A 58,213-nucleotide genomic window follows, 5' to 3' on the forward strand; every position below is an offset into this window, starting at 1 on the left:
CACTAGCTTCCAGTTATCTATGCTTAGTTTTTCTTCCTTTAAGAACCAAGGGGACATGTGATTCAATGAGTCTAAGAGACTATCCATTTGTGGACTGGTTACAAGTAAACTTTTCTGGTCAATTATCTTAATTATATCCTCTATAGGATAACTACTAGGGGAGGCTAGAGCAGGAGCAGGGACTGTATCTGGGTCAGCTGAGGCCCAGGGAATGTTTTTAGCTAACACTTGCCCCATCTCAGCTACTAGAGATCGGTGGTTTAGTGCTTAACAAGTTACGTTCCTTATTTCTATTAGAATACTCACCTAATCTCCTGGTCACCTGAGGACTTCAGTGGAAGTAGGGTCCCGGCCCCACATTGGGCGCCAAAATGTTGGAACTCTGTCTTCCCAGAAATCAGCTGGAGTCAGGATCACTAAACGTCTTTATTCTTGATCTTTTACAGTCAAGTTCAGGGGGTTAGGCCTAGCTACCTCACACACACCTTCCTCCCTCAAACACCAGGAGAAACTGAGTCAGCTTCTGCATCTCACTTTCTCTTCCTCCTCCTACTCCTCCCACACACGTCACTCCCCCCTCTTTGTCCCACCAATCAAGTCAGCACAGAACAGCTGGGGAGGGTCAACCTTCAAACAAGTTAATAGGGAACTGTCCAATTGGCAATTAGTCTCACGCGCTCCATTATCCAAGTGCATTGCTCAATTCTAGCCCTTTACAATCAACTAGCAAAGACTTAGCTCTTCTTGCAAAATCATAATCCAAAATAATTCCAGTTGATTTCTGATGGAAAAATGCCCTCCACATCCAAGAAAAGAACTAGGGAGACTGAAGGCAATTTGAAGCATACTATTTTCACTTTTTACTCCTTTCTTGTGGTTTTTTCCCTTTTGTTCTGATTTTTTTTTTCTTTCACAACATGACTAATAGAGAAATCTTACAAATCTCAACACCTTACAAAGATAAATGTTGAAATCTGTCTTTAAATATAATTGGGAAAAGTAAACTAACATTAAGTGCAAAAAAGAACTTACTATTTCTTTGGGCATTACAAGCATTGTGTTAGAGAAAAAAAGTAGGCCAAGGGTCCCTGTCTCAAGATACAGTCTAAAGGGAGAAACAAAATGCAAACCACTATGATATGCATCCTACATTGTCAAAGAGAACCAAAAGGAAATCATGATATCATGGTCAATGTACAGTGGGTTCAATTGTGGTTGATTGGACCACTGAGAATTCAGAAAGCTCCACCACAGGCTAGACACAAACCATCCATATAAACATGTGGAAAGGAGATGTCTCTGAGTTTCCACATTTCATGTGTCTGCATTTCTGTTTTGTTCATGGAGCACACTGTTTCCTGTGCTGCAGTGGTACATTCTGTGCTAGTGTCACCCATGTCTCCCAATCCCTTTCACAGTTATTTAGAGAGAACTTGAGATTATCTTTGAGCTGGAACTTCTCTGAGGAGGGCACGCCATGCAGGGAGGTCCTGGGCCAGGGCCTCCCATGTCATATAACTGATTCTAAAGTTCTTTAGGGTGACCTTGGGAGTGTCCTTATATTGCCTTTTCTGACCACCTTGTGAGTGGCAGATTTAAGCTCAGCTCTTCATGCTTCCAGCCTTCTCTCTGTAATACCAGTTGAGGACACTTTACTCTGAAGGGACTTTTTAGTTTAGCTGGAGGCGGAAACCTTTGGCACTGACAATGGCTTGTCTGCGCCAAGAGCCTCGAATGCCAGGGCGGTATCACCCAGAGAGGGGTGTTGTCTGGCTGGCAGAGCTGGACAAGATCTGCCCTAATTATCAAGATTTGAGGCAGAGTTTCCGTTCTTCAGGGTCCAGGCTGGTCATGGCCCCTTGGGATGTGGGCATTGGTTAACAGCAGTGAGGGGCTCTTGGGCAGGGACGGTCAGTGCCCAGTCCCATCCTCAGTATTTCTGCCTCCTTTCTAGTGTCTTTGCTTCTCTTTGATGGTATCCTTGATCATGGCGTCATGACTCCTGACCCCCAGGGGGTCACTTTAGACCCACAAGCCTGCTCTTGGGGAGAGCTGCGAGGACTGAAAGGATGAGAAACCCCAGGATTGGATTATCCAAACCCAGGCCTAAGACGTCTACACAGCACGACCTGCACTCGAACCAGACCCTGAACTACATGTAACTGACCCTCAGGATGTTCGAGGGCAGCTGGTCTGGAGAAGGAGAAGGAAACCTCCCTGTACGGTGCTGGCCAGAGTCTCCAGGAGGACCATGGTTAGCTGCCTGGGGACTCCGAGAACCTGCCATTGTTGGGGAAGATGTTCCTGGGGTCATGGAGGGTCGGCCCCCTGCCAGAGCCTTATGGAAGGACTCGGACTTCACCAGCCCCTTCAGGCAGGATGCCTTCTTTGTGCTGAGACATTTCACAGGGACAGTCTGGCTCCTGTCCGAGTCTGAGCCATGGAGAGGAGGCCCTGTCTGGGCCCAATGGGAACTTGCCTGGCCATTCCCCAGGCTCCTCCAGCAGCTGATTCTAGAGCCGGGGCTTCCCCTATATGCTGACGATTTCTAGAACTCTCCCGACCTCTCTGGGCTCCATTTATAAGATTTTGCCTCTTCCTGGAGCATCTTTCTTAAATCTCTTTGTAGAATTGTGTGGGCGTCACTTGTAGGAGCCAATGGAAACCCCCAAAAGCCTTCACTCTACAAGGGCCCGGCCATGGCAGGGCCCCTCACCCCCTCCACCAGCCACAGCCTGAAGACTCAGCCAAAGCCCTGCCCTGGAGTCCGTGTCCTGGGAAGTCTCTTGGGGGAAAGTGCTGGTCACAGGGAGACAAAGGCTTCATTTCTGGGACTCACTCCCAGCATGCTCTTGGGCCAGTGCTGGACATTGGGCTCTGAGCCTGACACAGAGAAACAGGAAGCACAAGCCCGGGCCCTTCAGCAGCTGGGGCTGGGCCAGAGGTCAGGGCCAGCTGTGGGGCGGGACAGGCAGGAGGGTTTTTGTCCCACTTCCTCCCTGAATGTAGTGCTGTGGTAACCATAGCCACTACCATAATCTGTCCCACAGTAGTAATGGGCCTCGTCCTCAGGCTGGACGCTGCTGATGGACAAGTAGCGATTGGTGCCAGAGGCGGAGCCCGAGAAGCGGGCGGGGACCCCCTCACTCTTGCTCACACTTCCATCGCTGTTGACAAACATGAGGTACTGAGGGGCCTTTCCCGGGCTCTGCTGGTGCCAATAGATTCCATAATATCTGTGTGCATTGTTGACGGTGCAGGAGAGTCTGGCGGTGCCTCCCAGGGACACAGACGTGGAGGGAGACTGAGTCAGCACAGGCTGGGAGAAGGAACCTGGAAGCACAGACAGACATGAATGTCCCAGCACAGGAGAGGGGGGAGGGGCTTGGAGACCCTCCCAGGAGCCCCCGGGACAGGGAGGGGGGAGCAGGAGGAGCAGGGCCAGCCCTGACCTGAGCAGAAGCTGAGCAGGAGGAGGCAGACGAGAGGCCAGGCCATGGTGCGGGGGACCCGAGAGCTCTGCTCCCCAGAGAGAACCAGCGGGGTCCGGGCTCTGCCAGGCCCCTCTTATCCTCCCCCTGTGAACCTGTGATTGGGCTGGCGAGGTTGGTTGGGGGCTGGATGCAAATCTGGGTTTTTTTTAACCACACTCTGGTTCCTAAGTGTGAAGTCACAGGTCTAATGGAGAAGGTGTGTCCCTCAGGGGGAGGGCCGGCTGGGATGTCACCCATGATTGATCCCAAGCATCAGAGAGCCACTGGCACAGCCTGTTGGCCCATCCCCACTGAGATCCCCAGGGTCCTCCTGCCCCCTTTGCCTGCTCAGAGACAGTCCCGCAGCTTCCCCTACTGTATGTGTATATGACCAACAATTCACACTCCAAGGTCAAAATGGATTCCTGATTTAAACATAAAAGATGCTACTCTAAAAAATTAGGGAAACAAAGAATTGTTTACCTATCAGATCTTTGGAGAAGAGAAGAACTTATTACTTAACAAGACACAGAAAATATTAGGAAATACAACATGGATAATTTTGATTACATTAAACTAATTTTTTTTTTGGACCAACAAAGCCAATTCAACCAAAATTAAAAAGGAAACAGAAAACTGGGGAACAATTTTTGCGACCAGTGTTTCTGATAAAAGGACTCATTTTAAAAACATATAGAGAACTAAGTCAAATTGATAAGAATTCAAGTCATTCCCCAATTGATAAATTATCAAAGGATATGGACAGGCAGTTTTTAGATGAAAGAATGAAAGGTCTCTATAGTTATATGAAAAAAATGCTCTAAATCATTATTGATTAAAGAAATACAAATTAAATGAAGTACCATATGTCAGATTGGCAAGGATGACAGAAAAAAACCATGACAAATGTTAGAAGGGACATTGTTATGGGCCAGAACTTGAAAGGAGGTTCTAAATGATTATGTACTTAGTGCTTATTAGTGTTCACACCTTTAAAGAGCATATATAGGGAGGAGATTCACAAGTTGGGCAGAAATATAAGCAAGAAGCTCTAGAGGACAAGCCCACTCTTGGACTTCTAGGAGATTCCCAAGTCAGAAACCCACAAGCCCACTCTCTGGGAGGAGGAATCAACATTCATTCCAAACTCCACCTTTGTGCTGGCTGGAGATTCAGAGGGAGCTTTTGGAACCAAGGAGAGAGATAGGCCTCTAAGAAAGCTAACCTGCCCTAGGAAAAGATTCAAGGCTTTGAAGGAGACAATAAAGGATCTGGACTTTAATTCCTGACTGCATCTGGGATGATTACTGAAACTAAGGCTGCCTCCAGAAGCTCCCCAAGAAATCTGCTCACAGAGAACCTTATATCGTTAGAGAGACATTTGAGACACAAATGTGCTCATAGTAAAGTTGTGAACTATTGTAAACTGATCCACCCATTCTGGAGAACAATTTAGAACTCTGTTCAAAGGCCTTTAAATTGGTGCATTCTCTTTGATCCAGCAATGTCTCTACTTGTAAGGATGTGGTTCCCAAAAAACAAGAGAAGGGAATTGTAAGGGCCCTTTAAATGGGCGGCGCCACAGTGCAACAGGAGATTGAGTGGCCCAGAAGTAATCTCTGTGGATATAGGACTGCCCTGTGGGTGGGATCCTGTCCATATTGAGATAGCTTCATAATGGGTGACGACTCTCTTTCTGATTGGCTGTGTGTGTGACCTCACAGGCCCTTTATAAGCCCACTGCAGACAGCAGTCACTCTCTTTAATCTGGCTCCCTAGCCTGGGGTAGCCAAGCCAGGCTGATGGATAGCTGAGAGGTAAGGAGTTTGGTAGTGAACACGTGAGTCTTCAGACCAGGTGTTCAGTAGGGAGCTGACAAGTCAGGGCATTATGTGAGTAGGTATAATAAAGGCTTTTAAGATTACACGTGGCTGTTCTTGAGCGTGGTACAGGTTATTAAACTGCTATTCAAGAGATCGTGGCCAGAGACCTTTGAAGGCCTCAGAGGAGGCGAGCCGGGTAGAGTTGACACTGCAAAGGTCAGTGGTCAAAGGTACTCTGTGGGGCCTAGGACAGACTGGTAATTGTAACTGCCAGGAGGGTATGTTACATCTACTGGGTCTGATTCCCTAATTAAAAACAAAAAAGGGAAGGGCCCACATTTACAAAAATATTTACAGCCACTCTTTTTTGTAGTAGCAAGGAACTGAAAATCGGGGGAATGCCTATCAGTTGGGGAATGGAATAACAAGTTGTTGTATATGAATGTAATGGAATATTATTGTTCTATAATGAATGATGAGTATGTGGATTTTAGAAAGTCCTGGGAAGACTTACATGAACTGAAGCTGAGTGAAATGAGAAGAACCAGGAGAAAAATGTTTGCAGTAACAGCAATATTGCGTGACAATCAACTGGAATACACAGCTCTTCTTGGCAAAATAGTCATCCAAGATAATTCCAATTGCCTTCTGATATAAAAATACCCTCCACATCCAAGAACAGACCTAGGGAGACTAAATGCAGTTTGAAGCATACTATTTTCACTTTTTGCTCCTTTCTTGTAGTTTTTTCACTTTTGTTTTGATTTGTTCTTTCACAACATGAATAATGTAGAAATCTTACAAATCTCAAAGCCTTACAATGATAAACCTCAAAACTATCTTTAAATGTAATTGGGAAAAATAAACTAACATTAAGTGAAAAAATGAATCTACTATTTCTTTGGGCATTATAAGCCTTGTATTAGAGAAAAAAAGGCAAAGGATCCCTGTCTCAAGATACATTCTAATAGGGGAAACAAAATGCAAACCACTATGATGTCCAGCCTACATTTTCAAAGAGAACCAAAAGGATATCATGGTATCATGGCCAATGTACAGTGGGTTCAACTGTGGTTGATTGGCCCATTGTGAGTTCAGAAAGCTCCACCACAGACCAGACACAAACCATCCATATAAACATGTGGAATGGCGCTATCTCTAAGTTTGCACATTTCACGTGTCTTTTGTACAGCTGCATTTCTATTTTGCTCATGGAGCACATTACTTCAACACAACTAACGTTGATCATTCTGTGCCAGTCTCCCATGTATCCCAATCTATTTCAAAGTTCTTTAGAGAGACCTGGAGATTATCTTTGAATGGTACCTTCTCTGAAGAGGGCACGGCATGCAGGGAGGTCCTCCCATGTCATATAATTGATTCTAAAGTTCTTTAGTGTGACTTTGGGAGTGTCCTTATATTGCCTTTTCTGACCACCTTGTGAGTGCCATCTCTTAAATAAAAGCCAATTTTGAGGAACTCATGTCCTTGGGCTGATTATTAAAAGGACTGTGCTCTAGGGCAGTTAGATTGCAGTGGTTTGAGCACCAGCCCCAAAATCCAGAGGAGCTGAGTTGAAATCTGGCCTCACCAAGCAAGTCACAGCCCCCAAATATCCTCACCAAAATAATAATAATAATAATAATAATAATAATAATAATAATGATATGATCTATTGTTTATGTTGTTTGGACCCACACAGAACCATCACCTTGCTGTAGTATTCCAGAGGAAGTTCTCTGTGAGTGCAACTGATGGAATTATTGATCATAATAATATTAAAATAGAGCTTGATGGTTCTCAATATACTTTACAAATACTGTCTCATTTTATCCTCCAAAGAGCAACAGGAGGTAGAGGCTCTTATACATATTTAACAGGAAAAAAAATCCCAAGAAAGGCTGATTTGTCAAGATTGAAACCATTTATAATTGTCTGAGGGCAGATTTGAACTCTGCTCTTCATGCTTGTAGCCCCAGCCTTCTCTCTGCAATACCAGTAGAGGGCACTTTACCCTGAAGGGACTTTTTAGTTTAGCTGGAGGTGGAAACCTTTGGTACTAACAATGGCCTGTCTGTCAAAGCCTGGAATGCCAGGGCAGTATCAACCAGAGGGGAGTGTTTTAGCCTCTGCCTGGCTGGCAAAGCTGGACAAGACCTGCCCTAATTATCAAGATTTGGGGCAGAGTTTCTGGTCTTCAGGGACAAGGCTGCCCTCAGCAGATCCTGGTCATGACCCCTTGGGGTACGGACATTGGTTAACAGCAGTTTGTAGCTCTTGGGCAGGGACCGTCAGCAGCCAGCCTCATCCTCCAGGTTTCCGCCTCCTTTCTAGTGTCTTTGTTCCCCCTCCATGGTGTCTGTGGTCATGGCCTTGTGGGCCCTGGCAAGTGTCCAGGGGACAACCTTAGACCCACAAGCCTGCTCTTGGGGAGAGCTGCGAGGACTGAAAGGATGAGAAATCCCAGGATTGGATTATCCAAACCCAGGCCCAAGACGTCTACACAGCACGACCTGCACTCGAACCAGCCCCTGAACTACATGTAACTGACCCTCAGGATGTTCGAGGGCAGCTGGTCTGGAGAAGGAGAAGGAAACCTCCCTGTGCAATGCAAGCCAGAGTCTCCAGGAGGACCATGGTTAGCTGCCTGGGGACTCCCAGAACGTGCCATTGTGGGGGCAGATGGTGCTGGGGTCATGGAGGGTCGGCCCTCCTCCCAGAGCCCTATGGAAGGACTCGGACTTTGCCAGCCCTTTTGGACGCCTTCTTTGTGCTGAGACATTTCACAGGGACAGTCTGGCTCCTGTCCGAGTCTGAGCCATGGAGAGGCTGCCCTGTCTGGGACCCTTCCTAATGGGGACTCTCCTGGATGCCCCCCGCCTCCCCCAATCTTCTGACGATTTCGAGAACTCTCCTGACCTCTATGGGCTCCATTTATAAGATTTTGCCTCTTCTTGGAGCATCTTTCTTAAATTTCTTTGTAGAATTGTGTGGGCGTCACTTGGTAGGTGTTAGGATTCTTACAAGGTACTTATGTCCTTAGTTCACACTTTAAGGGAGTTCGATCATTGGTTCATATATTAGACGTCACATCTTTAGACAGCATAGAAAAAGACAACCGCACTGGGGGAAGATTCAGAGCCAGGATTCAGTCAAGGAGGGAACTTCGGGAGATTCACAACTAGGACTGACGTCTGGGAAACCCACACTCTTGGAGCAGAGTCTGATTCATTCCCCCTTCCATGTTTGTGCTGGCTGGAGGCTCTCAGGAGCCAAGAACAGAGACAGGCTCAGAGAAAGCTAAACTGGCCCAGGAAAAGATTTGAAGGACACAATAAAGCATTGGACTTTAACTCCTGGCTGCATTTTGGGATTATTGAACTAAATTGAAGCCAAGGCTGCCTCCAGAAGCTCCCCAAGAAACTTGCTGCCAGATAATGATCACAATCTAGAGAAACAGAACATTACAGGTAGGAGCCACTGGAAACCCCCAAGAGCCTTCACTCTACAAGGGCCCAGCCAGGGCAGGGCCCCTCACCCCCTCCACCAGCTACAGCCTGAAGGCTCAGCCAAAGCCCTGCCCCGGAGTCCGTGTCCTGGGAAGTCGCTTGGGAAGGGGAAAGTGCTGCTCACAGGGAGACAAAGGCTCCATTTCTGGGACTCACTCCCAGCATGCTCTTGGGCCAGTGCTGGACATTGGGCTCTGAGCCTGACACAGAGAAACAGGAAGCACAACCCGGGCCCTTCAGCAGCTGGGGCTGGCCAGAGGTCGGGGCAGCTGTGGGGCGGGGGAGGGGCGGCCAGGGGGGTTTTTGTCCCACTTCCCCACTGAATGTAGCGCTGTGGTAACTATAGCCACTACCACTACCATAATATGTCTGACAGTAATAATCGGCTTCATCCTCAGGCTGGACGCTGCTGATGGACAAGTAGCGATCGGCCCCAGAGGCGGAGCCCGAGAAGCGGGCGGGGACCCCCTCGGCCTTGCCTACATAGCCATCACTACGGACATACATGAGGTACCGAGGGGCCTTTCCCGGGCTCTGCTGGTGCCATGCAATAGTGTTCCCTGTGTATGCACTGCTGAGGCTGCAGGAGAGTCTGGCCGAGGCTCCCAGGGACACAGACAGGGAGGGAGGCTGAGTCAGCACAGGCTGGGAGAAGGAACCTGGAAACACAGACAGACATGAATGTCCCAGCACAGGGGAGAGGGGGGAGGGGCTCGGAGACCCTCCCAGGAGCCCCCGGGACAGGGAGGGGGGAGCAGGAGGAGCAGGGCCAGCCCTGACCTGAGCAGAAGCTGAGCAGGAGGAGGCAGACGAGAGGCCAGGCCATGGTGCGGGGGACCCGAGAGCTCTGCTCCCCAGAGAGAACCGGCGGGGTCCGGCCTCTGCCAGGCCCCTCTTATCCTCCCCCCAGAGCCTGGGCTGGGCTGGGGAGGGGGCGGGGCTGGATGCAAATCTGGCCTTTAAAAACCACACCCTGAGTCCTAAGTGTGGGTCACGGGTCCCCTGGGGAAGGCGTGTCCCTAGGGGGGAGGGGAGGAGCCATGGAAGCCGTTGCCCCACCCAGCTGAGATGTCACCCAGGAGGGATCCCAGGGGTCAGAGCAGCCACAGACACAGACACCGGGGCTCCTCCAAATTGAGATCTCCAGGCTCCTCCTGTCCCCCATTACCTGCCCAGAGCCAGTCTCAGAGCGCCCCTTAGTGGCTACAGGTCCTCAAGTCACCCTTTGCCCACCTTGTAAGCACAGCTCAGGAGCCTCACAGCCAGGAGACTCTGGGAAATGCTCACCAGTCCCACAAGGGGGGGGGTCTGTGCAGAGGACAATGGGACGATAGCATTGTGTGTGTGTGTGTGTGTGTGAGTGTGTGTGTGTCTGTGTGTGTGTGACTGTGTGTGTATGTGAGTGTGTCTGCGTTTGAGTGTGAGTGTGAGTGTGTGTGTGTCTGTGTGTGTGTGACTGTGTGTGTATGTGAGTGTGTCTGTGTGTGAGTGTGTGTGCATGTACTCCATCAGTCTTCAATCACAAATGCTCCAGTCAGCACATCTAGTGGGTCTGTAATACACAGTTTTTTTGCTGAGGTAATTTGAGTTAACTGGCCCAGGGTCACACAGCCAGGAAGTGTTAACTGCTAAGTGCCAGAAGTCACATTTGAGCTCAGGTCCTCCTGACTTCAGGGCCAGTGCACTACCCACTGCACCACCCTGCACCCACCAGCTGCCCCTGCCCCATCACTTTTCATGAATGGTGGAGAAAACGGAGCCGTCCTGCTGCCTCCAAGCATGTTTGGCCGTAGCCACGTTGAGCTCTTGTCCCTCTCTGAGCAGGTGTTCACCCCCCACTGTGACCTATGGCCCCACATCTGTCCTGGAGCCTCTGCCCAGCTCTAGGGATGGGCCCCTGTTCTCTTCCGGCCACTCCAGGCCTTTCAGCAATTTTGCCTGCATTCAGCACTCCAGGCCTTTCCCCAAAGACAGGATGTCCTCGGTCTGAGCAGAGTTCATGTCTCCAACTCCCTCAGTCTTGGCAGGTGACGGGGCCTCTGTCTTGGTCTCTGTCTCTTGGACTCTCCCTCTTTTCAATCACCATTTATAGTGACAAAATCTTACCACTTCTGGCTTGGAACTATTCCCCAGAGCTGTGTTCTTTGGGACCAGTCCCCCTTTTTCTGGTTTTTCAAAGCTGTGACTGCAGCACCTGCAGGGGCTCGATTCATGCTGTGTTACTTTTTGGCCTTGGACTGGGAACAAATTGGCAAGGGACAAAGTGGCAAGGGAGATACAGAACAAAGACAAAAGGCTGGAATGGGAGATACTCTGCTTCAGCTGAAGTAATAAAGGTAGCAATCCTGATCTCAGAGAAAACAAAAGCAAAAATAGGTCTAATTAAAAGAGACAAGGAAGGAAACTACATCTTCCTAAAGGGTCTCATATACGATGGAGTAATGTCTATACTAATAATTTATGCAATAAATAAGTGGTATAGCATCCAAATTCCTACAGAAGAAATGAAGTGAGTTACAAGAAGAAATAGGCAGCAACACTATACTAGTGGGGAACCTTAAACTCCCCCTCTCAAAACTAGACAAATCTAATCACAAAATAAATGAGAAAGAAGTTGAAAAAGTGAGTAGAATTTTACACAAGTTAGATATGATAGACTTCTGGAGAAAACTGATTGTAGAGAGAAAGGACTATACCTTTTTCTCAGCAGTACATGCCACCGAAACAAAAACTGACCACATATTAGGTCATAAAACCTCACATTCAAATGCAAAAAAGTAGAAATAATAAATGCATCCTTTGCAGATCATGATGCCATAAAAATTACATGCACTAAATGAAAGATAAATTAAAAAACTAATTGGAAACTAAACAATCTAATTCTCAAGAATGAGTAGGTCAAACAACAAACCAGGGAAACAATAATTCCATTCAAGAAAACAGCAGCAATAAAACAACATGCCAAAATTTAGGGGATGCAGCCAAAGCCATCCTTATTTCTTTAAATACTTACATGAATAAAATACAGAAAGAGTAGATGAGTGAATTAGGCAGATAATTTTCAAAATCTAGAAAAAATAACAAATTTTAAAAAGCCCAATTAAATACTAAATTAGAAATTTTGAATATCAAAGAAGAGATTAATAAAGCCAAAAGTAAGAAAACTTTTGAATTAAGAAATAAAAGCAAGAGTTGATTTTATCAGAAAAACAATATAAGTAAATTTTTTGTTTTCTTTGATTAGATAAAGGGAATTACCAGGATCAAAAATGAATAGAGTGAATTTACTGCCAATGAAGAGGAAATGGAAGCAACAATTAGTAGCTATTTTGTTCAACTTTGCCAATATATCTGACAATGTAATTGAAATGGATGAATATTTACAAAAATCATCAATTGTCCAAATTAACAAAAGACACTTAGTTGTCTCAATCTAGCATCATTCACTATCAAGATGCTATTTTAATGACCCACCAAACTCATGCCTATCACATAGTAAACCCAAGCCCATGACCACTCACAGGAGCTCTCTCAGCACTCCTTCTAACATCCGGACTAACTATATGATTTCACTTCCACTCGATCCTTCTTCTCCTAATCGGAATTACATCAATACTTCTCACAATATTCCAATGGTGACGAGACATTGTACAAAAAGGAACCTACCCCTGTTGTCCAAAAAGGCCTACAGTATGGTATAATCCTTTTCATTACATCAGAAGTATTCTTCTTCGTAGGCTTCTTCCAAGCCTTTTACCATTCCAGTCTATCTCCTGCCTTGGAACTAGGAGGTTGCTGACCTCCCATAGGAATTAAACCACTAAATCCCCTAGAAGTTCCTCTGCTTAATACAGCCATTCTCTTGGCTTCTGGGGTTTCTATTACATGAGCCCACCATAGCCTTATAGAAGGTAACTGAAAACAAATAATTCAAGCCCTCTCAATTACTATTGCCCTAGGCCTATACTTCACCACCCTGCAAGCAATAGAATATTATGAAGCACCCTTCACTATCTCAGACGGAATCTAAGGCTCCACATTCTTTGTAGCAACAGGTTTCCATGGGTTACATGTAATTATTGGATCACTCTTCCTAGTAGTCTGCCTCCTACGACAATTATTTTACCACTTTACATCCACTCATCACTTTGGCTTTGAAACAGCTGCCTGATATTGACACTTTGTGGATGTAGTTTGACTATTCCTATATGTATCCATTTACTGATGAGGTTCATATTTTTCTAGTATAATTAGTACTACTGATTTCCAATCATTAAGTTCTGGGTAAAACCAGAGAAAAATAATTAATATAATCGTAACCCTCTTAATCAACTCTGTCCTATTGCTTTCTGACTACGTCAGCTTACTTGTACTTAGAAAAATCTAGCCCCTACGAATGCGGGTTTGATCCTCTAGGCTCCGCTCCGCTACCTTTTTCAATAAAATTCTTTCTAGTTGCCATCACATTTCTTCTCTTTGACCTAGAACTCCTTAAATCAACCCATTTAGGAAAAGAAGTTGATCTAGTCATCAGTTAACTCCCTAAGAAAAATTTTCCAGGGCCAATGTATTACAAGTAAATTCTTCCAAACATTTAAAATAAGTTAATTCCAAACACTATAATACTATTTGAAAAATATGTGAATCTACCAAATTCCTTTTATGAGACAATTATGATGCTGATCCCCAATTTTCCAAAAGAATATTGATGCAAATTTTTCTGGTTGGTTACCCAATAAATAAGTGGTATCTTCTGTTAGGATTACTAAGTGAGAACTGAGGTTGTCTGGACAGTGACAAGGTGAGAATTCAGGTTTTCTGGACAATTACAAGGTGAGAACTCAGGTTGACCTGATAGAGGGGGCAAGCTCATTGGCTGGGGTGGTTCTTCCCAGAAGCCCTTGCATTATCCCACGCCCATTCTCTGGGAGGATAAAAGAGACAGCACTGGGCGCAGAGAGCAGATCGGCCTGGAGAAGGATAAGAGCTGGAGGAGATTCAGAGCCAGGATTCAAGAAGAAAGACTCTGCATTGCATCAGGCGTGACAGGGCTCTCTGCAGGAAGGGAAGTCACTTCTAAGGACAAGAGTTAACAGCAACTGCCTGGAGACAACGGTTCGTTACAGGAAGAAGAATCTGTCTGAGAGATTTGAGTAGAAGACACAGCAGATCTCTTCCCAGAGAGCGATCCAGCAGCTTCTAGAGACGACAGCTCGTTACAATCTTCAAAGCCCAGTAATTGGCATTTCTGGCTTCCTGGGAGGTAATCACAGCTCTCAAAGCTGCCTTCAGCCACACAAACTGCCTCATCCTATTTGTCACCTTCAATACATACCTTTCCTTTGTCATTCTCAGTTCTCCCCACATTCCCCCACCTTGATATGAAAAATATGTTGGAATTGAATTTTGAGGCTGTTATTAATATTACTACTACCTTGATTGTTATCTTGTTTTCATCTTCTATGATAGGGTTCACAGAGAATCCAGCTAATGATAAATTTCTATCTTATTCTTTTATATTTAATTTTTTTGTGGCAGAAGCACGACTCCTTTTTTTTTGTAATTGAATAAGAGATGAGGATATCAGCTCATCTGATGGAGATTTAAGGAAAAGTCACTGAAACAAATCCAGGAGGCTACAAGATGACTGGGATGTCAAGTAACTAGTCCAGTCTCCACATTTAAAATTTTTTTTAATGCTGGTTTCTTTTTCTTTTAATAATTTTTTAAATAAAACTTTTTATTTTAAAAACATATGCACAGATAATTTGGCAACATTAACCATTGCATAGTCTTGTGTTTCAGATTTTCTCCTCTTTCCCCTACCCCCTCCCCAGAGAGTAAACAATTCAATATATGTTAAAAATGTTAAATATATGTTAAATCTAATATGTATAAACATGTTTATATAATTCTCTTGCTGCACAAGAGAAATCAGATCAAAAAAAAAAGTAAATGAGTAAGAAAACAAAATGTAATTGAACAAAACAAAAGGAGTGAGAGTGTTATGTTGTGATCCACATTCAGTTCCTATAGTCCTTTCTTCATCACAAGATCATTGGAACTGGCATCAATCAACTCTTTGGAAAGAATCACATTCATCAGAATTGATCATTGGATAATCTAGTTGCCGTGTACATGATCTCTTGTCCTGCTCATTTCACTTAGGATCAGTTCATGTGAGTCTCTCCAGGCTTTTGTAAAATCATCCTCTTGATCATTTTTATAGAACAATAATATTCCATGACATTCACGTACCATAACTTATTCAGCCATTGTCCAACTGATCTTTTAATGATTTTTTTGATGTTTTATAATTTTTTACATCACCATAGTATCTTACATAGACCCTCCTATTCCCCTTCCTCTCCCTGAGAGAAATTCCACATGACAAATAGTAATTTTTTTTAGTAAGGTGAAAAAAAGCCAGCACAACTCATAATAACTTAAGAACGTCTGAGAACATGTGCAATGAGGGACACCTCCAGGAAGGGGTGGACTAAGAAAGTCTTCCCATTATTCTGCTTGGCAACCCAATCAGGGGTATTTCCAGAGTACAGTCACTGGCATTTCTGGCTTCTTAGGAGGTAATCTCAGTTACCAAAACTGTCTTCAGCCTCACTAATTCCTCAATCTGCGTGTCACCTTCAATAAGCACATTTCCTTTGTCATTCTCGGTTCTCTCCACTCGAACTCCATCATTTTGCTACATTTGTTTTGGTTTCTTTGTTGTCTCATTGTTCTTTCATATACATTGTTGCCATCATTGTGAATATTGTTTTTGCGGCCTTGATTACTTCACTCTGCATCTGATCATATAAGTCTTTCCATAATGCTTTGTTCATCACACACATCATTTCTTCCAGTGCACTAGTATTCTTTTTCATTAATATACTACAATTGCTTTGGCCATTTTTCATTGTTTGATATCTACTTTATTTCAAACACTTCACTCTCCCAGAAAGTGTGGCTATCAACATTTTTGGAGTCTATGGGGACATTTTTCTTATCAAAGTCCTTGATCAAAACTCTTGTCAGGCCAGAATGCTGGACTTAAGGTGGTAAGGGAGATACACACAGAATAAAAGCAAAAGCCTGGAGTAGGAGATTTTCTGCTTCAGCTGAAGTAATAAAGAACAGGGATAGCGATCCTGATCTCAGATAAAACAAAAGCAAAAATAGGTCTTGTTAAAAGAGATAGGGAAGGAAACTACATCTTACTAAAGGGTCCATAGACAAGGGAGTAATTTCGGTTGTCGGGTTTTCTTTTTTGTTTTGTTTTAGGATGGGGTTAAGTGACTTGCCGACTTTCCCAGGGTCACACAGCTAGGAAGTGTTAAGTGTCTGAGACCAGATTTGAACTCTGGTCCTCCTGAATTCAAGGCTGGTGCTCTATCCACTGCGCCCCCTAGCTGCCCCAAAGAGAGTAATTTCAATACTTGTTAGGATGCTTCCAAGATGCTAAGTCGGTTGTCTAATTTAGTATAGTACTTAACAGTTCTCTAGTTCAGACTCACACCTTTCACACCTTTAAAGGAGTTCACTCATTGGCTCCTATATTAGACTTCATACCTTTAGAGAGTATACAAAAGGACAAGCTCACTGGGGGAAGATCTAGAGTCAAGATTCAGTCAAGGAGAGGACTTCCTGGGAGAATTGGAGGGGTCTTTGGGAGATTCACAACTAGGATTGACTTCCAGGAGATTCATAAGGCAGAAACCCACAAGCCCACGCTCTGGGAGGAAGATTCGAGATTAATTCCCACAAGTACCGTTGCAACAACGCTGGACTTCTGATGTAAAAATCCCCTCCATACCCAAGAACGGGACTAGGAAGACTAAATGCAGTTTGCAGCACACTATTTTCACTTTCCCCCCTTTCTTGTGGTTTTTCACTTTTGTTTTGATTCGTTCTTTCACAACATGAAAAATGTAGAAATCTTACAAATCTCAAAACCTTACAAAGATAAATCTTGAAATCTATCTTTAAATGCAACTGGGAAAAATAACCTAACATTAAGTGCAAAAGAAACCCCATACTATTTCTTTGTGTTATAGAAAAAAAAAGGCAAAGGGTATCTGTCTCAAGATACAGTCTAATGGGGGAAACAAAATGCAAACCACTATGATGTCCTACATTGTCAAAGAGAACCAAAAATCATAATGTCATGGTCAAACTACAGTGGGTTCAATTATGGTTGATTGGACCAATGAGAGTTCAGAAAGCTCCACCATCCATATAAACACGTGGAAAGGAGATGTCCCTGAGTCTGCACATTTCATGTGTCTGCTTTTCTGTTTTGCTCATGGAGCACACTGCTTCCTGTGCTGCAGTTGTACATTCTGTGCCAGTGTCTCCCACGTCTCCCAACGTGTTACCAAGTTCTTTAAAGAGACCTTGAGGAGGGCATGCCATGCAGGAAGGTCCTGGGCCAGGGTCTCTCATGTCATAGAATCGATTCTGAAATTCTTTAGAGAAACCTTGGGAATGCCATCCTTTAAATGATTAGTGTCCCAATTGTCCCATGTCCCTTCCAACATTTATCATGTTTTTTTTTTTGCCATCTGATAGGTGATACTTCAGACTTGATTTTATTTGTATTTTTTTAAAATCATCATTTAAATAAAAGGCAATTTTGAGGAACTCATGCCCTTGGGCTGATTCTTAAAAGGTCTGTGAGTTAGGGCAGCTAGCTGGTGCAGTGGATTGAGCACCAGCCCTGAAGTCAGGGGGATCTGAGTTCAATTCTAACCTCAGACACATCACATTTCCTAGCTGTGTGAACCTGGGAAAAATCACTTCACCCAAATTGCCTCAGCAAAAAAATAAAAAAAAGTATTGTGTTCTTTGAACCCACACAGAACTGTCACCTTGTTGTAGTATTCCAGGGGAAGTACTTTGTGAGTGTGACTGGTGGAGTTATCAAGCATAATAATATGAAAATAAAATGATGGTTCTCAAGGTACTTTACAAATATTGTCTCAATTTATCGTCAAAACAGCAACAGGAGGGAGAGGCTTTTATACATATTTAACAGACAAAAAAAAAAAAAAAAAAGGCCAAGAAAGGCTGATTTGTTAAGATTGAAACCATTCATAATTGTCTGAGGGCACATTTGAACTCAGCTCTTCATACTTCCAGCTCCAACCTTTTCTCTGTAATACCAGTAGAGGGCACTTTACCATGAAAGGACTTTTTAATTAACAGGTGACCTAAATCTTTGGCACTGACAATGACTAGACAGGGTCTAGAGCCTTGAATGCCAGGACAGTATCACCCAGAGGCAGGTGTTGTAGCCTCTGCCTGGCTGGCAGAGCTGGACAAGACCTGCCCTAATTATCAAGATTTAGGGCAGAGTTTCCTGTCTTCAGGGTCCAGACTGCCCTCAGCAGATCCTGGTCATCACCCCTTGGGGTACAGACGTTGGTTAACAGCAGTTTGCAGCTCTTGGGCAGGAATGACCGTCCCTGTGGCCGGCCGGCCCCATCCTCCATGTTTCTGCCTCCTTTCTAGTGTCTTTGCTTCCCGTCCATGGTGTCTGTGGTCATGGCTTCGTGGGCCCTGCCAAGTGTCCAGGGGATCACTTTAGACCCACAAGCCTGCTCTTGGGGAGAGCTGCAAGGACTGAAAGGATGAGAAACCCCAGGATTGGATTATCCAAACCCAGGCTCAAGACGTCTACACAGCACGACCTGCACTCGAACCAGCCCCTGAACTACATGTAACTGACCCTCAGGATGTTCGAGGGCAGCTGGTCTGGAAAAGGAGAAGGAAACCTCCCTGTGCGATGCCGGCCAGAGTCTCCAGGAGGACCTTGGTTAGCTGCCTGGGGATTCCCAGAACCCACCATTGTGGGGGCAGATGTTCCCGGGGTCATGGAGGGTCGGCCCTCCTGCCAGAGCCCTATGGAAGGACTCGGACTTTGCCAGCCCCTTGGGGCAGGATGACTTCTTGTGCTGAGACATTTCACAGGGACAGTCTGGCTCCTGTCCGAGTCTGAGCCATAGAGAGGACGCCCTGTCTGGGCCCAATGGGGACTTGCCTGGCCATTCCCCAGGCTCCCCCAGCCGCTGATTCTAGAGCCGGGGCTCCCCTGATGTTCTAATGATTTCTAGAACTCTCCCGACCTCTCTGGGCTCCAGTTATGAGGTTTTGCCTCTTCTTGCAGCTTCTTTCTTAAATCTCTTTGTAGAATTGTGTGGGCGCCACTTGTAGGAGCCAATGGAAACCCCCAAGAGCCTTCACTCTACAAGGGCCCGGCCATAGCAGGGCCCCTCACCCCTCCACCAGCCACAGCCTGAGGCTCAGCCAAAGCCCTGCCCCAGAGTCCGTGTCCTGGGAAGTCGCTTGGGAAGGAGAAAGTGCTGCTCACGGGGAGACAAAGGCCCCATTTCTGGGACTCACTCCCAGCATGCTCTTGGGCGAGTGCTGGACATTGGGCTCTGAGCCTGACACAGAGAAACAGGAAGCACAAGCCGGGCCCTTCAGCAGCTGGGGCTGGGCTAGAGGTCGGGGCAGCTGTGGGGCGGGGGAGGGGCGGCCAGGGGGGTTTTTGTCCCACTTCCTCCCTGAATGTAGCGCTGTGGTGACCGTAGCCACTACTATATGTCTGACAGTAATAATCGGCTTCATCCTCAGGCTCGATGTTGCTGATGGACAAGTAGCGATCGGCCCCAGAGGCGGAGCCCGAGAAGCGGGCGGGGACCCCCTCGCCCTTGCTCACACTTCCACTGCTGCTGACATACATGAGGTACCGGGGGGCTTTTCCCGGGCTCTGCTGGTGCCATGCAATAGTGTTCCCTGTGTATGCACTGCTGAGGGTGCAGGAGAGTCTGGCCGAGGCTCCCAGGGACACAGACAGGGAGGGAGGCTGAGTCAGCACAGGCTGGGAGAAGGAACCTGGAAACACAGACAGACATGAATGTCCCAGCACAGGGGAGAGGGGGGAGGGGCTCGGAGACCCTCCCAGGAGCCCCCGGGACAGGGAGGGGGGAGCAGGAGGAGCAGGGCCAGCCCTGACCTGAGCAGAAGCTGAGCAGGAGGAGGCAGACGAGAGGCCAGGCCATGGTGCGGGGGACCCGAGAGCTCTGCTGCCCAGAGAGAACCGGCGGGGTCCGGCTCTGCCAGGCCCCTCTTATCCTCCCCCTGGGAGCCTGGGCTGGGCTGGGGAGGGGGCGGGGCTGGATGCAAATCTGGCCTTTAAAAACCACACCCTGAGTGCTAAGTGTGGGGTCATGGGTCCCTTGGGGAAGGCGTGTCCCTAGGGGGGAGAGGAGGAGCCATGGAAGCCGTTGCCCCGCCCAGCTGAGATGTCACCCCGGAGGGATCCCAGGAGTCAGCAGCCACAGCCAGTGGAGCTCATCCTCCCAGAAAGCCTCAGACTCCTCCTGCCTCCTTTGCCTGCCCAGAGACGGTCCCATAGTGTCCCCTAGTGGTCCTCAAGTCACACACACCCCTCCCTGCCTTTTAAGCAAAGCTCATGGGCCTCACAGCCAGGAGACTCTGGGAAATGCTCACCAGTCCCACAAGGGGGGGTCTGTGCAGAGGACAATGGGATGATAGCATTGTGTGTGTGTGTGTGTGTGTGTGTGTGTGTGTGTGAGTGTGTGTGAGTGTGTGTGTGTGAGTGTGTGTGAGTGTGTGTGAGTGTGTGTGTATGTGTGTGTGAGTGTGTGTATGTGAGTGTGTGTGTATGTGTGTGAGTGTGTGAGTGTGTGTGCGTGTGAGTGTGTGTATGTGTGTGTGAGTGTGTGAGTGTGTGTGAGTGTGTGTGAGTGTGTGTGTGAGTGTGTGTATGTGTGTGAGTATGTGTGTGTGTGAGTGTGTGTATGTGAGTGTGTGTGAGTGTGTGTATGTGTGTGAGTGTGTGAGTGTGTGTGTGAGTGTGTGCGTGTGAGTGTGTGTATGTGTGTGTGAGTGTGTGAGTGTGTGTGTGAGTGTGTGTGAGTGTTTGTGTGAGTGTGTGTGTATGTGTGTGAGTATGTGTGTGTGTGAGTGTGTGTGTGAGTGTGTGTGAGTGTGTGTGAGTATGTGTGTGTGAGTGTGTGTATGTGTGTGAGTGTGTGAGTGTGTGTGTGAGTGTGTGTGTGAGTGTGTGTGAGTGTGAGTGTGTGAGTGTGTGTGAGTATGTGAGTATGTGTGTGAGTGTGTGAGTGTGTGTGTGAGTGTGTGTGTCTGTGTGTGACTGAGTGTGTGAGTGTGTGTGTCTGTGTGTGACTGTGAGTGTGTGTGTGTGTGTGTGAGTGTGTGTGTGTGAGTGTGTGAGTGTGTGTGAGTGTGTGAGTATGTGTGTGTGAGTGTGTGAGTGTGTGTGTGTGTGTGTGTGAGTATGTGTGTGTGAGTGTGTGAGTGTGTGTGTGAGTGTGTGTGAGTGTGTGTCTGTGTGTGACTGAGTGTGTGAGTGTGTGTGTCTGTGTGTGACTGTGAGTGTGTGTGTGAGTGTGTGAGTGTGTGTGTGAGAGTGTGTGTGTGTGAGTGTGTGTGAGTGTGTGTGTGTGTGTGTGAGTGTGTGTGTGTGTACTCCAACACTCTTCAATCACAATTTTTTTTTTTTTTGCTGAGGTAATTTGGGTGAAGTGAAGTGTCTGAGGCCAGATTTGAGCTCAGGTCCTCCTAACTTCGGGGCTGGTGCTCTAACCACTGTACCACACTACACCCACCAGCTGCCCCTGACCCAGCACTTTTCATGAATGGAGAAAATGGAGCCGTCCTGCTGCCTCTGAGCGTGTTTGGCCGGAGCCAAGTCGGGCCCTTGTCCCTCTCTGAGCCGATGTTCACCCGTCCCTGTGACCTGTGGCCCCACATCAGTCCTGGAGCCTCTGCCCAGCTCTAGGGATGGGCCCCTGTTCTCTGGCTCCAGCCCTTTCAGCCTCTTTGCTCAGGTTCTCCCGGACTTTCCCCAAAGACAGGATGTCCTCGGCAGGAGCAGAGAGTTTGTGTCCCCAGTTCCCTGAGTCCTGGAAGGTGACGGGGCCACAAGGAGACTTGGGACACAAGGGTAAGGGGGAGAATCCCGTGGGACAGATCCCCCTAAAGAAGCGTTTATCCTCCCCCTGTGCCAGAGGAGCAGAGTCAAGGAATGATGGACACACACAGGCCGTGCTTAGTGTGGGAGCTCCAGGCTAAGGGCCAGGGATGCCAATGAGCAGCGCAGACAGCCCTGACCTCAAGGGGCTCCCGTTCTCCTGGAATGTTTCAGCTGCAGGTCACATGGAACACTCCCTGCAGCCTGAGGGAGCAGCAGCTTATTGCCTCCCTCTGTGTCTGTCTCTTTCTCTGTGTGTCTCTGTGAGTCTCTGTGTGTCTCTGTGTGTCTCTGTCTCTCTGAGTGTCCCTCTTTCCCATCACCACTTATAGTGACAAACTCCTGTCACTTCCTGGTCAGAACTCTTCCCCAGAGCTGCGATCTTTGGGACCAGTCCCCCCTTTCCCGGTTTTCCAACGCTGTGAGTGCAGCGCCTGCAGGGGCTCTATTCACGCCATGCTACTTTTTGACCTTAGACTGGGAACATGTTTGGGGTTCAAAGCCCTGGCCCGTTGTCCCTTAGTGTCTGAGGACCGAGAGTGGGAGGGACCATGATAGAGGCCCCCATACTCCCATGATTCCTCCAAGGGCCTTGGTTGCTCCAACCAGATTGCTCATATGCACTGCGGGGGGCACTTAGCTGACGGCTGCTGAGGATGGCTAACCATCCTCCCTGAGAACTCCTCTCCTAAGGGAGACCTGGGATGAGTGACACAGGCCCTCTGCTGCTCCATGCGGCTGTCTGCCTGTGGGGGCGCTGCTGAGCAGTGGTTGCTGGTGATGCTGAGGAAGATGGGCCATTTCTCCAAAGGGATTTCTCCCCAGGGATGGCTGGCAGGAAGTCTGGAGGCTCAAGAAACCAGAGAAGAAGAAAGGAAAGCAACAATTAGCAGCTCTTTTGCTCAACTCTGCCAGTATATGTGACAGTGTAATAGAAATGGATGGAATGGAAATGACCAAAATACCAGCTGTCCACATTAACAGAAGAGGAAGCAAAATACTTAAGTCCCCCCCCCCCATTTTAGGACAAGAAATGGAACAAGTCATCAGTGAGCTCCCTAAGAAAAATCTTCCAGGGCTTGGAGTATTACAAGGGAATTCCACCAAACATTAAAGAGCTCTTAATTCCAAATAAACTATTAGAAAAACATGTGAGTCTACCCAGTTCCTTTTATTTTACAACTATGATGCTGATCCATAAACCGGGACAAACAAAAATAGAGAAAATAAAATTATAGACCAATTTTCCCAAAGAATATTGATGCAAAAAAATTAAATATACTATTAGTGAAGAGATTGTGAAAATTTATTTATGCATGGAATTAGGAAAATATTAAAAATTATTCAAAAAAAGAATAAATTTAAGCACTCTTCATAAAAAGTATTGGTATATAACAAGAGTTCCCATGTCTTCAGTCTATTTCTTATGCCTTCATAGTTTGTCATCTTTAGACATTAGAATCATCTGCATGGAAACCTTTCTAGCAAGAGGTAATGGGCTGACTTTTTGTTTTGTTCCAAAGGATCTTGCCATCTTGTGGTATCATAACATAAAGAGATCCACTGCTCTTTTGTCCTCTCTGATAAACTGATTATCATGACAGCTTGTATGGTGAGTCTTGGGAACCCCTTCAATTTTTGAGATTCACAGGAACAGTTGCATCCCATTAGTTCTGGCTGGTAATCCAATCAATGGTATCTCTAGAGCCCAGTAGCCGGCATTTCTGGCTTCCTGGGAGCTGTGTGAACCTGGCAAGTCACTTCACCAAAACGCCTCAGTAAAAAAAAACAAAACAAAACAAAACAAAAAACTGTGTCATCTATTGTTTGTGTTGTTTGGACCCACACAGAACCATCACTTTGTTGTAGTATTCCAGGGAACGTGAGAGCAACTAGTGGACTTATTGATCATAATAATATTAAAATAGAATTTGACAGTTCTCAAGTTACTTTACAAATATTGTCTCAACTTACACGAACTGATGCTGAGGGAAATGAGCAGGATCAGGAGATCGTTGTATACTTCAACAACAATACTGTATGATGATCGATTCTGATGGATGTGGCCTCTCCAACAATGAGATGAACCATATCAGTTCCAACAGAGCAGGAATGAACTGAACCAGCGAAAGAACTCTGGGGGTTGACTGTGAACCACTACATAGAATTCCCAATCCCTCTAATTTTGTCCGCCTGCACAGGCTAATGGTACACTGTTTCAAAGTCCAATTCTGTTTGTACAGCAAAACAACTGTTTGGTCATGTATACATATATTGTATTTAATTTATACTTTAACCTATTTAACATGTATTGGTCAACCTGCCATTTTTTGGGGGGGTAAGAAGGGGAAAAATTGGCTTGGCAATTGTCAGTGTTGTAAAATTACCCAGGCATATATCTTGTAAATAAAAAACTATAATAATAAAAAAATTTTTAAACAAATATTGTCTCAATTTATCCTCAAAAACAGCAACAGGAGGTAGGGTACTGTATTGTGATATTAAAGGAAAGTTCGGATTCGCTCCTATAAATGACGCTCTCAAGCTCAGTTAAAAAGTAAAAGTAAAAAGTTTTAATCAAATAAGACAAGGTATAGATAGTTTAGATTTGCATAAAAAAACAAATAGAAATAAGAACAATTAACAATATGACAATTATAGCAGATAGAGGAAGAGAATACATCACCAACTCAAGGAAACCACAACATCATCAAACGGCTGGGAGCCCCTCTTTTCCAGCCTTCTCAACTTGAGTTGTGTAAAGATTTTTCCGGGCAAAGCGTCCTCCCCACGGATGAGACTCAGTGGAGGTACAGCACACTCAACCTTATATACCCTCTTTATATAAAGAAGGATTTTTGCCAAAAAATTATATAAGGGTTTGGCACATACATCTGTGCAGGTGCGGGGTACGGGAGGGCTTCACTAGTTGACTCGTTCCATATCGTCTGCATCTTGACAGTTCTTTATTAATTGTCTATGCCCAGGGAGGGAGCCACTCTTCTCTGGAGCACAAACATCTCTAGGAATGGCTAGTTCCTAGTATGTAGTGTCAAAAATATACAGAGTTCATGGAACGGTCAAGTTCCCATAATTTGGAAGCTCAGGCCTGTTAGATTTGAGTGAGCTTATAATTTTAATATGAAATTTTAAATTTCTTATTCAGGTACTTATACATATTTAAGAGACAAAAAAAAAAAAAAAAAAAAAAAAGCCCAAGAAAGGCTGATTTATCAAGCTTGAAACCATTCATAATTGTCTGAGGACAGATTTGAACTCAGCTCTTCGTGCTTCCAGCCCCAGCATTCTCTCTGTAATAGCAGAGAGGGCACTTTACCCTGAAGGAATTTTTTAGTTTAGCTGGAGGCCTAAACCTTTGGCACTAACAATGGCTAGACTGGGTCTAGAGCCTTGAATGCCAGGTGGTATCACCCAGAGAGGGGTGTTGTCTGGCTGGCAGAGCTGGACAAGACCTGCCCTGATTATCAAAATTTGGGGCAGAGTTTCCGGTCTTCAGGGTCCAGGCTGCCCTCAGCAGATCCTGGTCATGGCTCCTTGGGGTGCGGGCCTTGGTCAACAGCAGTTTGCAGCTCTTGGGCAGGGACCTTCCTCAGTATTCCCACCTCCTTTCTAGTGTCTTTGCTCCCCTTCCATGGTGTCTGTGGTCATGGCCTCGTGGGCCCTGCCAAGTGTCTAGGGGACAACCTTAGACCCACAAGCCTGCTCTTGGAGAGAGCTGTGAGGGCTGAAAGAATGAGAAGCCCCAGGATTGGATTATCCAAACCCAGGCCCAAGATGTCTACACAGCACGACCTGCACTCGAACCAGCCCCTGAACTACATGTAACTGACCCTCAGGATGTTCGAGGGCAGCTGGTCTGGAGAAGGAGAAGGAAACCTCCCTGTACGGTGCTGGCCAGAGTCTCCAGGAGGACCTTGGTTAGCTGCCTGGGGACTCCCAGAACCCGCCATTGTGGGGGCAGATGTTCCCGGGGTCATGGAGGGTCAGGACTCGGACTTCGCCAGCCCCTTGGGGCAGGACACCTTCTTTGTGCTGAGACATTTCACAGGGACAGTCGAGCTCTGCTCCCCAGAGAGAACCGGCGGGGTCCGGGCTCTGCCAGGCCCCTCTTATCCTCCCCCCAGAGCCTGGGCTGGGCTGGGGAGGGGGCGGGGCTGGATGCAAATCTGGCCTTTAAAAACCACACTCTGAGTCTTAAGTGTGGGTCACAGGTCCCTTGGGGAAGGTGTGTCTCTCAGGGGGAGGGTCAGTGGGCTCATCTGCCCTGAAATCTCCAAGCTCCTCCTGCCCCCTTTGCCTGCCCAGAGTCAGTCCCCCCCTAGTAGTTGCAGACCCTCAAGTCACGCCCACTTTGTAACCAAGCCTCAGGGTCCCATAGCCAGGAGACCCTTGGTAATGCTCATTAGTCCCACAAGGGGGCACCTGTGCACAGGGCAATGGGATGCTAACATTGTGTATTGTATGTATGTGTCTATGTGTATGTCTTTTGTGTGTTCTCCATCACTCTTCAATCACAAATGATACGGTCAGCATTCTAGTGGGTCAGTAAATGTACCATTACTCGCTCGCTTCTTCCCTCCCTCCTTCCTTCCTTCCTTCCTTCCTTCCTTCCTTCCTTCCTTCCTTCCTTCCTTCCTTCCTTCCTTCCTTCCTTCCTTCCTTCCTCTCTTCCTTCCTTCCTCTCTTCCTTCCTTCCCTCCTTCCTTCCTTCCCTCCTCCCTTCCTTCCTCCCTCCCTTTCTTCCTTCCTTCCCTCCTTTCTTCCTTCCTTCCTCCCTTTCTTCCTTCCTTCCCTCCTTTCTTCCTTCCTTCCTTCCCTCCTTCCTTCCTTCCCTCCTTCCTTCCCTCCTCCCTTCCTTCCTTCCTTCCTTCCTTCCTTCCTTCCTTCCTTCCTTCCTTCCTTCCTTCCTTCCTTCCTCCCTTCCTTCCTTCCCTCCTTCCTTCCTTCCTTCCTTCCTTCCTCTCTTCCTCCCTTCCTTCCTTCCCTCCTCCCTCCCTTCCTTCCTTCTTTCCTTCCCTCCTTCCTTCCTTCCTTCCTTCCTTCCCTCCTCCCTTCCTTCCTCTCTTCCTTCCTTCCTTCCTTCCTTCCTTCCTTCCTCCCTTCCTTCCTTCCTTCCTTCCTCCCTTCCTTCCTTCCCTCCTCCCTCCCTTCCTTCCTTCCTTCCTTCCCTCCTCCCTTCCTTCCTCTCTTCCTTCCTTCCTTCCTTCCTTCCTTCCTTCCTTCCTTCCTTCCTTCCTTCCTTCCCTCCCTCCCTCCCTCCTTCCTTCCTTCCTTCCTTCCTTCCTTCCTTCCTTCCTTCCTTCCTTCCTTCCTTCCCTCCCTCCCTCCTTCCTTCCTTCCTTCCTTCCTTCCTTCCTTCCTTCCTTCCTTCCTTCCTTCCTTCCCTCCCTCCTTCCTTCCTTCCTTTCTTCCTTCCTTCCTCCCTTCCCTCCTTCCTTCCTTCCTTCCTTCCTTCCTTCCTTCCTTCCTTCCTTCCTTCCTTCCTTCCTTCCTTCCTTCCTTCCTCCCTCTCTTCCTTCCTTCCTTCCTCCCTTCCTTTCTTTCTTTTTATAAGACAATTGGGGTTAAGTAACTTGCCCAGCCTCACACAGCCAAGAAGTGTTAAGTGCAAAGTGTTTGAGGCCAGATTTGAACTCAGGTCCTCCTGACTTCGGGGCTGGTGCTCTACCCACTGTACCACACTACACCCACTAGCTGCTCCCTGCCCCATCACTTTTCATGAATGGTGGAGAAAATGGAGCCGTTCTGCTGTCTCCAAGTGTGTTTGGCCAGAGCCAAGTCGGGCCCTTGTCCCTCTCTGAGCCGGTGTTCACCCGTCCCTGTGACCTGTGGCCCCACATCTGTCCTGGAGCCTCTGCCCAGCTCTAGGGATGGGCCCCTGTTCTCTGGCTCCAGCCCTTTCTGCATCTTTCCTCAGGTTCTCCCGGCCTGTCCCCAAAGACAGGATGTCTTCACTTGGAGCAGAGTTTGTGTCCCCAGTTCCCTCAGTCCTGGTGACGGGACCACAAGGAGACTTGGGACACAAGGGCAAGCGGGAAGAGTCCCGTAGGACAGACCCCCTAAGGACAATTTTATCCTTCCTCCTCTGCCAAGGATGTAGAAGAGGGATGTAGAAGACCCTTACCCAAAATGACTCCTCAGAGATCACTCAGTAGAAAGCTGAAAAGTTATTTATTAAAACCTGAGGAGGATGAGCCGTCCCATCACGAGATAAGAAAGAGAAAGCTCTTGGTAGGAAGGCTAAAGAAGGAGTAAAGATACATAGCTTTTATACAAGAAATTACATCACAAGAGAGCATAGAGAAGGGGAGGGGGAGGCATAAATAGGTGCCCTCTCCCTTACTGGAATGTTAGACATGGATGCCAACAAGCCTTCAAAATTTAGATTACTAAGCTAACAGCAGTCAAGTAATAGTCTAAATATTGATAACATTGAATAGTGATAAATGTCATCATTTCAGGTCAAGTAAATATATCTAAAGTTTAAGTAATATTGGCTACCGCACAACATACTTGTTGCAGGTCATAGAGACATAGAAATAATGAATAATAAAATACAGAAAAAGAATTTAAACATCCCTGCAAGTTCTTCACCTTATCTCTGCATTCCCCACAAGAGGATCATAGACAAGGAATGATGGACACAAGCGAGAAGTGCTTAGGGTGGGAGCTCCACGCTAAAGGTGGGGGACGCCTATGAGCAGCGCAGACAGCTCTGGTCTCAAGGGGCTCCCATTTTCCTGGAAGGTTTCAGCTGCAGGTCACATGGAAAGCTCCCATTGGCCTGAGGGAGCAGCAGCTTATTGCCTCCCTGTTCTCTGTTTGTCTCTCTCTTCTCTGTCTCTGTCTCTGTCTCTCTGACTCTCTGTCTTTCCCATCACCACTTATAGTGACAAAATCCTATCACTTACGGGTCAGAACTCTTCTCCAGAGCTGCATTCGTTGGGACCAGTCCCCCCCTTTCTTGTTTTTCCAAAGCTGTGAGTGCAGCACCTGCAGGGGCTCTATTCACACCATGCTACTTTTTGACCTTAGGCTGGGAACAGGTTTGGGGTTCACAATCTTGGCCCATTGTCCTTATGATATGAAGTCAGAGAGTGGTTGGGGTTATGATTATGGCCCCCATACTAATTCCCATGATTCCTCTGAGGGCCTTACTTACTCCAACCAGATTGCCTCATCTGAGCTGCAGGGGGCAGTTGACTGACAGCCGCTGAGGATGGCTAACTGTCCTCCGGGAGAGCTCCTCTCCTAGGGGAGATCTGGGATGAGTGACACAGAGCCAGGCCCTCTGCTGCTCCATGAAGCTGTCTGCCTTTGGGGGCGCTGCTGAGCAGTGGCTGCTGGTGCTGCTGATGGAGATGGGCCATTTCTCCAAAGGGATTTCTCCCCAAGGATGGCTGCCAGGCTTTGGCTGGCAGGAAGTCTGCAGGCTCACGAAGCACCACTATTCCCAAAGTTCCTGAGTCCAGGGTTCTGTGTGTCTCTGTGAGAGTCTGTGAGGAGATGGTGGTCAGTGCAGGGGCAGTCATTTGATTTGCCGGGCATGAGCTACACCTTGTCTCCCCTCCCCCCTGTCTTTGATGTTTAAATTTCAAAAATAAAATCTTGTATGATTAATTTTTAAGTACATCTTGAATCTTGTTGTAGTATATTTGTCCACTGTTTTTGTTGTTGTTGTTGTTGTTGTTCAAGGCCCAGTCATTCCAAGGGAAACCAATGAGGAAAATGACTCGACTTTTTAAAAATGTGCTTAGACTAGTACTATTGAGGAGGAGAGAACATGGCATGTAAAGTAAGTAATTTTGATCATTATATTTTCGCACAAAATCATTGCAATTGATTTTAGATGGAAAGGAGATCTCTGGAGAAATTATTTTTCAGCAAGTTTCTCTGATAAAGAGCTTATTCCTCCAATATATAACCAAAATTTACAAGAAAACAAATCAAATGTATAAAAATAGAAGTCATTCCCCAATTGACAAATGGTTAAAAGACATGAACAGGTGATTTTTGGGAAGAATAAATCAAAGTTATCTATAATCACATGAAAAAATGGACTAGCTCAATATTAAATGTGGGCGTCACTTGTAGGAGCCAATGGAAACCCCCAAGAGCCTTCACTCTACAAGGGCCGGGCCATGGCAGCCTCATGGAGGCAGGGCCCCTCACCCCCTCCACCAGCCACAGCCTGAGGCTCCGCCAAAGCCCTGCCCCGGAGTCTGTGTCCTGAGAAGTAGCTTGGGAAGGGGTAAAGTGCTGGTCACGGGGAGACAAAGTCTGGCTTCAGGGTCCATTTCTAGGACTCACTCCCAGTGTGCTCTTGGGCAAGTCATTGACTTTATGCTTTGAGCCCAAGAAAGAGAAACAGGAAGCACAAGCCCGGGCCCTTCAGCAGCTGGGGCTGGCCAGAGGTCAGGGCAGCTGTGGGGCGGGGGAGGGGCGGCCAGGGGGGTTTTTGTCTCACTTCCCCACTGAACGTGTCACTGTGGTAACCGTAGTTACTACCACTACCATAATCAGTCCCACAGTAGTAATGGGCTTCATCCTCAGGCTGGACGCTGCTGATGGACAAGTAGCGATCAGCCCCAGAGGCGGAGCCCGAGAAGCGGCCGGGGACCCCCTCGCCCTTGCTCACACTTCCACTGCTGCTGACATACATGAGGTACCGGGGGGCCTTTCCCAGCCTCTGCTGGTACCAACCAACATAGTAGCTGCTGTATGCACTGCTGAGGCTGCAGGAGAGTCTGGCAGAGGCTCCCAGGGACACAGACAGGGAGGGAGGCTGAGTCAGCACAGGCTGGGAGAAGGAACCTGGAAACACAGACAGACATGAATGTCCCAGCACAGGGGAGAGGGGGGAGGGGCTCGGAGACCCTCCCAGGAGCCCCTGGGACAGGGAGGGGGGAGCAGGAGGAGCAGGGCCAGCCCTGACCTGAGCAGAAGCTGAGCAGGAGGAGGCAGACGAGAGGACAGGCCATGGTGCGGGGGACCCGAGAGCTCTGCTCCCCAGAGAGAACCGGCGGGGTCCGGGCTCTGCCAGGCCCCTCTTATCCTCCCCCTGGGAGCCTGGGCTGGGCTGGGGAGGGGGCGGGGCTGGATGCAAATCTGGCCTTTAAAAACCACACCCTGAGTGCTAAGTGTGGGTCACGGGTCCCCTGGGGAAGGCGTGTCCCTAGGGGGGAGGGGAGGAGCTATGGAAGCCGTTGTCCCGCCCAGCTGAGATGTCACCCAGGAGGGATCCCAGGGGTCAGAGCAGCCACAGCCAGCTGGGCTCATCTCTCCTGGGATCCCCTATTGCCGGCCCAGAGCCGGTCCCACAGTGCCCCCTAGAGGCTGCCGTCCTTCAGGTTACCCTGGCCTTGTAACCAAACCTCAGGGTCCCACAGCCAGAAGGAGACCCTTGGTGTTTCTCATCAGTCCCACAAGGGGGCATCTGTGCACAGGGCAATGGGAGGATTACATTGTGTGTTGTGTGTCTGTGTGTGTGTGTGGTCTCCATCACTCTTCAGTCACAAACACCCGGGTCAGCAGGTCTAGTGGGGCCATAAATGCACCGTCACTTTTAATGAAGAAAATGGAGCCGTCCTGCTGCCTCTGAGCGTGTTTGGCCGGAGCCAAGTCAGGCCCTTGTCCCTCTCTGAGCCGGTGTTCACCCCTCCCTGTGACCTGTGGCCCCACATCTGTCCCTGGAGCCTCTGCCCAGCTCTAGGGATGGGCCCCTGTTCTCTGGCTCCAGCCCTTTCAGCCTCTTTGCTCAGGTTCTCCCGGACTTTCTCCAAAGACAGGATGTCCTCGGCACGGGCAGAGAGTTCGTGTCCCCAGTTCCCCCAGTCCTGGCAGGTGACGGAACCACAAGGAGACGTGGGACACAAGCGCAAGTGGGGAGACTCCCTTGGAAAGACCCCCCCTAAAGAGGCCTTTATCCCTGTGCCAGAGGATCAGAGGATCATAGACAAGGAATGATGGACACACGTGGGCAGTGCTTAGTGTGGGGGCTCCAGGCTAAGGGTGGGGGACACCAATGAGCAACTCAGATAATCCCATTCTCAAGGGGCTCCCATTTTCCTGGAAGGGTTCAGTTGCAGTCCACATGGAACGCTCCCTGCAGCCTGAGGGAGCAGCAGCAAACAGCAGCTTATTGCCTCCCTCTGTCTTTAACTGTCTCTCTCTGTCTCTCTGTCTCTGTCTGTCTCTGTCTCTCTGAGTGTCCCTCTTTCCCATCACCACTTATAGTGACAAACTCCTGTCACTTCCTGGTCAGAACTCTTCCCCAGAGCTGCGATCTTTGGGACCAGTCCCCCCTTTCCCGGTTTTCCAACGCTGTGAGTGCAGTGCCTGCAGGGGCTCTATTCACGCCATGCTACTTTTTAACTTTAGGCTGGGAATACGCTTGGGGTTCAAAGCCCTGGCCCGTTGTCCCTTAGTGTCTGAGGACAGAGAGTGGGAGGGATCATGATAGAGGCCCCCATACTAACTCCCATGATTCCTCCGAGGGCCTTACTTGCTCCAACCAGATTGCTTCATCTGAGCCCCGGGTGGGGGGGGGAGGGGAGCTGTTGGCCAACAGCTGCTGAGGACGGCTAACCATCCTCCATGAGAGCTCCTCTCCTAGGGGAGACCTGGGATGAGTGACACAGAACCAGGCCCTCTGCTGCTCCATGCGGCTGTCTGCCTGTGGGGGCGCTGCTGAGCAGGGGTTCCTAGCAGTGCTGAGGAAAATGGGCCATTTCTCCAAAGGGATTTCTCCCCAGGGATGGCTGGCAGGAAGTTTGGAGGCTCAAGAAACCAGAGAAGAAGAAAGGAAAGCAACAATTAGCAGCTCTTTTGCTCAACTCTGCCAAAATATGTGACAATGGATGGAAATGGATGGAATGGAAATGACCAAAATACCAGCTGTCCACATTAACAGAAGAGGAAGCAAAATACTTCAGTCACCCCATTTTAGGACAAGAAATGGAACAAGTCATCAGTGAGCTCCCCAAGAAAAATCTTCCAGGGCTTGGTGTATTACAAGGGAATTCCACCAAACATTAAAGAACTCTTAATTCCAAATAAAATATAAGAAAAATACAAGAGTCTACCCAGTTCCTTTAAGACACAACTAAGATGCTGATCCCTAAACCAAGACAAGCCAAAATAGAGAAAACTAAATTTTAGACCAATTTTCCCCAAGAAAAATGATGCAAAAATGTAAAATAAATGATTAGTAAAGAGATTAAAAGAATTTATCACCACAGTAATATGCAGGATCAAGTGGGATCTATAATACAGGGAAAACGGGGATTTTTTCAACATTAGGAAAACTGTCAATATAATCAACTCAATCACAAAACTAACAAATCCTATAATTAACTCAATTGATGCAACAAAACCTATTGACAAAATGTAACATTCATTATTACTAAAAACATCAGAGAGCATAAGAATAAATGGAGTTTTCCTTTAAAACATTGAGTATCTCTCTAAAACCATCAGCAAGCATTACATGGTCTGACTATGACAATCTGTGGCATATGATTGCAATGGAATACTATTGTGCCATAAGAAATGGTGAGCATGTGGATTTCAGAAAAACATGGAAACCGACTTACACAAACTGATTCAAAGTGAATTGAGTGGAACCAGACAAATGTTGTATATAGTAATAGCAATAGATTAAAGTGGTCAACAATGAATGACTTAGCTATTCCCAGCAGTGTGGGGGGAAAATCCCAAAGCTCTCATGATGAAAAATTCTATCTCCAGAGAAAGAACTGATGGAGACTTTGAAAATTTTTTTGTTTAATTTTTTTTTCGTTCTCTCCTGATGTTCCTTCTTCTTCTTCTTCTTCTTCTTCTTCTTCTTCTTCTTCTTCTTCTTCTTCTTCTTCTTCTTCTTCTTCTTCTTCTTCTTCTTCTTCTTCTTCTTCTTCTTCTTCTTCTTCTTCTTCTTCTTCTTCTTCTTCTTCTTCTTTTTAAAATCATTATAGCTTTTTATTTACAAGATATTTGCATGGGTAAATTTTCAGCAATGACCCTTGCAAAACTTTTCCCCTCCTTTCCCCGACACCCGCTACTAGAAGGCAGGTAGATCAATCCATATTAAATATGTTAAAATATATGTTTAATACAATGTATGTATATATATATATATATATACTGATATTTTGCTGCACAAGAAAAATCGAACTTAGAAATAAGGTAAAATTAACCTGAGAAGGAAATCAAAAATTCAAGAAGACAAAAACAGAGGGAGTGGAAATGCTATGTTGTGATTCACACTCATCTCCCAGAGTTCTTTCTCTGGGTGTAGCTGGTTCAGTTCATTACTGCTCTACTGGAACTGATGTGCTTCATCTCATTGTTGAAGATGCCACGTCCATCAGAACTGATCCTCATACAGTATTGTTGTTGAAGTATACAATGATCTCCTGGTCCTGCTCCTTTCACTCAGCATCAATTGATGTAAGTCTCTCCAAGCCTCTCTGTATTCATCCTGCTGGTCATTTCTTACAGAGCAATAATATTCCATAGCATTCATATACCCCAATTTACTCAATCACTCTCCGATTGATGGGCATCATTCATTTTCCAGTTTCTGGCCACTACAAAAGGGCTGCCACAAACATTCTTTCACAGACAGATCCCTTTCCCTCCTTTAAGATCTCTTTGGGATATAAGCCCAGTAGTAGCACTGCTGGATCAAAGGGTATGCACAGTTTGATAACTCTTTGAACATAGTTCCAAATCGTTCTCCAGAATGGCTGGATGTAGTCACAATTCCATTAACAATGTATCAGTATCCCAATTTTCCCTGCATCCCCTCCAAAATTCAGCATTATCTTTTCCTGTCTTTCTTGTCAATCTGAGAGGTGTGTAGTGGTATCTCAGAGTTGTCTAAATTTGCATTGCTCTGATTAATAATAACTTGGGACATCTTTTCATATGGCTAGAAATAGTTTCAATTTCTTCATCTGAAAATTGTCTGTACTGATGGAGTCTTAATGCAGGTCAAAGAATAATATTTTAACTTTTTCTTTTTTAAAGAAATTTGGTCTGTGTTTCCTTTCACAACATGATTAATATAGAAATATGTTTTATGCAATTCTACCTGTCTGGCCATAACAAATTCTTTGCTATTTCAAAGAATGTGGAAGGAAAAGAGAAAGGGAAAAATTTGGGACTCATACGTTTAATTAATGGATGTGAAAATTTGTTTTTGATTGGAATTGGGAAAAAATTAAAAATTATTCAAAAAAGAATAAATCTAAGCACTCTTCACAAAATGTAAAGTAAAACAATATTGGTATATAATGAGATATTCCATGTTTTCAGTCTGTTTCTTATGACCTCATGGTTTGCCATCTTTGGACATTAGGAACATTTCTAATGGAAACTTTCTAGCAAAAGGCAATGGGCTGACTTTTTGTTTTGTTCCAAAAGATCTTGACATCTTGTAGTACAGTAACATAAAAAGATCCAATGCTCTTTTGTCCTCTCTGAAAAACTGATGATCATGACAGCTTGTATGGTGAGTCTGGGGAACCCCTTCAATTTCTGAGATTCAGAGGAACAGTTGCATCCCATTAGTTCAGGTGGTAACACAATTAGTGGAAGCTCCAGAACCCAGTAACTAACATTTCTGACTTTCTGAGGCAATCACAGCTACCAAAGCTTTGGCCACACAAATTCCTCATCCTGTATTTCACTTTCTTTCTTTTTTTTTTTTTTTTTCTTTTCTTTTTCTGAGGCTGGGGTTAAGTGACTTGCCCAGGGTCCCACAACTAGGAAGTATTAAGTGTCTAAGATCAGATTTGAACTCAGGTCCTCCTGAATTCAAGGCTGGTGCTCTATCCACTGCGCCCCCCTAGCTGCCCCCTGTATTTCACTTTCAATTCCTTTGTCATTCTCAGTTCTCCCCATATTACTTTTGTGGAAAATGAGTTTTAGTTGAAGTTTGAGGCTGTTACTAATATTACTATTATTTTGATGGTTACCTTGTTCTCATCTTCTATGTTAGGGTTCACAGAGAATCCATCTCAGAAAAATTCCGATCTTATTATTCTTTTACATTTAATTTTTTTTGTGGAGGAAACATCATGACTGCTTTTAATCTAGTTAATACAGGAGATGAGGATATCAACTCATGTGATGTAGATTCAAAGAAATGTCACTGAAACAAATCCAGGAGGCCACTAGATGACTGGGATGTCAAGTAACTAGTCCAGTCTCCACACTTTTATTTTCCTGGAGTCCCTCCTGGGGAAGGGGAAAGTGCTGGTCGTGGGGAGACAAAGGCTCCATTTCTGGGACTTACTCTTGATAAGGTCAAAAAAAAAAAAAAAGAGATAGGCCAAGATAAAAATAATAAACAGGAAAATTCTTGTCTTGGAAGAGGTTAAAAGGAGATAACTTGAGACACAAATGATTAAGAGAAATTCCTGTCTTATTTACAAATATCTCCGGAACCTCTTGGATAACATCTCTGTGCAAACGTTGTTTCATGACCCTGGTCATGCATAAAATGAACTTCTACAAATGTAAACCTCTCGTTCGGTTTATCCTTGCCTTGTGCCCGCCAACTTGTTCTGGCGTCCCTGCCCTTGCCAGGCAGTGTGGCCTTCCTGGAGGCCAAATGCCTGTCTAGCCCTTTACTATCAATAAAGACTTTGTTTTAAGTACAGCATTGAGTAGCGAATTCATTCCCTATCCGGACCTGCCCTTGGTTACTTTGGGGAAGGAGAGGGAAGTAATTAGAGCCCGAGGAAAAGAGCTGATCCATCTCTGCTTAGAGCCCCAGATTTACCCTCATCACTCCCAGCATGCTCTTGGGCGAGTGCTGGACATTGGGCTCTGAGCCTGACACAGAGAAACAGGAAGCACAATCCGGGCCCTTCAGCAGCTGGGGCTGGGCCAGAAGTCGGGGCAGCTGTGGGGTGGGGGCGGGGCGGCCAGGGGGGTTTTTGTCCCACTTCCCCACTGAATGTAGCGCTGTGGTGACCGTAGCCACTACCACTACTATAATCTGCTCCACAGTAATAATCGGCTTCATCCTCAGGCTGGACGCTGCTGATGGACAAGTAGCGATCGGCCCCAGAGGCGGAGCCCGAGAAGCGGGCGGGGACCCCCTCGCCCTTGCCTCCAGCTCCACTGGTACCGACATACATGAGGTACCGGGGGGCCTTTCCCGGGCTCTGCTGGTACCAACCAACATAGTAGCTGCTGTGCTGACTGCTGAGGCTGCAGGAGAGTCTGGCCGTGGCTCCCAGGGACACAGACATGGAGGGAGGCTGAGTCAGCACAGGCTGGGAGAAGGAACCTGGAAGCACAGACAGACATGAATGTCCCAGCACAGGAGAGGGGGGAGGGGCTCGGAGACCCTCCCAGGAGCCCCCGGGACAGGGAGGGGGGAGCAGGAGGAGCAGGGCCAGCCCTGACCTGAGCAGAAGCTGAGCAGCAGGAGGCAGAAGAGAGGCCAGGCCATGGTGCGGGGGACCCGAGAGCTCTGCTGCCCAGAGAGAACCGGCGGGGTCCGGGCCCTGCCAGGGCCCTCTTATTCCAGCCTGAGCTGGGCTGGGGAGGGGGCGGGGCTGGATGCAAATCTGGGCCTTCTTAAGCAGCCCTGAGCCCTAAATCTTAGGTCATAGGTCCCCTGGGGAAGGGGATGGAGCAGAGGAAGCCCTTGCCCCCGCCCAGCAGAGTTGTCATCTATGAGTGACCCCAAGGGTCAGAGCAACCACAGAGACAGCCGGCTGGGCTCATTCCGCCTGAGATCCCCAGGCTCCTCCAGCCTCCATTCCTGCCCAGAGCCGGTCCCACAATGCCCCTAGTGGCTGCAGGCCCCCCAGGTCACCTCAGCCTTGTAAGCAAAGTGAAAAGGTTAGCCAGGAGACCCAGCTTGCTGCTCACCAGTCCCACAAGGGGGCATCTGTGCACAGGTCAATGGGATGATAACATTTCTGATTTTCCATCACTCTTTAATCACAAAAGCTTGCAATCAGCACATCTAGTGGATTAATAAATACACCATCATTTTTTTCTTTCTTTTTGTTTCCTGAGGCAATTGGGGTTAAGTGACTTGCCCAGGGTCACACATCTAGGAAGTGTTAAGTGTCTGAGGCTAGAGTTGAACTCGGGTCCTCCTGACTTCAGGGCTGGTGCTCTATCCACTGCGCCACACTATATTCACTAGCTGGTCCCTGCCCTATCACTTTTCATGAATGGTGAAAAAAATGGAGCCGTCCTGCTGTCTCTAAGTGAGCTTGGCCATAGGCAAATCGGGGCCCTTGTCCCTCTCTGAGCTGGTGTTCACCCGGCCCTGTGACCTGTGGCCCCACATCTGTCCTGGAGCCTCTGCCCAGCTCTAGGGATGGGCCCCTGTTCTCTTCCGGCCACTCCAGGCCTTTCAGCATTTTTGCCTGCATTCAGCACTCCAGGCCTTTCCCCAAAGACAGGATGTCCTCGGTCTGAGCAGAGTTCATGTCTCCAACTCCCTCAGTCTTGGCAGGTGACGGGGCCTCTGTCTCGGTCTCTGTCTCTTGGACTCTCCCTCTTTTCAATCACCATTTATAGTGACAAAATCTTACCACTTCTGCCTTGGAACTATTCCCCAGAGCTGTGTTCTTTGGGACCAGTCCCCCCTTTTCTGGTTTTTCAAAGCTGTGACTGCAGCACCTGCAGGGGCTCGATTCATGCTGTGTTACTTTTTGGCCTTGGACTGGGAACAAATTGGCAAGGGACAAAGTGGCAAGGGAGATACAGAACAAAGACAAAAGGCTGGAATGGGAGATACGCTGCTTCAGCTGAAGTAATAAAGGTAGCAATCCTGATCTCAGAGAAAACAAAAGCAAAAATAGGTCTAATTAAAAGAGACAAGGAAGGAAACTACATCTTCCTAAAGGGTCTCATATACGATGGAGTAATGTCTATACTAATAATTTATGCAACAAATAAATGGGATAGCATCCAAATTCCTACAGAAGAAATGAAGTGAGTTACAAGAAGAAATAGGCAGCAACACTATACTAGTGGGGAACCTCAAACTCTCCCTCTCAAAACTAGACAAATCTAATCACAAAATAAATGAGAAAGAAGTTGAGAAAGTGAGTAGAATTTTACACAAGTTAGATATGATCGACTTCTGGAGAAAACTGATTGTAGAGAGAAAGGACTATACCTTTTTCTCAGCAGTACATGCCACCGAAACAAAAATTGACCACATATTAGGTCATAAAACGTCACATTCAAATGCAAAAAAGTAGAAATAATAAATGCATCCTTTGCAGATCATGATGCCATAAAAATTACATGCACTAAATGAAAGATAAATTAAAAAACTAATTGGAAACTAAACAATCTAATTCTCAAGAATGAGTAGGTCAAACAGCAAACCAGGGAAACAATAATTCCATTCAAGAAAACAGCAGCAATAAAACAGCATGCCAAAATTTAGGGGATGCAGCCAAAGCCATCCTTATTTAAATGCTTACATGAATAAAATACAGAAAGAGTAGATGAGTGAATTAGGCAGATAATTTTCAAAATGTAGAAAAAATAACAAATTTTAAAAAGCCCAATTAAATACTAAATTAGAAATTTTGAATATCAAAGAAGAGATTAATAAAGCCAAAAGTAAGAAAACTTTTGAACTAAGAAATAAAAGCAAGAGTTGATTTTATCAGAAAAACAATATAAGTAAATTTTTTGTTTTCTTTGATTAGATAAAGGGAATTACCAGGATCAAAAATGAATAGAGTGAATTTACTGCCAATGAAGAGGAAATGGAAGCAACACTTAGTAGCTATTTTGTTCAACTTTGCCAATATATCTGACAATGTAATTGAAATGGATGAATATTTACAAAAATGATCAATTGTCCAAATTAACAAAAGACACTTAGTTGTCTTAATCTAGCATCATTCACTATCAAGATGCTATTTTAATGACCCACCAAACTCATGCCTATCACATAGTAAACCCAAGCCCATGACCACTCACAGGAGCTCTCTCAGCACTCCTTCTAACATCCGGACTAACTATATGATTTTACTTCCACTCGATCCTTCTTCTCCTAATCGGAATTACATCAATACTTCTCACAATATTCCAATGGTGACGAGACATTGTACAAAAAGGAACCTACCCCTGTTGTCCAAAAAGGCCTACAGTATGGTACAATCCTTTTCATTACATCAGAAGTATTCTTCTTCATAGGCTTCTTCCAAGCCTTTTACCATTCCAGTCTATCTCCTGCCTTGGAACTAGGAGGTTGCTGACCTCCCGTAGGAATTAAACCACTAAATCCCCTAGAAGTTCCTCGGCTTAATACAGCCATTCTCTTGGCTTCTGGGGTTTCTATTACATGAGCCCACCATAGCCTTATAGAAGGTAACTGAAAACAAATAATTCAAGCCCTCTCAATTACTATTGCCCTAGGCCTATACTTCACCACCCTGCAAGCAATAGAATATTATGAAGCACCCTTCACTATCTCAGACGGAATCTAAGGCTCCACATTCTTTGTAGCAACAGGTTTCCATGGGTTACATGTAATTATTGGATCACTCTTCCTAGTAGTCTGCCTCCTACGACAATTATTTTACCACTTTACATCCACTCATCACTTTGGCTTTGAAACAGCTGCCTGATATTGACATTCGTGGATGTAGTTTGACTATTCCTATATGTATCCATTTACTGATGAGGTTCATATTTTTCTAGTATAATTAGTACTACTGATTTCCAATCATTAAGTTCTGGGTAAAACCAGAGAAAAGTAATTAATATAATCGTAACCTTCTTAATCAACTCTGTCCTCGCTACAATCGTTGTTCTTATCGCTTTCTGACTATGTCAGCTTACTTGTACTTAGAAAAATCTAGCCCCTACGAATGCGGGTTTGATCCTCTAGGCTCCGCTCGGCTACCTTTTTCAATAAAATTCTTTCTAGTTGCCATCACATTTCTTCTCTTTGACCTAGAACTCCTTAAATCAACCCATTTAGGAAAAGAAGTTGATCTAGTCATCAGTTAACTCCCTAAGAAAAATTTTCCAGGGCCAATGTATTACAAGTAAATTCTTCCAAACATTTAAAATAAGTTAATTCCAAACACTATAATACTATTTGAAAAATATGTGAATCTACCAAATTCCTTTTATGAGACAATTATGATGCTGATCCCCAATTTTCCAAAAGAATATTGATGCAAATTTTTCTGGTTGGTTACCTGTAACGAGCTGTTGTCTCCAGAAGCTGCCGGATCACTCTCTGGGAAGAGATCTGCTGTGTCTTCTACTCAAATCTCTCCGACAGATTCTTCTTCCTTTAACGAACCGTTGTCTCCAGGCAGTTGCTGTTAACTCTTGTCCAGAGAAGTGACTTCCCTTCCTGCAGAGAGCCCCGTCAAGCCTGATGCAATGCAGAGAGTCTTTTTCTATCTCTGAGAGTCCTCTCTTTTATTCTCCCAGAGAATGGGCATGGGATAATGCAAGGGCTTCTGGGAAGAACCACCCCAGCCAATGAGCTTGCCCCCTCTATCAAGTCAACCTGAGTTCTCACCTTGTAATTGTCCAACCTGAATTCTCACCTTGTCACTATCCAGACAACCCGAGTTCTCACCTAGTAATCCCAACATCTCCCCCTTTCTTTTGATTTAGAACATAGGACAGTCATGATCTTGAAACATAAATCCATCAATATGGGAAGTATTAAGCACATAGTAACATAGTAACATAATACATGCTAGAAGTATATGACAAATAACATAATCAAATAATCATAAATTGAAATTTTATAAATGTCCATAAGTCCATTGTCCATTAGTCTCATCTTGTGTGAGGAAGTCCAATGATTCCTGCTGGTTTTTAAAGTTCTTTAACAGTCTTCTTATTATCCATGCTCTTTCAGTGCCAGATGTTTCTTAGATTTTCTCCTTTGTTTTGAGGTCTTTCTCTTTTTCTGTCTCTCTCTGATGGACAAGGCGAATATGACTCGTTGGCACCCATCTGATTCCTTCTCCTGCTGAAGAAATACAAGCAAACCCTCTCCCCCAGGCAGTTAACCTATCTGGTCCCTTCCATTCACCACTTTCTGGATCTCTCCACATCACCTGGCGATTATCTAAGGACAGTGGAGATGCTCGCACTGGACACTGCCCTTCTGGTGGGTTATAAAACCTGTCTGCCGGAGCCAGTGCATCTTTGTCAAAAATTAAAAAATTAATGGTATAGAGAACTAAATTTAGAAGTTCCCTAGGCCTACCTGTGGCTCCCCCTTTCTTTTGTTTTTGGAGGAGTGTCTTAATATCTGTTTCTTCTCTCTACTATTGCCTGCCCTTGAGGATTAAAGGGTATGCCCGTGGTATGTAAAATCTTATTCTGTGCACAAAAGTGTGTAAAATGTTTGGACGTATATGCAGGTCCATTGTCTGTTTTTATTGCTTGTGGCACACCCATAATTGCAAAAGCTTGTATAAGGAATTCAGTGACCACTCGGGCTGTCTCTTTTGCTGCTGGCATTGCAAATGTGAATCCTGAAAAGGTGTCTACCACGACATGAATAAAAGATAGACGACCAAAAGATTTATAATGGGTCACATCCATTTGCCACATTTCATTGGGTCTCAAACCACGAGGATTCTTCCCTGGAGGGAGTGTAGGAGCATGGAAAGGTAGACAAGCTGTACAGCTTTTTACTATGCTCCTAGCTTCCTCTCTTGTGATTCCAAATTGTAAACGTAAAGCTCGAGCAACCTGATGATATTTAGAATGAGATTCTTGTGCTTCCTGAAATAAAGGACTACTGGCTAACATGGTTAGAAAGCTATCTGCCTTTGAATTTCCATCAAAAATGGGACCTGGAAGTCCACTATGTGAGTGGACATGCAAGATATAAATCTTGCCTGGATGTTTTCTCACTTGCTCTTGAAGTTCCTTAAAGAGCTGATAAATATTGGAGGCTGCAAATTTTATTTGGGCTGTGGCAATTCTTTGTACTACACCTACTGAATAGGCTGAATCAGTAATTATATTTACATCTCCTGGGTAATAAGTAAGAGCTAGCATGATAGCAAATAATTCATTCTGTTGAGTGGATTGAAAAGGAGTCCTGATTACTCTCTTTATGGTTAAATCATGAGAGTATATAGCACAAATATTTTCTTTGGAGGCATCTGTAAAGATTGTTGGTCCTTTAAGAGGAACCTTAGAAACCTTTTCTTCAAAAATCCATCGCCAATTATGTAGTAGCCGGGTAATCTTTAATGGAGATCCATGTGCAAAATTTGGAGCGGTGGCCAATAAAATTTGCCATTCTGGGATGGTTTCACAGCATACATTAATTTGTGCGTTAGTATAGAATGTGTATATTTTTTCAGGACTTATTCCAGATAATTGTGTTACTCTCTTAATAGCCTTTAATAAAATCCTAGCCACAAGCACTGGGTAAGGTGTAAGGTTTTGTTCTGGTTGTGCTGGGAGGTTCACCCACTCAATCACTCTGTCTCCTTGATGAAGGACTGCTGTGGGTGCCTCTTTTGTAGCAAAAACAGATATTTCCAAGGGTTTTTGAGTGACTCTTTCAACCACATTGGATAAAGCCAGTTCAACTTCTCTCAAAGCCTTTCGTGCTTCTTTTGTAAGCTGGCGTGGTGAATTTAAAGCACTGTCTTCCCTTAAAATGTCATATAGAGGTTGTAGTTGATTGGTAGTTAAGCCTAACACTGGACGCATCCATTGGATATCTCCTATTAATTTTTGAAAGTCATTTAAGGTGTTCAACTTCTCTGTTCTTAAAGAAAGCTTTTGTACTGTGAGTGTCTTAGGATATACTTCATATCCTAAATATTGAAAAGGAGCATGTCTTTGAATTTTTTCTGTAGCTATATGCAGTTTGTAGTACTTTAATCTGTTCCGAATTCTCTCCATACTGACCTTCACCAGCTAAGTGCTCAAAAGTGAATTGTGTGTTAACTCCTATTTCCAAATTGCATCTGACTTGAATTTTACATAATTCATGAAATTCTGCAAGCCATAATAAATTTTCTCCAGGTTCCAGGCATATCCTTGCTATGGATTTCCAATCATTCGGGGTTAGGACTTCATAAGACAAACCATCTAGTAACATTTTGACATAAGCTGATGTAGCCCCATAAAGGGTACAACCTTTTTTCAAATCCTTAATTTTATTCAAATCTAAAGGTGCATATCTTCTCCTTTTTTTACCTACAGAGTCAATCTCTTCAATCACAGGATATGCATGTATAAAATCACTTATATCCTGTCCTTCTCTCTTAGCTTTAACCAATGCTTTTTCTAATCTTGTCATAGGCTTAGGCTTCTTCACAGGCAATTCTGTTTGTGTTTCTGCCTCTTCCCCTCTTTCTTCCTCCATCTCTGAAAGTGGGGTTGATGTGGGCCTGTCAATAATCTGTTCTCTAGGCAGGGTTGAAGCTTCTTCAAGAGAATCATACCATAATTCCTCATTTAAATCCTCTTGCTCTAGGGAAAGATCTTGATCTTTCCTTTTTTCCTCACACTTCCTCCTCTGTTCATTTTTAGAACTTTTCCTTCTCCTACAACTTGCTTGATAGTTTAAGGCTAATTGAACTATGTTGTAGATATAAAATACTTCTGCAGAAATTGAACGAGGCCCATTTTTTGCTTGAAATTCTTTCATTTCATATCCCACTAGCTTCCATTTATCTACATCTATCTTTTCTTCCTCTAAGAACCAAGGGGATGTGAGTCTTAATGCAGCCAAGAGTTTAGCAATCTGTACCCAGGTTACAAGTAAACTCTGCTCCTCAATTATCTTGATTATACTCTCTATAGTACCACTCCTGAATGGGGGTGGAGCTGAGGTTGCTTCTGGGGCTGGGGTTGAGTCGGCTGAGGTCCAGGGATTGAATATAGCTAACATCTGCCCCATTTCAGCTATAAGAGATTCCTGGTTTAGCCCTTAACAAGTTAAGTTCCTTATTTATCTATTAGCACACTCACTTAATCTTTAACAAAGTTTCCTCGTTACTCACGGTTCTGGGTCAGAGAGACTGAGATCTGGATGGGAGGCTTTTCCACTGGAATCAGGACCGTGTCTGTCCCTGTTCGGGCGCCAAATTGCGAAGGTCTGGTCTAGCTCCTCTTGTCAGGATAAGCAAATGTCCTTGCCCCACGTTGGGCGCCAATTGTAACGAGCTGTCGTCTCCAGAAGCTGCCGGATCACTCTCTGGGAAGAGATCTGCTGTGTCTTCTACTAAATCTCTCCGACAGATTCTTCTTCCTGTAACGAACCGTTGTCTCCAGGCAGTTGCTGTTAACTCTTGTCCAGAGAAGTGACTTCCCTTCCTGCAGAGAGCCCCGTCAAGCCTGATGCAATGCAGAGAGTCTTTTTCTATCTCTGAGAGTCCTCTCTTTTATTCTCCCAGAGAATGGGCGTGGGATAATGCAAGGGCTTCTGGGAAGAACCACCTCAGCCAATGAGCCTGCTCCTTCTATCAAGTCAACCTGAGTTCTCACCTTGTAATTGTCCAACCTGAATTCTCACCTTGTCACTATCCAGACAACCCGAGTTCTCACCTAGTAATCCCAACAGTTACCCAATAAGTGGTATCTTCAAAGCCCAGTAATTGGCATTTCTGGCTTCCTGGGAGGTAATCACAGCTCTCAAAGCTGCCTTCAGCCACACAAACTGCCTCATCCTATTTGTCACCTTCAATACATACCTTTCCTTTGTCATTCTCAGTTCTCCCCACATTCCCCCACCTTGATATGAAAAATATGTTGGAATTGAATTTTGAGGCTGTTATTAATATTACTATCACCTTGATTGTTATCTTGTTTTCATCTTCTATGATAGGGTTCACAGAGAATCCAGCTGATGATAAATTTCTATCTTATTCTTTTATATTTAATTTTTTTTTGTGGCAGAAGCACGACTCCTTTTTTTTGTAATTGAATAAGAGATGAGGATATCAGCTCATCTGATATAGATTCAAGGAAATGTCACTGAAACAAATCCAGGAGGCCACAAGATGACTGGGATGTCAAGTAACTAGTCCAGTCTCCACATTTTAAATTTTTTAAATGCTGGTTTCTTTTTCTTTTAATAATTTTTTAAATAAAACTTTTTATTTTAAAAACATATGCACAGATAATTTGGCAACATTAACCATTGCATAGTCTTGTGTTTCAGATTTTCTCCTTCTTCCCCTACCCCCTCCCCAGAGAGTAAACAATTCAATATATGTTAAAAATGTTAAATATATGTTAAATTTAATATGTATAAACATGTTTATATAATTCTCTTGCTGCACAAGAGAAATCAGATTAAAAAAAAAGTAAATGAGTAAGAAAACAAAATGTAATCGAACAAAACAAAAGGAGTGAGAGTGTTATGTTGTGATCCACATTCAGTTCCTATAGTCCTTTCTTCATCACAAGATCATTGGAACTGGCATCAATCAACTCTTTGGAAAGAATCACATTCATCAGAATTGATCATTGGATAATCTTGTGGCCGTGTACAATGATCTCCTGTCCTGCTCATTTCACTTAGGATCAGTTCATGTGAGTCTCTCCAGGCTTTTGTAAAATCATCCTCTTGATCATTTTTATAGAACAATAATATTCCATGACATTCACGTACCATAACTTATTCAGCCATTGTCCAACTGATCTTTTAATGATTTTTTGATGTTTTATAATTTTTTACATCACCATAGTATCTTACATAGACCTTCCTATTCCCCTTCCTCTCCCTCAGAGAAATTCCACATGACAAATAGTAATTTTTTTTAGTAAGGTGAAAAAAAGCCAGCACAACTCATAATACCTTAAGAATGTCTGAGAACATGTGCAATGAGAGACACCTCCAGGAAGGGGTGGACTAAGAAAGTCTTCCCATTATTCTGCTTGGCAACCCAATCAGGGGTATTTCCAGAGTCCAGTCACTGGCATTTCTGGCTTCTTAGGAGGTAATCTCAGTTACCAAAACTGTCTTCAGCCTCACTAATTCCTCAATCTGCGTGTCACCTTCAATAAGCACATTTCCTTTGTCATTCTCGGTTCTCTCCACTCGAACTCCATCATTTCGCTACATTTGTTTTGGTTTCTTTGTTGTCTCATTGTTCTTTCATATACATTGTTGCCATCATTGTGAATATTGTTTTTGCGGCCTTGATTACTTCACTCTGCATCTGATCATATAAGTCTTTCCATAATGCTTTGTTCATCACACACATCATTTCTTCCAGTGCACTAGTATTCTTTTTCACTAATATACTACAATTGCTTTGGCCATTTTTCGTTGTTTGATATCTATTTTATTTCAAACACTTCACTCTCCCAAAAAGTGTGGCTATCAACATTTTGGAGTCTATGGGGACATTTTTCTTATCAAAGTCCTTGATCAAAATTCTTGTCAGGCCAGAATGCTGGACTTAAGGTGGTAAAGGAGATACACACAGAATAAAAGCAAAAGCCTGGAGTAGGAGATTTTCTGCTTCAGCTGAAGTAATAAAGAACAGGGATAGCGATCCTGATCTCAGATAAAACAAAAGCAAAAATAGGTCTTGTTAGATAAGGAAGGAAACTACATCTTACTAAAGGGTCCATAGACAAGGGAGTAATTTCGGTTGTCGGGTTTTCTTTTTTGTTTTGTTTTAGGATGGGGTTAAGTGACTTGCCGACTTGCCCAGGGTCACACAGCTAGGAAGTGTTAAGTGTCTGAGACCAGATTTGAAATCAGGTCCTCCTGAATTCAAGGCTGGTGCTCTATCCACTGCGCCCCCTAGCTGCCCCAAAGAGAGTAATTTCAATACTTGTTAGGATGCTTCCAAGATGCTAAGTCGGTTGTCTAATTTAGTATAGTACTTAACAGTTCTCTAGTTCAGACTCACACCTTTCACACCTTTAAAGGAGTTCGCTCATTGGCTCCTATATTAGACTTCATACCTTTAGAGAGTATACAAAAGGACAAGCTCACTGGGGGAAGATCTAGAGTCAGGATTCAGTCAAGGAGAGGACTTCCTGGGAGAATTGGAGGGGTCTTTGGGAGATTCACAACTAGGATTGACTTCCAGGAGATTCAAAAGGCAGAAACCCACAAGCCCACGCTCTGGGAGGAAGATTCGAGATTAATTCCCACAAGTAACGTTGCAACAACGCTGGACTTCTGATGTAAAAATCCCCTCCATACCCAAGAACGGGACTAGGAAGACTAAATGCAGTTTGCAGCACACTATTTTCACTTTCCCCCCTTTCTTGTGGTTTTTCACTTTTGTTTTGATTCGTTCTTTCACAACATGAAAAATGTAGAAATCTTACAAATCTCAAAACTTTACAAAGATAAATCTTGAAATCTATCTTTAAATGCAACTGGGAAAAATAACCTAACATTAAGTGCAAAAGAAACCCCATACTATTTCTTTGTGTTATAGAAAAAAAAAGGCAAAGGGCATCTGTCTCAAGATACAGTCTAATGGGGGAAACAAAATGCAAACCACTATGATGTCCTACATTGTCAAAGAGAACCAAAAATCATAATGTCATGGTCAAACTACAGTGGGTTCAATTATGGTTGATTGGACCAATGAGAGTTCAGAAAGCTCCACCATCCATATAAACACGTGGAAAGGAGATGTCCCTGAGTCTGCACATTTCATGTGTCTGCATTTCTGTTTTGCTCATGGAGCACACTGCTTCCTGTGCTGCAGTTGTACATTCTGTGCCAGTGTCTCCCACGTCTCCCAACGTGTTACAAAGTTCTTTAAAGAGACCTTGAGGAGGGCATACCATGCAGGAAGGTCTTGGGCCAGGGTCTCTCATGTCATAGAATCGATTCTGAAATTCTTTAGAGAAACCTTGGGAATGCCATCCTTTAAATGATTAGTGTCCCAATTGTCCCATGTCCCTTCCAACATTTATCATGTTTTTTTTTTGCCATCTGATAGGTGATACTTCAGACTTGATTTTATTTGTATTTTTTTAAAATCATCATTTAAATAAAAGGCAATTTTGAGGAACTCATGCCCTTGGGCTGATTCTTAAAAGGTCTGTGAGTTAGGGCAGCTAGCTGGTGCAGTGGATTGAGCACCAGCCCTGAAGTCAGGGGGATCTGAGTTCAATTCTAACCTCAGACACACCACATTTCCTAGCTGTGTGAACCTGGGAAAAATCACTTCACCCAAATTGCCTCAGCAAAAAAATAAAAAAAAGTATTGTGTTCTTTGAACCCACACAGAACTGTCACCTTGTTGTAGTATTCCAGGGGAAGTACTTTGTGAGTGTGACTGGTGGAGTTATCAAGCATAATAATATGAAAATAAAATGATGGTTCTCAAGGTACTTTACAAATATTGTCTCAATTTATCGTCAAAACAGCAACAGGAGGGAGAGGCTCTTATACATATTTAACAGACAAAAAAAAAAAAAAAAAAAAAAAAAAAAGGCCAAGAAAGGCTGATTTGTTAAGATTGAAACCATTCATAATTGTCTGAGGGCACATTTGAACTCAGCTCTTCATACTTCCAGCTCCAACCTTTTCTCTGTAATACCAGTAGAGGGCACTTTACCATGAAAGCACTTTTTAATTAACAGGTGACCTAAATCTTTGGCACTGACAATGACTAGACTGGGTCTAGAGCCTTGAATGCCAGGACAGAATCACCCAGAGGCAGGTGTTGTAGCCTCTGCCTGGCTGGCAGAGCTGGACAAGACCTGCCCTAATTATCAAGATTTGGGGCAGAGTTTCCTGTCTTCAGGGTCCAGACTGCACTCAGCAGATCCTGGTCATCACCCCTTGGGGTACAGATGTTGGTTAACAGCAGTTTGCAGCTCTTGGGCAGGAATGACCGTCCCTGTGGCCGGCCGGCCCCATCCTCCAGGTTTCCGCCTCCTTTCTAGTGTCTTTGCTCCCCCTCCATGGTGTCTGTGGTCATGGCCTCGTAGGCCCTGCCAAGTGTCCAGGGGATCACTTTAGACCCACAAGCCTGGTCTTGGGGAGAGCCGTGAGGGCTGAGAAACCCCAGGATTGGATTATCCAAACCCAGGCTCAAGACGTCTACACAGCACGACCTGCACTTGAACCAGCCCCTGAACTACATGTAACTGACCCTCAGGATGTTCGAGGGCAGCTGAAGGAGAAGGAAACCTCCCTGTGCGATGCCGGCCAGAGTCTCCAGGAGGACCTTGGTTAGCTGCCTGGGGATTCCCAGAACCCGCCATTGTGGGGGCAGATGTTCCCGGGGTCATGGAGGGTCGGCCCTCCTGCCAGAGCCCTATGGAAGGACTCGGACTTTGCCAGCCCCTTGGGGCAGGACGCCTTCTTGTGCTGAGACATTTCACAGGGACGGTCTGGCTCCTGTTGGAGTCTGAGCCATAGAGAGGACGCCCTGTCTGGGCCCAATGGGGACTTGCCTGGCCGTTCCCCAGGCTCCCCCAGCCACTGATTCTAGAGCCGGGGCTTCCCCTATATGCTGACGATTTCTAGAACTCTCCCGACCTCTCTGGGCTCCAGTTATGAGGTTTTGCCTCTTCTTGCAGCTTCTTTCTTAAATATCTTTATAGAATTGTGTGGGCGCCACTTGTAGGAGACAATGGAAACCCCCAAGAGCCTTCACTCTACAAGGGCCCGGCCATAGCAGGGCCCCTCACCCCCTCCACCAGCCACAGCCTGAGGCTCAGCCAAAGCCCTGCCCCAGAGTCCGTGTCCTGGGAAGTCCCTTGGGAAGGGGAAAGTGCTGGTCATGGGGAGACAAAGGCTCCATTTCTGGGACTCACTCCCAGCATGCTCTTGGGCGAGTGCTGGACATTGGGCTCTGAGCCTGACACAGAGAAACAGGAAGCACAAGCCGGGCCCTTCAGCAGCTGGGGCTGGGCCAGAGGTCGGGGCAGCTGTGGGGCGGGGGAGGGGCGGCCAGGGGGGTTTTTGTCCCACTTCCCCACTGAATGTGTCACTGTGATAACCATTACTATCACCTGCCCCACAGTAATAATCGGCTTCATCCTCAGGCTGGACGCTGCTGATGGACAAGTAGCGATCGGCCCCAGAGGCGGAGCCCGAGAAGCGGGCGGGGACCCCCTCGCCCTTGCTCACACTTCCACTGCTGCTGACATACATGAGGTACCGGGGGGCCTTTCCCGGGCTCTGCTGGTGCCATGCAATAGTGTTCCCTGTGTATGCACTGCTGAGGCTGCAGGAGAGTCTGGCCGTGGCTCCCAGGGACACAGACAGGGAGGGAGACTGAGTCAGCACAGGCTGGGAGAAGGAACCTGGAAACACAGACAGACATGAATGTCCCAGCACAGGGGAGAGGGGGGAGGGGCTCGGAGACCCTCCCAGGAGCCCCCGGGACAGGGAGGGGGGAGCAGGAGGAGCAGGGCCAGCCCTGACCTGAGCAGAAGCTGAGCAGGAGGAGGCAGACGAGAGGCCAGGCCATGGTGCGGGGGACCCGAGAGCTCTGCTCCCCAGAGAGAACCTGCGGGTCCCGGCTCTGCCAGGCCCCTCTTATCCTCCCCCTGGGAGCCTGGGCTGGGCTGGGGAGGGGGCGGGGCTGGATGCAAATCTGGCCTTTAAAAACCACACCCTGAGTCCTAAGTGTGGGGTCACAGGTCCCTTGGGGAAGGCGTGTCCCTAGGGGGGAGGGGAGGAGCTATGGAAGCCGTTGCCCCGCCCAGCTGAGATGTCACCTCGGAGGGATCCCAGGAGTCAGCAGCCACAGCCAGTGGAGCTCATCCTCCCAGAAAGCCTCAGACTCCTCCTGCCTCCTTTGCCTGCCCAGAGACGGTCCCATAGTGTCCCCTAGTGGTCCTCAAGTCACACACACCCCTCCCTGCCTTTTAAGCAAAGCTCATGGGCCTCACAGCCAGGAGACTCTGGGAAATGCTCACCAGTCCCACAAGGGGGGGTCTGTGCAGAGGACAATGGGACGATAGCATTGTGTGTGTGTGTGTGTGTGTGAGTGTGTCTGTGTGTGTGTATGTGTGTGTATGTGTGTGTGAGTGTGTGAGTGTGTGTGTGAGTGTGTGAGTGTGTGTGTGAGTGTGTGAGTGAGTGTGTGTGAGTGTGTGTGTGAGTGTGTGTGAGTGTGTTGTGAGAGTGTGTGTGAGTGTGAGTGTGTGTGAGTGAGTGTGTGTGAGTGTGTGAGTGTGTCTGTGTGTGTGTATGTGTGTGTATGTGTGTGTGAGTGAGTGTGTGTGAGTGTGTGTGTGAGTGTGTGTGTGAGTGTGTTGTGAGAGTGTGTGTGAGTGTGTGTGAGTGTGTGAGTGAGTGTGTGTGAGTGTGTGTGAGTGTGTGTGTGAGTGTGTCAGTGTGTGAGTGTGTCTGTGTGTGTGTGTGAGTGTGTGTGTGTGTACTCCAACACTCTTCAATCACAATTTTTTTTTTTTTTTTGCTGAGGTAATTTGGGTGAAGTGAAGTATCTGAAGCCAGATTTGAGCTCAGGTCCTCCTAACTTCGGGGCTGGTGCTCTAACCATTGCGCCACACTACACCCACCAGCTGCCCCTGACCCAGCACTTTTCATGAATGGAGAAAATGGAGCCGTCCTGCTGCCTCTGAGCGGGTTTGGCCAGAGCCAAGTCGGGCCCTTGTCCCTCTCTGAGCCAGTGTTCACCCGTCCCTGTGACCTGTGGCCCCACATCAGTCCTGGAGCCTCTGCCCAGCTCTAGGGATGGGCCCCTGTTCTCTGGCTCCAGCCCTTTCAGCCTCTTTGCTCAGTTCTCCCAGACTGTCCCCAAAGACAGGATGTCCTCGGCACAGGCAGAGAGTTTGTGTCCCCAGCTTCCTGAGTCCTGGAAGGTGACGGGGGCCACAAAGAGACTTGGGACACAAGGGCAAGGGGGAGAATCCTGTGGGACAGACCCCCCTAAAGAAGCGTTTATCCTCCCCCTGTGCCAGAGGAGCAGAGTCAAGGAATGATGGACACACACAGGCAGTGCTTAGTGTGGGAGCTCCAGGCTAAGGGCCAGGGATGCCAATGAGCAGCGCAGACAGCCCTGACCTCAAGGGGCTCCCGTTCTCCTGGAATGTTTCAGCTGCAGGTCACATGGAACGCTCCCTGCAGCCTGAGGGAGCAGCAGCTTATTGCCTCCCTCTGTCTCTGTGTGTCTCTGTGTGTCTCTGTGTGTCTCTGTCTCTGTGTGTCTCTGTGTGTCTCTGTCTCTCTGAGTGTCCCTCTTTCCCATCACCACTTATAGTGACAAACTCCTGTCACTTCCTGGTTGGAACTCTTCCCCAGAGCTGCGTCCTTTGGGACCAGTCCCCCCTTTCCCGGTTTTCCAACGCTGTGAGTGCAGCGCCTGCAGGGGCTCTATTCACGCCATGCTACTTTTTAACTTTAGGCTGGGAACACGCTTGGGATTCAAAGCCCTGGCCCGTTGTCCCTTAGTGTCTGAGGACAGAGAGTGGGAGGGATCATGATAGAGGCCCCCATACTAACTCCCATGATTCCTCCGAGGGCCTTGGTTGCTCCAACCAGATTGCTCATATGCACTGCGGGGGGCACTTAGCTGACGGCTGCTGAGGACGGCTCACTGTCCTCCCTGAGAACTCCTCTCCTAAGGGAGACCTGGGATGAGTGACACAGGCCCTCTGCTGCTCCATGCGGCTGTCTGCCTGTGGGGGCGCTGCTGAGCAGTGGTTGCTGGTGATGCTGAGGAAGATGGGCCATTTCTCCAAAGGGATTTCTCCCCAGGGATGGCTGGCAGGAAGTCTGGAGGCTCATGAAGCCAAAGAAGAAGAAAGGAAAGCAACAATTAGCAGCTCTTTTGCTCAACTCTGCCAAAATATGTGACAATGTAATAGAAATGGATGGAATGGAAATGACCAAAATACCAGCTGTCCACATTAACAGAAGAGGAAGCAAAATACTTCAGTCACCCCATTTTAGGACAAGAAATGGAACAAGTCATCAGTGAGCTCCCCAAGAAAAATCTTCCAGGGCTTGGAGTATTACAAGGGAATTCCACCAAACATTAAAGAGCTCTTAATTCCAAATAAACTATTAGAAAAACATGTGAGTCTACCCAGTTATTTTTATTTTACAACTATGATGCTGATCCATAAACCGGGACAAACAAAAATAGAGAAAATAAAATTATAGACCAATTTTCCCACAGAATATTGATGCAAAAAATTTAAATATACTATTAGTGAAGAGATTGTGAAAATTTATCACCAGGATAATATGCTAGGAGCGGGGGAGATCTATAAATCCAGGAAAACAGGGATTTTTTTCAATATTAGGAACACTTTCAGTATAATCAACTAAATCACAAAACTAACAGAAATCATGTGATTATCTCAATTGAGGCAGCAAAACCTTTTGACAAAATATAGCACTCATTTTTTATTAAAAACACTAGAGAGCACAGGAATAAATGGAGCTTTCCTTTAAAATGTTAAGGAGTATCACCCAAAAGCATCAGCAAACATTATATGTGATAGGCTTAGTCACATGAAAAAATGCTCTAACTATTGAATAGAGAAATGCAAAATAGAACAACTGTGAGGAACCTGTCACATCTATCCGGATGGCTAATATTACAGAAAATACGAATGACAAGTATGGAAGAAGAAATGGGAAATCTGGAACACTAATGTACTCTGGGCAGGAATGTGAAGTGGTTCAACAATTCTAGAAAGCCATTAGGGCTTTAGAACTATGCATACCCTTTGACCCAGGAATACCAGTGGCTAGGTCTACATCTCAAAGAGATTTTCAAAGGGGAAAATTATAAATCAAAAATATTTATAGCAACTCTTTTTATGGTGGCAAAGAATGGGAAATTGAGATGTCTACTGATTCAAGAATAGTTGCACAAGATGTGGTATATAATTGTAATGGCATACTATTGTACAATAAGAAATGGCGAGCAGGAAGAGTTCAGAAAAACATGGAAACCATCTTATACTGACTAAAAATGAGTTGAACAAAACCAGACTAACATTGTACATAGTAACAGCAGTGCTATAATGATCAGCGCTGCATGACGTAGCTATTCCCAGCAGTGCGGTGGGAAAATCCCAAAGGTCTCATAATGAAAAATTCCATCTCCAGAGAAAGAACTGATGGAATCTTAATGCAGGTCAAAGCAGAGTATTTTTACCTTTTTTCCTTTTGGTCTTTGTTTCCTTTCACAATATGATTAAGATAGAAATATGCTTTATGTGATTTCACATGCATTCGCGCTTGGAACTCAAATATTTAATTAATGGATGTGAAAATTTATTTGTGCATGGAATTAGGAAAATATTAAAAATTATTCAAAAAAAGAATAAATTTAAGCACTCTTCATAAAAAGTATTGGTATATAACAAAAGTTCCCATGTCTTCAGTCTATTTCTTATGCCTTCATAGTTTGTCATCTTTGGACATTAGGATCATCTCCATGGAAACCTTTCTAGCAAGAGGTAATGGGCTGACTTTTTGTTTTGTTCCAAAGGATCTTGCCATCTTGTGGTATCATAACATAAAGAGATCCACTGCTCTTTTGTCCTCTCTGATAAACTGATTATCATGACAGCTTGTATGGTGAGTCTTGGGAACCCCTTCAATTTTTGAGATTCACAGGAACAGTTGCATCCCATTAGTTCTGGCTGGTAATCCAATCAATGGTATCTCCAGAGCCCAGTAGCCGGCATTTCTGGCTTCCTGGGAGCTGTGTGAACCTGGCAAGTCACTTCACCAAAACTGCCTCAGTAAAAAAAAAAAAACCAAAACAAAACAAAAAACTGTGTCATCTATTGTTTGTGTTGTTTGGACCCACACAGAACCATCACTTTGTTGTAGTATTCCAGGGAACATGAGAGCAACTAGTGGACTTATTGATCATAATAATATTAAAATAGAATTTGACAGTTCTCAAGTTACTTTACAAATATTGTCTCAACTTACACGAACTGATGCTGAGTGAAATGAGCAGGATCAGGAGATCGTTGTATACTTCAACAACAATACTGTATGATGATCGATTCTGATGGACGTGGCCCTCTCCAACAATGAGATGAACCATATCAGTTCCAACAGAGCAGGAATGAACTGAACCAGTGAAAGAACTCTGGGGGTTGACTGTGAACCACTACATAGAATTCCCAATCCCTCTAATTTTGTCAGCCTGCACAGGCTAATGGTACACTGTTTCAAAGTCCGATTCTGTTTGTACAGCAAAACAACTGTTTGGTCATGTATACATATATTGTATTTAATTTATACTATTTAACATGTATTGGTCAACCTGCCATTTGTGGGGGGAGGTAAGAAGGGGGAAAATTGGCTTGGCAATTGTCAGTGTTATAAAATTACCCAGACATATATCTTGTAAATAAAAAACTATAATAATAAAAAAAATTTTAAACAAATATTGTCTCAATTTATCCTCAAAAACAGCAACAGGAGGTAGGGTACTGTATTGTGATATTAAAGGAAAGTTCGGATTCGCTCCTATAAATGACGCTCTCAAGCTCAGTTAAAAAGTAAAAGTAAAAAGTTTTAATCAAATAAGACAAAGTATAGATAGTTTAGATTTGCATAAAAAAACAAATAGAAATAAGAACAATTAACAATATGACAATTATAGCAGATAGAGGAAGAGAATACATCACCAACTCAAGGGAACCCACAACATCATCAAACGGCTGGGAGCCCCTCTTTTTCAGCCTTCTCAACTTGAGTTGTGTAAAGATTTTTCTGGGCGAAGCGTCCTCCCCACGGATGAGACTCAGTGGAGGTACAGCACACTCAACCTTATATACCCTCTTTATACAAAGAAGTCTTTTTGCCAAAAAATTATATAAGGGTTTGGCACATACATCTGTGCAGGTGCGGGGTACGGGAGGGCTTCACTAGTTGACTCGTTCCATATCGTCTGTGTCTTGACAGTTCTTTATTAATTGTCTATGCCCAGGGAGGGAGCCACTCTTCTCTGGAGCACAAACATCTCTAGGAATGGCTAGTTCCTAGTATGTAGTGTCAAAAATATACAGAGTTCATGGAACGGTCAAGTTCCCATAATTTGGAAGCTCAGGCCTGTTGGATTTGAGTGAGCTTATAATTCTAATATGAAATTTTAAATTTCTTATTCAGGTACTTATACATATTTAAGAGACAAAAAAAAAAAGCCCAAGAAAGGCTGATTTATCAAGCTTGAAACCATTCATAATTGTCTGAGGACAGATTTGAACTCAGCTCTTCGTGCTTCCAGCCCCAGCATTCTCTCTGTAATAGCAGACAGGGCACTTTACCCTGAAGGAATTTTTTAGTTTAGCTGGAGGCCTAAACCTTTGGCACTAACAATGGCTAGACTGGGTCTAGAGCCTTGAATACCAGGTGGTATCACCCAGAGAGGGGTGTTGTCTGGCTGGCAGAGCTGGACAAGACCTGCCCTGATTATCAAAATTTGGGGCAGAGTTTCCGGTCTTCAGGGTCCAGGCTGCCCTCAGCAGATCCTGGTCATGGCTCCTTGGGGTGCGGGGCCTTGGTCAACAGCAGTTTGCAGCTCTTGGGCAGGGACCTTCCTCAGTATTCCCACCTCCTTTCTAGTGTCTTTGCTCCCCTTCCATGGTGTCTGTGGTCATGGCCTCGTGGGCCCTGCCAAGTGTCCCAGGGGACAACCTTAGACCCACAAGCCTGCTCTCTTGGAGAGAGCTGTGAGGGCTGAAAGGATGAGAAACCCCAGGATTGGATTATCCAAACCCAGGCCCAAGACGTCTACACAGCACGACCTGCACTCGAACCAGCCCCTGAACTACATGTAACTGACCCTCAGGATGTTCGAGGGCAGCTGGTCTGGAGAAGGAGAAGGAAACCTCCCTGTGCGATGCAGGTCAGAGTCTCCAGGAGGACCTTGGTTAGCTGCCTGGGGACTCCCAGAACCCGCCATTGTGGGGGCAGATGTTCCCGGGGTCATGGAGGGTCAGGACTCCGACTTCGCCAGCCCCTTGGGGCAGGACGCCTTCTTGTGCTGAGACATTTCACAGGGACAGTCGAGCTCTGCTCCCCAGAGAGAACCGGGCGGGGTCCGTGCTCTGCCAGGCCCCTCTTATCCTCCCCCCAGAGCCCGGGCTGGGCTGGGGAGGGGGCGGGGCTGGATGCAAATCTGGCCTTTAAAAACCACACTCTGAGTCTTAAGTGTGGGTCACAGGTCCCTTGGGGAAGGTGTGTCTCTCAGGGGAGGGTCAGTGGGCTCATCTGCCCTGAAATCTCAAGCTCCTCCTGCCCCCTTTGCCTGCCCAGAGTCAGTCCCCCCCCTAGTAGTTGCAGACCCTCAAGTCACGCCCACTTTGTAACCAAACCTCAGGGTCCCATAGCCAGGAGACCCTTGGTAATGCTCATTAGTACCACAAGGGGGCACCTGTGCACAGGGCAATGGGATGCTAACATTGTTG

General features: G+C 45.8%; 6 gene segments (V, D, J or C); all 6 read right to left on the reverse strand.

Annotated features, from left to right (window-relative positions):
* Positions 1–2,793: 2,793 nt before the first annotated feature.
* LOC141556462 (immunoglobulin lambda variable 4-69-like) lies at positions 2,794–3,552 on the reverse strand. The segment is given in 2 exon segments: positions 2,794–3,333; positions 3,453–3,552. Coding segments are annotated over 2 exon segments (459 nt in total).
* A 5,337-nt stretch (positions 3,553–8,889) lies between these two features.
* Positions 8,890–9,683, reverse strand: LOC141556477 (immunoglobulin lambda variable 4-69-like). The segment is given in 2 exon segments: positions 8,890–9,464; positions 9,586–9,683. Coding segments are annotated over 2 exon segments (585 nt in total).
* A 9,263-nt stretch (positions 9,684–18,946) lies between these two features.
* Positions 18,947–19,947, reverse strand: LOC141556480 (immunoglobulin lambda variable 4-69-like). The segment is given in 2 exon segments: positions 18,947–19,704; positions 19,826–19,947. Coding segments are annotated over 2 exon segments (699 nt in total).
* A 1,661-nt stretch (positions 19,948–21,608) lies between these two features.
* On the reverse strand, positions 21,609–30,956 carry LOC141543253 (immunoglobulin lambda variable 4-69-like). The segment is given in 3 exon segments: positions 21,609–21,788; positions 30,318–30,664; positions 30,786–30,956. Coding segments are annotated over 3 exon segments (573 nt in total).
* A 41-nt stretch (positions 30,957–30,997) lies between these two features.
* On the reverse strand, positions 30,998–37,352 carry LOC141543761 (immunoglobulin lambda variable 9-49-like). The segment is given in 5 exon segments: positions 30,998–31,025; positions 31,520–31,686; positions 36,639–36,691; positions 36,813–37,151; positions 37,271–37,352. Coding segments are annotated over 5 exon segments (633 nt in total).
* Positions 37,353–49,621: 12,269 nt separating this feature from the next.
* Positions 49,622–51,304, reverse strand: LOC141544435 (immunoglobulin lambda variable 4-60-like). The segment is given in 4 exon segments: positions 49,622–49,780; positions 50,609–50,722; positions 50,766–51,100; positions 51,222–51,304. Coding segments are annotated over 4 exon segments (654 nt in total).
* Positions 51,305–58,213: the final 6,909 nt, after the last annotated feature.

The sequence above is a fragment of the Sminthopsis crassicaudata genome, chromosome 1 (genome assembly GCF_048593235.1).
Source record: "Sminthopsis crassicaudata isolate SCR6 chromosome 1, ASM4859323v1, whole genome shotgun sequence".
Taxonomy (NCBI): domain Eukaryota; kingdom Metazoa; phylum Chordata; class Mammalia; order Dasyuromorphia; family Dasyuridae; genus Sminthopsis; species Sminthopsis crassicaudata.